Source organism: Pectinophora gossypiella, chromosome 6 (genome assembly GCF_024362695.1).
Source record: "Pectinophora gossypiella chromosome 6, ilPecGoss1.1, whole genome shotgun sequence".
In the NCBI taxonomy this organism is placed as follows: Eukaryota; Metazoa; Arthropoda; class Insecta; order Lepidoptera; family Gelechiidae; genus Pectinophora; species Pectinophora gossypiella.
In genome coordinates, this window is record NC_065409.1 from 24,875 (window position 1) to 96,563 (window position 71,689).

At 44.4% G+C, this 71,689-nt stretch overlaps 4 protein-coding genes and 1 long non-coding RNA gene across 8 annotated transcripts; 4 read left to right on the forward strand and 1 right to left on the reverse strand.

Moving 5' to 3' along the window:
* Positions 1-6,186: 6,186 nt before the first annotated feature.
* Positions 6,187-7,526, forward strand: LOC126367727 (uncharacterized). 4 transcript variants are annotated; one of them, XM_050011401.1, is made up of 5 exons: positions 6,187-6,251; positions 6,401-6,483; positions 6,806-6,963; positions 7,039-7,135; positions 7,206-7,526. In XM_050011401.1, the coding sequence occupies exons 1-5, from the start codon at positions 6,211-6,213 to the stop codon at positions 7,253-7,255; spliced, it is 429 nt and encodes a 142-aa protein (XP_049867358.1). In that variant the 5' UTR covers positions 6,187-6,210; the 3' UTR covers positions 7,256-7,526. The 4 variants fall into 4 exon arrangements, with proteins under 4 accessions (XP_049867358.1, XP_049867357.1, XP_049867356.1 ...); XM_050011399.1 differs by having other exon boundaries at positions 6,241-6,269; XM_050011402.1 differs by having other exon boundaries at positions 6,241-6,269; positions 6,851-6,963.
* Positions 7,527-14,333: 6,807 nt separating this feature from the next.
* Positions 14,334-36,623, reverse strand: LOC126367613 (helicase domino; the record flags this gene model as incomplete). The annotated part of the gene is made up of 18 exons (XM_050011227.1): positions 36,182-36,623; positions 33,912-34,056; positions 32,408-32,471; positions 31,458-31,655; positions 29,159-29,254; positions 25,054-25,244; positions 24,544-24,973; positions 24,068-24,208; positions 19,865-20,937; positions 19,607-19,787; positions 19,378-19,514; positions 18,623-19,294; positions 18,346-18,554; positions 17,392-17,873; positions 16,462-16,821; positions 15,988-16,197; positions 15,209-15,247; positions 14,334-15,140 (listed from the first exon to the last, which is right to left on the reverse strand). Coding segments are annotated over exons 1-18 (5,877 nt in total), but the record flags the coding sequence as incomplete, so codon positions are not given.
* Positions 31,020-31,744, forward strand: LOC126367640 (uncharacterized). Its single transcript, XR_007566504.1, has 2 exons — positions 31,020-31,192; positions 31,254-31,744. It is a non-coding gene; the product is annotated as an uncharacterized LOC126367640 (long non-coding RNA).
* Positions 36,624-41,165: 4,542 nt separating the features above from the next.
* Positions 41,166-45,859, forward strand: LOC126367614 (protein-tyrosine sulfotransferase). The gene is made up of 6 exons (XM_050011229.1): positions 41,166-41,471; positions 41,883-41,920; positions 42,847-43,401; positions 43,657-43,910; positions 45,442-45,657; positions 45,850-45,859. Exons 3-6 carry the CDS (start codon positions 42,889-42,891, stop codon positions 45,857-45,859), a joined length of 993 nt encoding a protein of 330 aa, XP_049867186.1. The 5' UTR covers positions 41,166-41,471; positions 41,883-41,920; positions 42,847-42,888.
* Positions 45,860-47,293: 1,434 nt separating this feature from the next.
* LOC126367615 (probable G-protein coupled receptor Mth-like 1) lies at positions 47,294-50,700 on the forward strand. The gene is made up of 4 exons (XM_050011230.1): positions 47,294-48,290; positions 48,388-48,466; positions 48,585-48,902; positions 50,074-50,700. The coding sequence occupies exons 1-4, from the start codon at positions 47,294-47,296 to the stop codon at positions 50,426-50,428; spliced, it is 1,749 nt and encodes a 582-aa protein (XP_049867187.1). The 3' UTR covers positions 50,429-50,700.
* Positions 50,701-71,689: the final 20,989 nt, after the last annotated feature.

Genomic DNA, 71,689 nt, shown 5'->3' on the forward strand with positions numbered 1-71,689 from the left:
TTTTTTTTTATCGAGTAGGGCACACCTCAATCTTCCTTACATTTCAGTCTGTCGTGCTCTTTACGGGACACCCTGTATATATTGACTTGCGACCGTCAGTATATTTATTTCTTTAAACAGCTCCCTCAAAGAGTCCCGACAACGCAGCTTATAAATAGAATAGAATAGAATAGAATAACTTTATTCCCAAAACAGTGCAGTACAATAGTAGAGAAGATAAAGATAAGTATACAAATCAAAAATACACTGCCAGGGAAAAGGGACTGACTCAGCATGTTGTTGCGAAGAATAGTAGAAATACCACTCTTAGCAACACTGATATTCTGCCAGTACCTAAGTTACGCTTATAAATACTTTGAACTATCGTGCTAACAAAAAGTGTCGGGATTTACTTACAATAAATAAGAAAATAAGCAAATATAATTATGAAGAAAATATATGAATTAAGGGATAACGAAAAATATGAAAGTATTAGTCAAGGGTAGATAGTATGCCAAGGGGTTAAAGTATACATAATAGATACGACAAATAAACAGATGTGTAAAATAAAAGCCACAGATAAACAGATAACGAGAGAGATTCATTAACCATATATGACAAGTAGATGTGTATAACATAATTATGAAATAAGTATAAAGTTCAGTTACCGACGTTTTTCTGAATATTAAGAAGATATTCCTTATATTTCACCTTAAAAGTAATTTTGGAAGTAAGCTTCCGAAGGGGCGGTGGAATATCGTTCCAACATTTATTAGATCGGTAACTGAAGCCTCCACGAAAAGCGGCAGTCCTATGTCGCGGCAGATGCATCACTATTGAGCAAGACCTCGCAGATTTGCGCCACAAGAGTTTTTTAAAGAGGTATTGAGGTTCTTGAAACTTAATGATATCGTGCAGTTGACAAGCAAAATATAAACTTAAACGATGATGCATATTTAGCAAATTAGATTGAGAAAAGGCGTTATATGAGTACGAGGAGGAATCGGAAAACAAAAACGTGCACAGGCATTCTGAACACGCTGAATGATTTTTTCAGATTTTCCATATAAACAAGGCCCGTATACAGTGAAACCGAAGTTCAACTTTGACAAAATCAGTGTTTCACAGAGCATAATTCTTATATCCGTGTTGACAAATGGTCTGATTTGGTACAAAACTTTTAGCCTATAAAAACAATTTCGTGCCACTTCGACCACATGACTATGAAATCTCAACTGTGAATCGAAATTTAAACCGAGATTGCGTGCCTCGGATACGTGATCAAGAGATGTACCCTTTATTGATACATTAGGCTTTGCAGCTTCTATAATACTAGTTTGTTGCTTTGTACCTATAATCATAAATTTGGACTTGGTGGCATTTAAAACCAGGCAGTTTTAATAGCGCGAACTGCTCTTTGTACCATAACCCCAAGTACTTGGTACCATACCCCAAGTACTTGGTACTAAACCCCAAGTACTTGGTACCATACCCCAAGTACTTGGTACCATACCCCAAGTACTTGGTACCATACCCCAAGTACTTGGTACCAAACCCCAAGTACTTGGTACCGTACCCCAAGTACTTGGTACCAAACCCCAAGTACTAGGTACCAAACCCCAAGTACTTGGTACCATACCCCAAGTACTTGGTAGCGTTGCTCGGGTTAATAATTACTTCGATGTAAAATTAGGGTAGTGACAGGCCATCCTGACGGTCACAAAAAATGTCGTGAATATTATATCAGAATTCGCCGTCACGCCGCTTAAAAGTTATTTAAGCATTGTTTGGTGGCAGTGCCAGGGTAAGCCTTTCCCCAGCATCACTTTTTTTTCTACAGCACTTGCAAAATCTGATTTCACACAAAAAATGTCTAGAATTTGTCGCCAAATATCAGATTATGACTTATGACGATTGTTGGGTATCGACGCCTTTTCATACTTATAAATCCCGACAGGATGAAGACGGGATTGCTATTTTTATTTAGTAGGCGCTAACTTGACATTGTCCCTCCCCCCGCAACCCCTTTCACTTGTACTATCACATCTCACTGAAATATACGTTGATTTTATACTCAGATTCTACATTTTATTTCTAATACTACCTGAAGTCGTAATTCCTCAAGAACAACGATCAATAAATAAAAAGATTCGAGTCGTGAGGTAGAATACCAACCTCATCAACCCTGGTGTCAGGGTTATAATTGAGCCGCCAAAGGCCCCTGAGATGGCTCATGTAACGATTACTCACTTACATCAGTAAATAGTAACCGGGACCAACGGCTTAACGTGCCTACCGAAGCACGGATCATCTTATTTTCGGACAATCAGGTGATCAGCCTGTAATGTCCTAACCAAACTAGGGATCACAAAGTGATTTTTGCTTGCTTGCTTGCTTGCTTGCTTGGGTTAGGTTTGAGTTTGGTTTGGGTTAGGTTTGGGTTAGGTTTTGGTTAGGTTTGGGTTAGGTTTGGGTTAGGTTTGGGTTAGGTTTGTGTTACGTTTGGGTTTGGTTTGGGTTTGGTTTGGGTTTGGTTTGGGTTAGGTTTGTGTTTGGTTTGGGTTAGGTTTGAGTTTGGTTTGGGTTAGGTTTGGGTTAGGTTTGGGTTAGGTTTGGGTTAGGTTTGGGTTAGGTTTGTGTTAGGTTTGGGTTAGGTTTGAGTTTGGTTTGAGTTTGGTTTGGGTTTGGTTTGAGTTAAGTTTGTGTTAGGTTTGGGTTTTATTTGGGTTAGTTTGGGGTAAGGTTGGGGTTAGGTTTGAGTAAGATTTGGTTTGGTTAGATTTGGGTTTGTGTTGGTTTGGGTTTTGTTAGGTTTGTGTAGTGTTAGGTTTGGGTAGTGTTAATTTTAGTTCGTGTTAGGTTTAGTTCGTGTTAGGTTTGGGTGGTGTTAGGTTTGGGTTGTGTTAGGTTTGGGTGGTGTTAGGTTTGGGTGGTGTTAGGTTTGGGTTGTGTTAGGTTTGGGTGGTGTTAGGTTTGGGTTGTTTTAGTTTTGGGTGTGTAAGGTTTGGGTAGTGTTAGGTTTGGGTAGTGTTAGGTTTAGTTCGTGTTAGGTTCGGGTGGTGTTAGGTTTGGGTTGTGTTAGGTTTGGGTGGTGTTATGTTTGGGTGGTGTTAGGTTTGGGTACTGTTTAGTTTGTATTCAGTTCGTTATTTCATATTGTTATTAATGAAAATTCGTTATATCACTCTACTGCATCAAAATATCATAGACGCCTTTCCTTTTTATTGCTTCATAGGGTAGTCCTGGTCTCCCCGAAAATTTTAAGACCACTCCCGCGTTTCTAGGACGCCGGGAACGCAAAAATTTCTTTATATACCTCCTTTTTATATTTTGTACTTATTTACGTTTTTAATTACTTATGCGGTTAATTTAGAGACACTGAAAATCTAACACCGGGTTTGGTATCCAGCTGGCTATCACAATGTCTTAAAATTTGACACACCGACTTTCTACGCAGTGACATTTGTCAAAAAAAAAGAGAGCTGTGATAGTTTTATCTTCATTCTAAAATATTATCTATCCATCAAAATAAAAATCATTGGTCCTTGGGCGAATCCCAGTGAATCATAGAGCCTGTTGTGTAACATATTTTACCTGCTCAAGAAGAGTACTAATTTTTGGTATGGTCTAATTATTTTTTCGTGCCCATTTTTTTTTGAGGCCGCTAGCTTGACGCACATGGCCTCTTTGCACTAAGCGGTAAGTTTGACGTTGCTATGACAATCGCAATGTAATGTTGTATTTTCTTTTTTACCAAACGTAGTGATTTATGAATAGAATCTATTTGCGTGATGCTGGTAGAATTGTGATGACACGAAAACCATTAATCAAGAATTGAATTGTTTTCTCGTTTATTCAATTTGCGTTAAAACAAGAATCTGTAAGTTAATCCTGTTGTAGCGGAGTTTGGTGAAGGAGTGTGCAGTGGACAGCGACGTGCCATGACCTTATCTCCCAAGAAGTATATATCTAACTACACTAGTTCCACCACCAACAGAGGAGTGGAAGCGAAAGAGATAGAACTTGTCAACACGCGTCTCGGTATAATAATCTTCGATATTAAGTACTTGTTGTAATCCAGTTGTCCCCCGCTGGTATGTAGGGCTCGAACTACAGATGTCCACTCCTCGCGATCTTTTACAGCCTCTGTAACTTGCTGCCATGACATGCCGAGCGATTTCAGGTTCTAGGATTATTATTTTTTTGGGGTACGTAGCTGTGTCTGTCCCTTATTACATTATAATATTAATATTATTATATTATTATTTTGTCTGTCTTGCAATATTTGAGGTCTAGTTACTTAGTTTTTTGCCCGTATTAAGGGTACTTTTTTTGGATGTGTCTAAAAGCCTATGAAATGGAGCAGTTTTTAGAAATATTTTCAGGGTCCATTACAATCTCATGTGTTTATTATTTTTTGGCGAAGTTTTAACAACTATAACAATTTTGGTCGAATTCTCACTTTGACTTCCGATAACTTATTTTTATTTGACTTTGATTTATCTTTGATTGAGCCGTACACAGCCTTAGGCATAGTTGTGAAGTAAAATAAAATAATTATTAAGAAAGGGATAGCGACAAAATGATTATTTCTGAAGTAAGGTAGAAAATCTAGAAAAAGGTACAAAATGGGTCATATCTCCTAAACCGTAAATAATTGCTGAACATACATGGGGATGTTTCTGGTAGCTAATGAGCCCCTCTATCTAATTTTTCAATTTGAATGTGAACTTCTGGGCCATCCTGTATATTATTTTATATTTTATTTCGGATATCTTGGACTCCGTAGTGTTAGTAACATTATTCTGATGATAATTAATGAATTAATATTTGTATACTTATAACGGGAAAATAAGATACGCCGAGCTTTATGTTTATGTTTTATTAAATAAAAAAGTTTCTAAAGTCAACGAAATTAAAGACCTTGGTGTTATACATGATAGCAAAATGTTATTTACTAACCACCTCGACTATGTCATTAACAAGTCCTCAAGAGCTTTGGGATTTGTTATGAGGACTTCCGCTACTTTCCGGACTCTTAAGTCAATAAAAATATTATACTGTGCCTTCGTACGTAGCCACTTAGAGTACGCCTCCCAGGTATGGAACCCTCAATATGCAACTCACATAGGCCGTATTGAAGGTGTTCAGAAACGATTTTTACGTTTTCTGGACTTTAAAGCTCATAAAAAGCTTCCCGACTATGAGTATCGCTGTAAACAATATATTTTTTTACCCCTAGCTGTACGACGGAACATCGCTGACATTTGTTATTTAATGAACGTCGCTAGAGGTAGGATTGACAGCCCTGAATTACTCAATAAGATTAGAATTCGCACTAACCAGCTACGAGTACGCTTTCGACAGAGACCACTCCTAACATTGCAGCCTGCAACTACAAACTACTGTAGTAACACTTTTATAATTAGAGCATGTAATAGTTTCAACAAGGCGTCTACTGATCTTGACATTGACCTTTTCTGCACTAGCATTGCATCCGTAAAGAGATTGTTAACCCAGAGCCATTTTAATAGGTTAGGCTTATAGTGTTCGATAGAATTAGTTGAACTGTTTCACTTCAGATGTTATTGTATCTTAAACTGTACAGTTTACACGTTTATTATTTGGTTTCTTCTATTTATTTATTAATGCTGCTGTTATCGGACTTGTCCCGTTAACAAACGGTTTACGTTTTTTAGTATGTAGTTAACTGTTTAGACTCATATATGTGGATTTTTTTTGTTGGCATGTAGCTTCTTAGAGTTGTGTATATTTTGTGTAATTTTGCTGTAAATTTGCCTAAAAATAAATAAATTTAATAAATAGCATTAGTATCACTATCACGTTATTTAATTCCACATATATTATGCAATATCACTTTTACAATGGTCACACAATACAAATAACGTCTCTGATGGTATGGAACGTAATCCGCCACCATCCATGGTATGGTAGACAATAAGGTCCGAATCATGAGAAATGGGAACTGTATTTGCTTAGCGCTCTTTCCTGGTTACATTTATTAAGTCCCTACAAGTTATAGGTGAGCGACATAGCACTCCGCAATCCGACTGCAGGATTCGTGCGTTCACTACGACGTTTGGCATGAGACTGCCGCGAGCCACGTGCGCTCGCTGCGTGTGTTCGCGTTAGACTGACTCGTTCGTACTGCAATGTGCAACCACTCAACGACTGCGCTCACGTCATGGCGCCACCTGCGCGCAACTTCACATGTGTCGTCGGTGGTTCCATTCCATTAGATTGTCCCCGACGTATGTATATATTTGTATGTAAGCATATACTATATATCGTAACTCTATATCCCCTATGTATACCCCCCAGTCTTGTCCCTATATGTATATCCTTGCGATATATAGTTGACTAGATGGCGTAGGAGACGGAGAACTTTGGTTGGTTACAGACGTGCGCGCCTCCAGCCGCAGCGCCGCGCCCGTGCCTCTCACCTCCGCACCCGCCCCCGACGACACTGCGTCTTATATTCAAGTAATTAATCCGCTTTTAGGTATTTAATTTATGGTTTATTTTTAGGAAATTTAAAAACTCAGACGTAGGCGGGACTGCAATCTAATTACTTCTGTACCGACCCTAATAGTCATTTACAGGTATGAGTTGTATCATTCCATTCCAATGTGTGGAAGAAAGGCGGTTATGTCTGTTATAAGTGACTAACATTGTTTTTATTATTACTTATATTACTTGCTCTATTCAACTGCTAAGTATATAGAATATCGGTGTTGTACCGGGAGATGATCGTCGTGGTCCAGCTGGCGTGACAAACCCGACACTGTACATGCCTATTTAATAGCTTTCGACGGAGCAGACCACAAGTGCAGGAAGGGACCGTGTGCAGGTGGAGGTGCGGCGGGCGCGGCGCGCGCGGCTGCCGGCCGCGTCCAGCCCCGCGCCGGCCGCCGGCGCCGGCGACCACGCCGAGCGCTGCGCTGCGCCTGTTGTCGACGACAGGTAACAATTTAGTGTCCAGCAAAGTTTTCGCTTGAACGCGATGACAACATTAAGAGGTGCCATAATTATAAACAGATGGCGCTGCGAGGACGAGGTCGACGGGGCGGTGGGCGCGGTGACGGATGCGGCGGCCGGCGGCCACTCACCACCCGACGCCGAAGACGACATCGAGGTGCCTATTTGTGGTTATCAGACCTATTAAACGATACTTACCTAGGTACCTAATCCTTTTTTACTTTTAGAAAAAACACGGACTGTCCGTCTGGAAAAATATCGACGGCTATTCCGATGAGATCGACGACGAAGGTGAGATTTCATTGCGATAAATCTGTTTCGATCAACGTTCGGAATCGCACCGTTCCCTTCACTAATAGAGAAAAAAATCAAGAGCGTAATGCCCGATACCGTCACTACAACACATCAGAATAAGCAAGGAGGTACAGGTGTAACAATGTGTGTGGGTGTGGGCGCCAGCACCGGAGCGCGTGGAGGTGTACTACTTCGAGCGCGGCGCCGGCGCGTACCTGGCCACGGCTGGGCGCGGGCGGCCGGCGCGGCTGGAGGCGTGGGCGCGGCGCGGCGCCGGGCGCGGGCGCGCGCTGCTGCGCGAGCTGTGCGCCGCGCCGCGGCTGGCCGCGCTGGCGCCGCTGGCCGTGCTGCTGGCGGCCGAGCGCGCCGCGCTGCGCCTGGCGCGCGCCGCGCTCGTGGGCGTGGTGCAGACGGCGGCCGACTTGGCGCTCAAGCCGGCGCTGGCGCTCGCCTTCAACGCGGCGCTGCACCCGCCGCTGGTGTTCGCGGGCAACGTGGCGCGCGCGCTGCGGCAGGCGCTGCGGCCGCTGTGGGCGGCGCTGGGCGACGCGCTGGAGCCGGCCGCGCGCCTGCTGGCCGCCGTGCGCCTCGTGCACGTGCACGTCGACCGCCGCTGTGCCTGCGCTCATCACGTTTGACGCTCGATATACACCTACCCACCTTAATACAATTATAACTCCTTATATTAGCCAATAAAGTATCTATTTTAAATGACGTAAGTCATAATTGTTTTCACACCCTTATTATTAATGATTGAATTACTGCAGTAGGTATTTATTTATTTAATACTAGCTTTTGCCCGCGACTCCGTCCGCGTGGCGTGTTATAAAAGAAAAATCTTTGAATGTGTGGGAGAAAGGTTAAAAAATGCTTAATTTTATTATTTTTGCCCACCCCATTATTTTTCTTGTGGCTCTGCCCACCCCATTAGGGATTACGGGCGTGAGTTTATGTATGTATGTGTATGTTTATTATTTTTAAATGAGGTTACAGTATAAGTAGCTCAGTTAAATAATGAATTGTTATTAATTTCTAGATTATTAGTTTATGATTTGGTTTGATATTTTAGGAAAATACGATCAGTTTCGAAAATTTAAACTAAATTTAAAAATTACAACAGAAATACGCCGTGAAACGTCCGCCTGGAAAATTCAACAGAAAACTACCTACGAAAGATTTGAACCATCCAAGAATAGTGAAAAGTTCGCCCGCAAAATTCAATATTTGACACGCTGTGGATGTCACGCTTCGGGGCAGTGCCCCCTTGGTGTTGGCGCTTTCGCCGCCCGCGAATACGGGCGGGGCACGGGGTTGGGCTACGGCGGGCGAAATTCGCCCCTCCGTAAGCCCTGTGTCAAATCCGGTGTTGCCGCCGGCGAGGTCGAAGCCGTCGATAGTGACGGCTGCCCTCAAGCCGGCGGACTGGGTCAGTCCAGTGCTGGGACCGCATCCTCGTCGAGCTCCTCCACCTCTACTAGCTCGCGAGGATACGGTTTCCAGTCGGGTGGGCGCGCGTGGTATGGAGCCAGATTCCGTAGGTGCACGAAATCTGACTCGTCCGCGCGCGCGAACATCCTGGTCGAGAGCTTGGAGAAGTAGTCATCCAAGGTCTCGACTTTAAGGTCCCTCCGAATAACCTCGTTGCGGACAAATCTCGGCGCGTCCGCGATGATACGCAACGCCTTGGACTGCTGGGCCCGCAGTTTTTGGCGATTGGTCTCTGAGACCAATGCGTACCACGCGGGGGCGGCATAGGTAAGCCGTGACCTGATGTACGCCTTATACACGCCGAGCTTCATGCGCAGCGGGAGACTCGAGCGGAGAATGGGCCAGAGCAAAGCAGTGGCAGCCCCTGCCTGTCCGACCACATTCTTCGCGTGCTGGGCCATGGTGAGGTGACGGTCTATGGTCACGCCCACGTCCGCCTGGAAAATTCAACAGAAAACTACCTACGAAAGATTTGAACCATCCAAGAATAGTGAAAAGTTCGCCCGCAAAATTCAATATTTGACACGACCATCAACGACGTCTGCCCTCACGCGTCTGCCGCGTTCCGGTTGCTCACTCGGGTATCTGCCCCCCCTCCGCGCCTCGCCACCGCTGTCGCCGCCCCACAAACGCCGCCGCGGCCGCGACGTTTCTTGGTTGCCACTACCGCGAGCTATAAATTTCAAGCCTCTAACTCGCTTCCCGTTCCCAAGGAAATTTTTAAATTTGCATTCACTAAGGTATATAATATATGCATGTCAAATTTCAAGCATCTAACTTATGCAGTTTAGATTTTTTCATACAATTTTTTTACCCGCCAATTCCCATTTTTCAAAATACAGCCATAACTAAAATTTATATTTACTAAGGTATGCATGCATGCTTTTATTCGTAGCATGCATGCTAGATTGAAAACATCTATCTTACGCGGTTTAGATTTTATCATACAAATGTTTTTTTCCGCTAACTCCCGTTCCCGTGGGAATTTTGCAATACCCAGTTGCAACTAAGCTTTAAGTTAACTATGGTACCTGCATGCCAAATTTCAAGCTTCTAACTTAAGCGGTTTAGAATTTTTATACAAAAGGGTTTTCCCGCTAATTCCTGTTCCCGTGGGAATTTCGAGAATTCCTTTCTTAGTGCACCTCTACGGTACCTAAGCTACATCCCTTCCTAATTTCAAGTGCCTACGTTTAGCCGTTTAGGCTGTGCGTTGATATGTCAGTCATTCAGTCAGTCAGTTTCTCCTTTTATATATTTAGAAGATATTTCCATCATACATGATTTCTATGTAACTTACTTTAGTGAAGCTTACTTTATGTAAAAAAGCTTATTATAAGATTAGTGACTACCTAAATGATAAAAATGTCTGGTATTGAATGTGTTCCTCTAGTTATTAAATAACTTGTAATGTATATCCTCATTGGTTTTTAAAAGATGTGTTGCTGTTGCAGTTTCTTGTCATTTCTTCTCCTCAGCCATAACACCTTGCGAAATGACGTAAATTCAAAAATGTTACATTGACCTTCAACAAGTTTATCCATGATAATTACGTTGAATAAATTATTCTGATTTCTGATTTAACCATTAAGGCTGCTCACGCGACGGAAGCTTAAAAAATGGAGTAACTTCCCAAAATTTCCCTTCACTACTCTGCTCCTATTGATTGTAGCGTGATGAAAAGTATACTATAACCTGCCCAGGAGTATGAAGAATAATTGTACCAAGTTTCATTAAAATCCGTCCAGTAGTTTTTGTTTCTATAAGGAACATACAGACAGACAGACAAAAATTTTACTGATTGCATTTTTGGCATCAGTATCGATCACTAATCACCCCCTGATAGTTATTTTGAAAATATATTTAATGTACAGAATTGACCTCTCTACAGATTTATTATAAGTATAGATTTAGGAGACACAGCTTTTCCAAACTGTAGCAGTTCTTAAAAAGTCGGGCCCAGTGCGGATTGGTGGTTATTAACGACTGCTAATGCAACCGGGACCAACGGTTTAACGTGCCTTCCGAAGCACGGAGGAGTTCGAGATGAAAACTTTTTTTGTGGTCACCCATCCTATGACCGGCCTTTGCGAAAGTTGCTTAACTTCAACAATCGCAGACCGAGCGCGTTAACCGCTGCGCCGCGTTAAGTTTTTACTGCGCCGCGTAAATCGAACAACGTGAAACAGTTGCTAGACCTACCTACCTACGCGCGGCGACGTTACACGTGCGTGACACGATGTTGATACCTAGATGGGTATTTTTTTTTCTTGCTCTGCCTACCCTGTAATGAATGTATTCGTGATAAACTGTAACTAATAACTTAAAATGCTTGTGTGTTAAATGCTAATTGTAAAATTTAAAAAACTTTTCTGCCCACCCTGATGGAGAGCATGGGCGTGAATAATTTGATGGCTTTGTAACACCATTATTTTTAAATAAACACAAGTGTCAGAGGGTAGCCTGTCTATACAGCTCGCAGGCACCCGAGACGCGGGCGCGGGTGGTAGTATGTGGTAATTCTATAAAAACGGCATGTATTTAAATCGATATCTGTATATTCCCTTTTTTCGATCAAATTAAGAAAGAAAACAAAGAAAGTTTTATTAATTGTTGTGTGTTTGTACTGTTGATGTGCCTAATAAATAAATAATAATAATAGATTATTTGAACGTTCCACCAAAAATACTGACTTGCACACTAAATAATGCGAATTGCATAATATACTATTTAAAGTTATTTGCAAAACTGTTTTACTGAACGGATCACCGGGTTAGATTCCCGATGGGGACATTGTCGAAATACACTTTGTGAGACTGTCCTTTGTTTGGTAAGGACTTTTCAGGCTTGAATCAGCTGATTGTCCGAAAAAGTAAGATGATTCCGTGCTTCGGAGGGCACGTTAAGCCGTTGGTCCCGGCTATTAGCCGTAAAAACACCTCCACCAACCCGCATTGGAGCAGCGTGGTGGAGTATGCTCCATACCCCCTCCCGATGATTGAGGGGCGGCCTGTGCTCAGCAGTGGGACGTATATAGGCAGTTTATGAACGGATCACAATTATTTCAATGATTATCTAATAATTCCTGAGTTCAACAAACACAGTACAACTTTGTAAAGGAAAACCATCATCTAATTTACTTTTAGGGACATCGTTTATTATAAATAAAACCCAATTTAATCTGTCATGTTCATATATACGTAATTAGGTACACATAAAAATCATCAAGTGCTAACTTAACATGGACTAAACGTTGCACGATAAGTCAATTTGTAGACTATTTTTGATAAAGGAAATTGATTTTATCGTGGTAAGTACACTTTTTTGATATCGGTTTTAGAAATTATGTTGTAGTGTGCAAGTTAGTATTTTTGATAAGCAATCCGAATTTTTGTTTCACAAATAATATATCCGATGTACGAACGATATTTTTGGTGTGAATCCGCTTAAAAAGGTCATCTCGTTTTGTATGATGTTTAAGTTTTTTTTTGTGTGACATGTTCAGTTAATCAAATGTTTTTTTTGCACAGCATTCAGTTTTCTGGTATGCATTCAGTTCAATAGTGGAGTTACCCAGTGTGCTGAAAAATGATACAGATGTGCATTTAATAATATCCCTATATAAAAACTAGTTCGGTCACGTGGGCCACCAGTCCATCAGCTGATCTCGCGCCATACTCACGCTGCTCTTTGCCATTATCATCTTATCCTTAGTTGTTCTTTAGTTGACCGATAAGTAGGACTAACTAGTCTTAATACTTTGTTTCGGTATACTTCAATATCTTTTTCCTATATTTACTTGATTTGGAAATTATGAGGAATAAGATAGAATTTTATTCTGTGCGAAAGAACAAACTGTAATGAAAATATTACAAATTCTTCGAGAAAAAAATGATTTCAACGGAGGGAAAGAATCGTTGAGGTGACTTTATACCTACCTAACGGAGGAATCTTTAAATAGCTACTTGTCGTCTTCTTCATCTGATGAATACAGTTTTTGGAATCATATTTTCTAGTTCTAATTGGGAAATTTGTTTTCTGTATATCAACAACATTCTAATACCTAAATTAGCATAATATAAAGTGATATTTAGGTAGATAAATATATTGTTTTTCATATATGCCTACCTACACTAGATAGATTTTGCCCGCAGCTTCGCTAGCGACATCTATCGATTCAAGCAACTGTTGGAATCTAGAGGTTTTTCAGAAATCCCGCAATAATTTTTCCGGGATAAAAAATAGCGTATGTTCTATTCCATCTATCTCCATACGAAATTTCAAGTCCATCCGTTGCTTAGTTTTGACGTGATGAGTGGATAAACAGACAAACTCACATTCAGGCGTTAGCGTTCACAAGACGACCGGGCGGACAATACTGGACACGACAGGACATTAAATAGAACGTAGCACAAAACCGTAGTATAAGAAGTACTTTATAAATAATGGGTATATTGTCCGGCAATAGGTAAAAAATAAAAAGTATCAAGACGTTTTTATCCAATTACCCGAGTGTTGCTTACTATAGAAATTTTATTTCCCCATTTGCCATCAGATTCTGGTACACCTATACTAATTTACAAATATTTGCGCCACTCAAGATGTTTCTGATTTTAAATGATATAAAAAAAACAACACCTTCAAAAGACAATACTCGCTTGTTGACTTGCAGCTTCTGTGCACTCAAAAACTCAACGAGAGAGATAGTGGTATGGTGGGGACGCAATGTAATGTGGGCTACAAACCGGCGCATAACGAATCTGATCTTCGTAATGTGCGTCAAAAGAAATAAAAAACGCGAATCTGTGAGAATTAGTTTATTGTATGTTTAGATCAGTAACTATTACGGTCGATCGTCGGCGTGATGCGCGTCCCGCGGCGGCGCCGGCGCGGCGGGCGGCGCGGAGGGCGCGGGCGGCGCGGGCGCCAGGTGCGCCACCACCACGTGCGAGTGCGGCAGCGGCGCGCGCGCGGCGGGCGCGGCCGGCGCGGCGGGCGCGGCGCGGCGCAGCGCCAGCTGCTGCAGCTGCAGCGTGCGCAGCGCCGCGCCCGCGCCCGCCTCGCCCGCTCCGGGGAGCGCGCCGCTCTGTACATAAAGCGTTACATCACATGGCGTACATTAACAGCGAAGCGATTGGCTAGTTTCCTAGGTCAAAGATAAATTATGAAATTCTGGTTATTCAATAAAGACAGGTCTAAATCAGGAAGTATTTGACAGCCAGTAGATATTTCTATTTGTAAGGTGGTAAAAATATAATCAAAACGATTGTCAACTCAAATAGGATGGGCAACTGTGAAAATTTAAGTCCACTCAACAGTACCGACACCTGATGGGAGAAGTCGTACATTTTATTGGATATCTCTACTGTTAATGATATTTAATTATCGACGTCGCCGTGTTACGCACGGCATGAATCTGAACCGAAGCTAACCTGAGTGTGCGGCGCGTGGTGCAGAATCTTGAGATGATGCCGCGTGGCGAGCGCCTGCTGGCGGTAGAGCGCGGCGCCGGGCCGGCGGGCGGCGTCGGGCGGCGCGGCGGGCGCGGCGGCGGCGGGCGGCGCGGGCGCGTGCGCCGCCACCACGATGCGCTGCGGCGGCGCGGCGGGCGGCGCGCTGGGCGGCGCCGGCCCGGGAGCCGCGCTCGGCGCCGCGCCCGCCTTCAGCTTCTCTTTGGCTATGCGTTCGGCGCGGCGCGTCGCTACCTCCATCGGAGTCGGCGGAGTTTCGTAATCTACTCCGTGATCGGCGAGTAGAGCCGCGTGCTTAGGATTATGATGAGCGGTGTCGTCGAGTCGGCGCTTCGGCTGCGCCCGCCGGCGCTCGGCGGCCTCGCGCATCGCGTCGAGTCGCGCGAGCGGCGGCCGGGGCGCGTCGTCGTCGGGCCGGCGGCGGGCGCTCGCCGGCTTCTTGTGTTTACGCCGCGCGCGCTCCGGATCGGCGAGAGCGTCGTGGCGGTCTCGCGCCTGACGAGCCGAGCGATAGGCGCGGGCGGTCTCGTTGACGAGTTCGGCGACCCACTCCCAATTGGGCGTGACGGCAGCGGGCGGGTCGGGCGGTAGCCGCTGCAAGCGCAGCGCGCGTCGTAGCGCTGCGTCCTCCGGCGCCGCCCAGTCGAGCGCGGCGGGTGCGTCGCGCTGCGCCGGCGGCGGCGGGCGTGGGCGCGGGCGCGGGCGGGGCCCGGCTCGCTCGAACATGGAGGGGGGCGCGGCAGCGGCGCGGGCGCCCAGGCGCCGGCGCGGCTCGCGGACGCGCGCCTCGCGCCGGTGCACGGGCGGCAGGGCGGCGTCGGGCGCGGCGCCGGCGCGGTACAGCACGCGGGCCCACGACTCGCAGTACACGTCCGTGTCGGCGGCAGGCGGCGTGGGCGGGCACCACACCTGCGGAACAGACACGGTCAGCGGGGGCGCGAGCGCGGCGGCGGGGCGGGGGGACGTCGTGTACTCACCGGCATGCGCTCGCCTGCGGGGCCGCCGCTCACCCATACCTGTGAACAGACCGTGTGTGAGCCTTGGGGAACTACAAGATGCAACTCGTAAGCATTATTAACAGTACTCACCGCAACGCGTCGACATTCCCCACTCGACCATTAACGGTATAATAACCGTTTTTTTTTTATTTATTATCCGTTTTTCATATGGTATTAATTTTGTAGTTATTACAATTTACTCTAAAATCGGAAAGGTCGACGTAATCATTAAATGGGAAAGATTGGTGTGGGGGGTCCTAGTGTCGCGCGGGCCGGTGGCGAGCACTGCCCCGGGCGGCGCCGAGCCGAGCTCGCCGCTCGCCCGTAAATGCTTGCCGTCTTACATCCCTGACGTTCGGGGCGCCCTCGCCGTTTTGGTGGCATTTCGCGGAAACAGGCGCGGAATCGGGAAAGACTTCAAGCATTTACGGACAAACGGCGAGCGGCACCAAAACGTTGAACGTCAGGAATGTAAAACTCAGAGTCGCATCGAATCATTTATTATTATCGTCTCGATGGCGCGGCGCGCGCGCCAGCCACGCGTCCAGAGTGCCGTTGCGGAGGGCGCGCCGCCGCCCGCCCTCCTCGTCCAGAGTCCACAGGTTGATGTGCACCGTGCCGCGCGAGCGCGTGCGCGGCGCGGGCTCGGCGGCGCGCGGCGGCGGCGGCACCGGCGGCGTCGGCGGCGAGGGCGGCGCCGGCGGCGAGGGCGGCGGGGAGGGCGGCGCGGGCGGCGCGCGGCGTCGTCGGGCACGCACCTTGGCGCGCGCGTCGTCGCGGCTGTACGTGAGGTCGGGCGAGGCGCGGGCGGCCGGCGCGGGCGCGGGTGACGGCGAGCGCAGGCGGCGCCGCTTGTCCTCCCAGTCGCGCAGCTGCCGCCGCATGTCGGCCAGCGCCGAGCGCTCCGCCTCTGACGCGGTATCGCTGCTCTCCACCAACCGCATCGCATACTTCTCGATCGGTGTCAACTGTCGACGAGTCGATCAAATCAAGTAATACACTTAGCTATTTACACACATCGTATACGCGGGAGGGTGTTCCATTCCGGTTCGGAATCTACGCTTATTTAAAATAATATAGACCGTCTGGGATCTAAACGACCCACTACTGGACACAGGCCTCCCCGCATTCAATCGAAGGAGGTAGCATAATCCACCACGCTGCTGCTGCTGCATGTATTCAGTTTTATTTTTATTGAACTTGTCATTAAATGAACAATGAAGGGAACCCACCTGTTTCATAAGCGCGGCCAACTCGCCGGCGTCGGGGTCGGCGTCGGCGGCGCGCGAGGGCGAGCGCGCGGGCGTGGAGGGCGCCGTGTGCTTGGCGGCGGGCGCGGCGGCGGCGGCGGGGGCGGGGGCGGCGGGCGCCGCGTCCTCGTCCAGCGGCAGCGTCTCGTCGAACTCGGCGAGATCGCGGCGCTGCTCGGCACGCGCGGCGCGGGCCGCGGCCGCGTCGGCCTCGTCCTCGCAGGCGGCCAGCGCCGTCTCCAGCTCGCCGCCGACCGCGCCGCCGCCGCCGCTCTCCTCGCTCTCCACCTCGACCGCCACCTCCGCACCGTTTTCGCCGGTGAAAAGCTCCTTGATGTTTGCCTGCGAACGCGTAAAGCCCTAACTTAAGATATTTATAGGCGATTTTAATATTTTACACAACATTCGTTCCTTCACTCAAATTCAAAAATATCTTTGAATTTGGTAACATATTTACACTTTGAATCGTATTTTTTTATATAACGAACGTCTTATAGCCGTACATCTTTGTATAGCCAGAGAAGCTGCAAGAAAAACCTCGGCACAGGGCCCTAGACGTTATATAATTATAATTTAGTTATACAATTTAGTAATTTGGCTACCAATCAGTTCCCAGACAGTTAATGCCATCATGCATTCATATCTAGATAAATAATCACTAATAAGTTTCTGTATAATTACTGTCTTAAAACTGTTCAAAGGTAAATTCTGAATGTCAATGGGAATCTTTGTAAAAACGTATACATTGCATATGGATTTAAACATGTAAGGCAAGTTTATGCTTATTGCAGGTATTAACAATGTGCCAATCACTATATATAAGTTTTATAGTTGTAATACTAATTTCTTTAAATTAATTTCTAATGTCGTGACGAGACGACTGATTGCATCAAACGTATCGGCCCCATTCACCTGACGGAGGTACGACGTGGTGAAGTGTCCGTCCTCGATGGCGAGGTGCCCGAGTGCGCGCTTCTGCTCGGCCTTCCGCAGAATGTTCTCCTCGACGGTGCAGGCGGTCACGAGCCGGAACACGTGCACGTCGCGCGTCTGGCCGATGCGGTGCGCCCGGTCCTGTGCCTGCGCATCCATTGTCGGGTTCCAATCAGAGTCGTAAAATATGACGCAGTCGGCGCCGGTGAGGTTGAGGCCGACGCCGCCGGAGCGCGTGGACAGGATCATGGCGAAGACGCGCGCGTCCGAGTTGAAGCGCTCCACGAGCGGCTGGCGAGCCTCGACCCGCGTCGCGCCGTCCAGGCGCAGGTACGTGAGGCCGTGCATCGAGAGGAAAGCCTCGAGCACGTCGAGGACGCGCGTCATTTGCGTGAATATCAGCACGCGGTGCCCGCCCGCCTTCAGCCGCCGCAGCAGCGCCGCCAGCGTCTGCAGCTTGCCTGCACACATAACGTTTCGTCACAATAACATAAACACAATCAAACTGTGACAGCAGTTCACGCTCTGGCACAACCACAAAAGGCACATGCTGGAATCCGGCCGACTGCGTGTGCGAGCCAGCAGCGACGGTTCCAGAGTCATCCACCGGCCCCCAGACGCCGCGCGCGCCTTGCCACCGACCGGGGCTTCAAAGCTCTGCGTCGAATAACCGGCGCGATTATCTTCCCGCCGTACGCGTACTTCAGTCTCGTTAAATGTATCCCGTTCGTCCTCTCTCACCTCGCGAATTTAGCTTAAATTCATACAGTTTGTAAACTTATAATAAATCCCGTCATTCCAATTCTTGTTTCATTCTCAGTTCTCATAGGTCAGGAGGACCCCACGAGAGCGGCCCCACCCAAGAGCCTAAAAAGTCCACGAGGACAACTCATCAAACGACGAAATGTATATAAGAGCGTAAAGTATAGTCACCGCAGTCGTACTGCAGCAGCCTGGGGTGCGGGAAGGCCACGGCGTGCCTCGCGGCGGGCGCGTGCAGCAGCGCCCGCGCCGCCGCCACCGGCGCCCGCGCCGCCAGCTCGGCGCGCGCCGCCCGCAGCCGCCACGCGCGTGCGCCGCGCCCCGCGCCCGCCACCAGCGTCGGCGCCGCCGCGCGCGCGCCCGCGCAGCACAGCGAGAACCTGCGCCAGCACACGGTCACACACGGCCTCCACAACCGGCTGTCGGCCTGAAGCCCGTCGATACCGACCTGTCGATGATGTCGCTCATGTCGTCGAGCACGTCCCGGATGTCTCGCGGTGGCACCGGCGGGCCACCCGCGGCCACGGCCGCTCGGAGATCGGCGCCGTAGAGCGGGAGGCGCCAGCAGCGGCGCTCGTTGGCGGCGGCCAACCGCCGCAGGCAGGCGCGGCGGCGCGCCTCGAGCCGTTCGGCCGCCGCCGAGGGCGCGGGCGGCGCCGGGCGCGGCGGCGCCGCGGGGCGCGGGGCGCGCGGCGGGCGGGCGGCGAGGGCGGGCGGCGGCGCGGCGCCGGGCGGCGGCGCGGGCGCGGCGCGCGGCACCAGCCGCAGGTGCAGGCGCAGGCGAGCGGGCGGCGGCCGCGGCGGCGAGCGCGGCGCCGCCAGCTCCTCCACGAGACGGCGCGGCGGCGCCAGGTGGCGCGCGCGGTGCGCCGCGAAGGCGCCGGCGCCGGCCAGCTCGAACGACGCGAGGTCCCCGGCGAGGCGCGCCGCGAGCAGCACGCGCTCGGCGGGCTCGGGGCACAGCACGAGGGCCGGCACGATCAGGCGCAGCGCCGACAGCTGCAGCGGCGACACGACCGGCCGCGGCTCGAACAGGTCGGGATGGTTGCACACCTTGCGCAGCTGCATCAACACGTTGATGACGCTCAGCAGGTTGCCGGACGCGAGGCTCTCCTTGGTCCTGTGAAGAGGGAGCGGGTGAGAGCGCGCCGGCGATCGGGTGGGGGAAAGAAAGGGAGAGACGGAGACCCGGTCTACACTTACTTAGCGCGAGCCATAAAGTCGTCGTAGAGAAACCGTTGGCGTTTCGAAAGGCGGCAGAGCAGCACGTGTTCGTATTTGCGCGGCATCTGACGTTCCACGTCGGCTTTCAGACGCCGCAACAGAAAAGGCCGCAGGACCTATGACATTGTAATAAAAATTGTGTTACGACAACGGAATACGTATTATACGTAATGTGACACAGCATTAACTAGTGTAGAGGGTAGGTGACCTCGTGTAGGCGGCGCACGAGCGCGTCGTTCCGCGCGGCGCCCTCGGCGGCGGCGGCCACGTCCGCGAACCACTCGCGGAAGTGCGAGTGGCTGGCGAACACGGCCGGCATCAGGAAGTGCATCAGCGACCACAGCTCCAGCAGGCTGTTCTGCAGCGGCGTGCCCGTCAGCAGCAGCCGCCTGCAACCAACCACCACTCTCACTGTCTGTACGCCTCCACAAGTACACACCCCTCCCCTCACGTACCCCACACTTACCTCTCAGTTTGAAAATTTAGCAACATCTGCCATCTTTGAGACTTAAAATTTTTGATATTCTGCGCTTCATCGAGAATGAGATATTTCCATCGTTTCCGTCGAAAGCTTTGGTGATCTTGCACCACGAGTTTGTACGAGGTTATACAGACATGAAACGAATTGGCCTTCGTCCATCCGACCCGTTTGAGCTTCCGCTCCTTGATGGTGCCGTAGTAAGTGAGAATCTTGAACGCCGGACACCACTTCTTGAACTCCATCTCCCAATTGAGCACCACGGAAGTGGGCGCGACGACGAGGTGGGGCCCCCAGTCCCCGGACTCGAGCGCGAGGTGCGCCAGCAAGGCGATCGTCTGAATGGTCTTGCCGAGCCCCATCTCGTCGGCGAGGATGCCGTTGAGCTGGCGCGCGTGCATGGTGGCGAGCCAGTGCAGGCCCACGTGCTGGTACTCGCGCAGCGGGTGCTTCAGCAGGCGCGGCACGGGCGTGGCCACGGCCGTGTCGGCCAGCGTGGTGCCGGTGGGCTGCAGCGCGGCCGCCAGCGACGCGCACGCCTCCACGCGCCGCTCGCCCGCGTCCTCCGCGCCCGCCTCCTCCGGCGCGCCCACCAGCGCCTCGAGCGGCCGAGGCTCGCTCTCGTCGGTGTCCTCCGAGTCGGAGGCGGAGGCGGGCTCGTCGTCCGAGTCGCCGCTGTCGGTATCCGTGTCGGTGTCGGTGGCGCCAGCCGCTTCGCCGGCGTCTGTGGGCGGGTGCTCGGCGTAGCGGCGCACGAGCTCGTCGAGCCCGAGCTCGGCCTCCTGGCGCAGCGCGTCCAACTCGGCGGCGGTGTCCTCGGGGCGCTCGCGGCGCTCCTGCTCGGCGATGGTGCCCTCGTCGTCGGCCGAGTCGTCGGCGTCGGGCCCGTAGTCGGAGAGCGGCGGCGAGTGGTCGGGCGGCGGCGGCGCGGCGCGGCGACGCAGGTTGGCGGCCAGCTGGCGCGAGTACCGCTCGGTGCGGTCCACGATGTAGCTCAGCTGCTCGTCCAGGGCCTCCTTACGCGCGCGCTCCACGCGCCGCTCGCGCTTCCACTCCACCAGCTGCCTCGGACAAGCGCAATGTTTGTATTATTACATCGGAAACATTTTGAATAACAACAAATAATAAGCAGCCATGTGTTGACAAGTCCGGCTACGCATAGCCGGACATAAGTGTGCTGGGCCAATCGAAAAAATAGCCGCTTTGTAACAATTTTTGACTTTCAATTGCACAAATGAGAAGTGACTGTTTATACAGTTTATTATTTATACGACTCGTGAGTGTCTTATTATGTCTTGGTAATATGGAATCTTCCGAAGGCACGAATTTCTCAAGATTTCCTAATCCTTAGATCCTATACATGGGGGAGTTGCTTCTGAAATGCCTCCTATATGCTGATGCTCAAGATCTTGTAGCATTATCTGCGCAGGATCTTCAGTACATGGTAATTCTAATGACAGGGGCATTATAAAATAATGGTACGAGAGTGAATTCAAACGAAAGTTCTGGTGATGGAAAGAGAAAAGAATGTGTCAGTGAGAACACATACAGACATTGAAGATGATAATGCTCCCGTTAGTACAGATAAAAAATAATAAGCAGCAATTTTAATTGGTAGAAACATTAATGTACAATAATCAATATGAATATGAGTTTTCCAGTAGATATAGTAATTTTAGTTCTTCCAATAGAAATGACGTTCAAATCACCTTTGGAAGTTTATTCATGTGAATAAATGAAAACAAAATGAAAGTCCATCATTCGGTATAATTTATGTTTCCGGTTTTACGACTTAATATTGGATAAATTCTCTTGAATATGGAAACATTAAATATCATGACATAAAGAGTTTCACTCGCTACGATCCTGGCACATTCCTTAAGTTGCTGTGCCCTACCAGGGTGTCACAATGTACCTACTATACCTTATACCTACCACCAATGTAAAACTGTGACCTGCAATAAATTATGATTATGATTATGTTACCCTCAAGTGATGTGAACGCCATCTCTGTATCATGATGGAACTAAGGCCCGTATTAATAGATCGATCTCAAACGTCATCTTAAGTGCGCCTCAGCTGAGATTGACTTGAGACGTGATCAACGTCTTAAGTCTGTCACTAATTAATAAACATGACTTAAGCTCAACTCAGCTGAGATTGATCTCAAGCCATATTATAGAAAATAAGCCGACGGACGGGGCCACACGTCGCATAACAAAATGAGTCGTGGAACTCAGTAACCCGGGAATTCAATGCGAGCCCGCTTACTACGCAAAACGTAAGTTCCCAATTTATTTTGGTCATGAACACAGCTATATATAATCTAGTAAATGATTGCAATCGAAAGCTTTATCAATTTTAAATATACAAGGAATTTTCAACATGTATATTAATTTATTATTATGTTGGCAATTTCAAAAAAGGAACGTCACGTCACTTTTTAAGAGAAAAACGTTTTGGCGGGTGTTCCGTCTGCTACGAGGAAAGAAATACAAGTGAAGACGATGATTGTCGAGAGAAACGAAAACTGAAAGATTATTTGTTGTATTCTTTTGTATTAATATTTCTTATTTTAACTTGTAGTAATAATATTTGGTTTCCGTAATAAGAGTGATATTTGAGCTACTTAACATTTACTGATTAAAACTGGGTATGTTACTAATATTTACGTTTTATTGTAGAGTTTGCTAACAATTAATACTTTTAGGTTAAGCATCAGCACCTCCGTAAGCTGTGGCAAAACCTCAAACAGCGTCAAAGGGATGCCTTGACCAAAGAAAGGTATAATAATAAATAAACTTGTCCCTTTTTGCAATATTTCTATTATATACTGTAATTTTGATTCCATTCTTTTGAAAAAGTCGTGATATAATTAATATTTAAATAAATATAAACTTTATTATTTACAGAGTATACAACACCGCTTGATTCTACGGATTCCGACCCAGACCCAGACAACTATAATCCGACCACCGATCCAGCCTTGATTTAAAAAAAATGTGTTGCTGTTGCAGTTTCTTGTCATTTCTTCTCCTCAACCGTAACACCTTGCGAAATGACGTAGATTTAAAAAAATCGTAGTTGTAAATAAGAATTAAAGTATACATTTCTCAATAACTATCTTTTATTTATAAGTCTACCATTATAATATTTACTAATAGTGGACACTGTCTTTATATGGGTGCCATCGAGAGCGCCATCTATTCCTGGTAGACCAGGCCAGCGCCCATGTCTCCTCATTTCTTGGTAGTTCTCTGTTTGCCATAGCTTCAGCTCCTTGCGGAAACTTGACATATTGCCCGATGAGTTTGGCCAGGAGTTCAAATACAATAATTACAATAAAGAACGATTCTTGTTGAAACCTGTATTTTTTATTAAAATCACGGTCTTCGTATGGATTACTAGCATCTCTGATATACCGCTTAGGCAAACGATTCCGCGTAGGCCTAAATATATCGTCATAATATTGGATATCAACAATAACTTCGTATATCGACATGCTTAACTTTCGCTCGACGCACTGTTTGTTGCGTTGAAACTGCTACTCAAGTCGTGCTCGAGCCGCACTTGACTTTGACAGCTCAAAATACGTACTTGAGCTTCGTCTTGAGTGCCAAGTTTGGTTTATTAATATGAACGTTTTTGACAACTCTCTGCTGAGAGCGAGTGTGACATTAGTGAGTCAAGTCCAATTTAAATAAGAACAGATACTTGAGATCAATCTTGAGTTGACACTCGGAACTTGAGATTGGTTTATTAATACGGGCCTAACTGGATAACTGCTCATTGGCAAAAGCAGTGATATGTTTCTATAGTAACACTAGATTCGCAGTGTACGGCAAAGTGACCCCACTAGTTAGAAGCCGGGTGGCTTCTAATTCTGAATTTGCCAATTTGATAAAATTGATGCAAATGGCAAAATGGGGAGCTATTAAAAAGTACGTGAAAGTACTCATCACGATCGTACACGGATCACAGATCAAATGGTGTCACAGTCTGTTCAGGTTATCCAGTAGTGCGCCGAAAAACGTTGATGAAGAAAAGTGTTAAAAACATTGAAAACACCTGCCCTAGTCTATTAAAACAGTGCGTTTTATCCATAAAACGAGTTCCGCGCTGTTTTACTCTGGAAAAAGCACGCTTTTCGAGCTGGAGAGGGGAAAATATATTGTCATGTTTTAATCATACCTTTTCGACATTCGTCCAAAACAACCTTATTTCTTTTGCAGCAAAAGCAGCAATTTTTTTCAGTTGCAATTCCTGAGCTTTTTCTGCCTTTTGAGCTGCTGCAGCTTTATCTTGAAAATATTTCTGAACCGCACGAGCACACTGTAAACCAAATTTATAGAATTTTTGTATTTAAATGCCAAAATTTAAATATTATAGTTATTAAATTGCAACTGTTCATGGGGTAAGCCAACTGAAGCAAAAACAAAAAAAAAATACAAATTTATGCATCTTCTTGTAATGCATTGGAGAACTAAATGGTTATACGGTTATTAATATAACATAACATAAACTGCCTATATACGTCCCACTGCTGGGCACAGGCCTCCCCTCAATCAACCAGAGGGGGTATGGAGCATACTCCACCACCTTGCTCCAATGCGGGTTGGTGGAGGTGTATTAATATATAAATATGTAAACAAGTAATTTATTTAAACCTTTTTAGCGGCTTGCTTTTTCCACTTGCGCTCGTGGGCAAAGTCTTGTGCTAACCACGCCATCTCCTCGAGCAGATAGTCCCAGTGGCTCTTGGCCCGCGGCGGCTCGAGCACGCGCGGCAGGCGGCGCTCGGTCCACAGGCCGGCGCGCGCCAGCTCGGCCACGCGGCGCGCCACGTACGCCTCCTGCTTGGCCTTCTCCACCACCTCGTCGGGCGCGGGAGCGGCGGCGGCGGGGGCGGCGGCGGCGGCGGGGGCGGGCGCGGCTGCGGGCGGCGGGTCGGGCGGCGGCGGCGCCAGCGGCGGCGGCCGCCGCGCCTCTAGGAACGCCAGCAGCTGCGGCGCGGCCGGCCGCTTGTGCCACGCGGTGTAGTCCATCATGTTGCCGCCCGCCTGCAGGAAGTATAGTTCGCTCAGCTGCTCCGTGAACCTGAAACGGAATTGAGCGTGAACGGGATGGCCGGCAGACCGACGGCGACGACGTGCCGACGAACAAGGTCACACGCTCACCTGTCGCGCAAGGACTTGAGCCGCAGCAGCTTGTACTCGAGGATACGTTTCCGCAGCGCGGCCGAGTCGTCGGAGGCCAGCTTGGGGCGCTTGCGCGGCGGCTCGGCGCCCAGCGGCGCGGCGGCTCCGTTGATCGCAACCGCCGCGCCGGCTGCGCCCGCCGCCACTGCCACGTTACCGCGTTCCACTCCCTGTAATCATTCACTGTGTTGATAACAAGCAATGGCTTGCCTCTAAAACAGGCATACCATGGATACCTAAAAATTCAATGATAAAATATTAACTTTATAATTATGATTTTCATTATGTGTTACATAATTTAGTGTTAATTTTAAGAAGTTTACTCTTTGATATACAGAAATGTACAGTCGCCACCGTGTGGCCGCCATAGTCGGCATTCGATACGCTATGGCGGCGCTTTATAGCTTACGCTATCGCGGAAGCTCTTGCTTTTGTGGCACGCACACAATGACGAACTCGACTTGGTCCGAACCCACGCACAAATAGCTTTTCAGTAGCTGTGTGAATTAAAGCCTTATTAATGTAACGCAAGACAAGCAAAGGACGAGGTGCCAATCTCATTTGTCGGCCGACTCTCTAATCAAGCCCAGTCTCCTGTCAAATGTCATGAAAATCTATGATCCCCTAGGATTGATCTGGGGCCGCATTCAGATACAGGAGTTATCGGTAGTAAGGCATGCGTCTCATCTTTAAATAGAACCTCTAGAACTGGAACACCCAAATAGAAGCTTGCGCTAACCACTAACTTAAGCTAAAATACAAATCCTCAGTTAAAATCTGTTGTGTCACTATTAATCACTATAGGCCTTACAGGGCCTTACAGACAGTCCACTTTGGAGCTGCCTGGAGGCAGAAGAAACTGCCTTTCACATCATCCTGGAACTCATAACAGGCACAAATCCTCAAGCAAGCAAGGTCCTTCCACAAAGACTGCAAATATCCCAGGAGGCTTCAGAGCTTGAGTTTTCTGGTGGGAGCTAGGTTGGCTAGCCAACCTAGTTTATTACATGCATAATGGGCCATCTATATAATGGAAAATAGAGCCCACTACCATCACACCATACCAATGGTCCATATGGTAGATCTTTACACTAGCCGGGCACACTGCGCCCACGGGTCCCAAGCTTATATATCCTAAACGAAGCTACACCTCAGTCAGTTGCTACCAGTAGTTAATGTTACAATGGGTCTAGTTAATTAGCAACTGTGAAAGTTTTATTCTTGTGTGACTGGTACTGGTAGCATTGCTGGCAGATGTTACATCCCTGTCTTTTCTCATTGTTTGTGATTGTTTGCTGATAATTAATATAAATCTTATGATAACTCGTGTTTCCATCATATAAATGTGGCTTATGCTATTACTTAAGATTTGCCTATGAAATGGTCAATTTAATCCAGTTTTCTTGCAGATGGATTGTTGTGGAAAAAATTAACAAAGAAGGTTCACAATATAAGTAAATAGGCTTTACACTTAACTTAAAAGTCACTGAACTAATTAATTGCATTTACATTATTTTTACATTAAGCACTAGGTTCAATTTTATTACATATTATTAGCATGTTTTGAAGAACAATCACCATGAAAAATTTATAGACGCCGCGCAGGCGTACCCAGCGCCGGCAATTACTATAACACCAAATATTTGAATCAGACGAAAGTACATCGGCATCCAATTTCAAAATTCCAACATGGAAACTAAACTGATCAAAAATAAAAGTAATGGTCTGCGCTCTGCCTTCACAATTCAAGTTTAAACTATGTTCAGGGGGGTCAAGGTAAACCTAGCTCAAATACAGATGAGGGGCGGAGAGTTGCCATTCTATACATAGTATTATTCCTTATTTTATGCCACTAAGTAAAAATCAGTAATAATAATATCCTTACGTATTAGGCCTTTGTCGAGTGTGGTAGTCCTTGCCATTCCCACACAGCATCAAGTGTGTATCCCTAAAGGGGATAAGCAGGGGTGTATATATACTTATACACCCACTCCTAGCCAGCTAAGTTTATCTCTCCTGTGGGTAATAGGGGCTTGCCACTCCCATATCAATAAGTGAATGTTTGTCTGAAATATGTACCTAACCTATAATGTATGTTGTGGGGCCCAATTATAGGCAACTTACTGGTGATCAAATACAACAGAAAATGTTAAGAGTACTTATAAATAAGTGTACCTTTAGATCTGCTACCATAGGTGCAGTGACAAGGAACAAAATGCCTAACAAAATTACTAGATGCATTCAATAATTAGTAGGAAATAAAAAAATATAATATAACCACTTGACAGTCCAGGCGCACTAGCAAATCTAGCCTCAACAGTCCAGGCATTTCGAACTTGCGCGGCGTTCGATGGGCGATATCGTGGCGTGTTATAAATAGGCTTGTAACTCAAAAACTACTGTGGCTATAATAAAGAAAATTCAGAAACAGCAAGCCAGATGTGCAATGATTCTAATTAGATAAAAATAAAAAAGATCACATTATAAAATCTATCTCAAATCCAATTAGAATTGACAGAATCCGCTCATTTTTTCAGTTATCCCAGCCATGCCTGTTAATAGCATGTAAAGTATCATGTTCTAGGGACTGTAATAATTTTTATTTGAAAGCGCATTTCTTACACTTTTTACTAGTATTCAAATTATATTTTAATGTTACTTAGTTTAAACACAAGAAATATAAATATAACACCTGGTGACGACTTATTTGTAACACCGTATTCTTACCAAGATGGCCGCCCTCGCTAAGTTTCTGTTCGCACTGAGCGTTTCTGCCTTTTTAAGTCGATGGTAACTATGGTTACCAATAACGGGTAAGATTAACATAGACATTTTGTGTGTGTGATTTCAGGAATTAAAGAAAACCAGTAGAAAAATTAAGGTTTATTAATATGAACTAAAACCAATTTATAATTGAATGCTTGTTTTATTTACATTTTTTACCAAGCACTTAACATTCGGACCTTAAAAATATATATTTTTTATTAGAATTTAAAATTACAGTCTTGCAATACAATATACTTGATTGCACAAAATGACGTACCAAACAAATAAATCGAGACACTAGAGACAAAAGGCGGCCTTATTGCTAAATCTAATTGCGCCTGCCGCTTTCTGTCCGTAAGCTCCTGTCGGACATCTACTGGCAGTTTAGTAATTCGTTTTTTTTGTAATTACTCTCTGTGTCCTCTCTATAGCTGAACTATAGCATCTCTGAAAAAAAAGTCATTGTTTAGAACTGAAGTTAAAATAACGCTAGCGCTCCGTTTGTACGAACCCTTAAACCCAGATAAGTCGATGGTAGGTTTAGTTACCATGATGAAAGTTGACCAAATTTGGTGTACCCTGTAATCAATATCCTGGGCATCTGCTGAAATAATTGTTTATTTCGGTAAATAATGTGTTTCCACGAGTAACTAATAAGTAACGTGGTATATTTAAAACATAAAATATAATGCGTCGTGTAATATTCCGTAATTTGCCTCCATTTTAGTGTCAAGAGACGTTTTTTTTGATACGATATTTTTCTCTTAATGTTTTTGGAACAAAATCATGGCTTAAATGTTCAGGTTTTTGTAGAAAACGGTAGAGGATATATTCAAGATGTATGCTAATCAATAAAAATAATATATTTTATATACTTACGGCATATTTCTTGTCTAAAACACTTAATCGCAAACACAGTAGTTGACAGTAGACTCGACCAACACTCGTCTGACTTCGACAGTTGTTTTTTTAATGTTACCAACTCATAGGGAAGAGATGCAAATACCACCTAGTAAGGATTTTTATAGTACACAATACTAGTATAATTTTATAATCTATACTAGCTTGTAAAACTAGTTAATCCATAAAATTGGTCACCCTAACGGAACCCCGACTATTGGTAAGTATAGCTACCATCGACTCCTGAGGTGAATTTGGAATCGGTAGCTATAATTACCAACGACTGTAGAGTGGCTAAGGAGTTTTCTAAGATAAAGTAAGATAAATTAACAGACTAGTATGTGATTCCTGTATGTTAGTGATATATTATGAACAAGACGCAAACCATAATATATTAGATATTACGATTGAGTCTCACCATGAGTGCCAGCGTCGAGGTAGGTAGCGCAGGTGCCGGCTGCAAGCGGAGCGGCGGGCTCATCGCGGCCGCCCATGCTGCTGCATCGCCGCTTTGCTACTCCAAATTAACTGGCTTATATCCATATGAGAATCTATACTGATTGAATCACTGCACTACACTGAGACGCCACGCTAAATACAAAATTATTAGATGCCAGTAGTCGTTCGAGCACCAAATTGAATAATGTCGCTTTACTAATTTCATATAATATTATGAAATGAGGGTTAAGGAACTAGTATCCGCAAAGATTTCTTTAAAACCGTAGACCATTTAACTTCGCGATAAACATAACCTGAACCATAGTAAACAAATAGGGTATTCAGACTGTCAGCCATATTGAAATCATCAAAATCGCCTATGAATGGCGCGCCAACATAATCTATAACTTTTGAAGAATTGACAAATCATCGCACTGTAACATTTACAAATATAATTCACTATGCTCAGCAGCACTTCATAACAGCAATATTTATAAAATTTAATTTAATAATGCGAAACTACAAAATCAGAACCGCTTAGCTATACTTCTGTGTTGTTCACTTATACACAATTAGCAGTGTTGCCAACTTTATTTTCACCAGCCCACCAAATGCGGCCGTGCAAACCACCAGAAACCACTAAAACTGAGCGGTCTCTCGAACCACCAGAATTTCACTAGATAAAATACATACATACATACATAAACTCACGCCTACTTCCCACCGGGGTAAGCAGAGACTATAGAATCACTAGACAACCCAAAGCCGAATCAGTGCAATCAGATCGTGGGATGTTTTTCCCCCTCTTTAGCGCCGCGTCGTAGGTAAAGACGTGCTAGAGACAGGGTAAATTATTCAATTATTATTAATAATGATTCCTTAATAATATACCATATAATTTGCACTTAGCAACTGGATCACCAGTGCTTTCGACTATTTGCAACCAATCCCTTAAAACTGGGTCACGTAACCAACAATCACGAAACTTTTGGGTGTACTGTGGCTTAGGCATCTTGATCTTACTCAATCTGAAACTTATTGTATGTATTATGTACTAATAAATAAACTATATTGGTTCTTTCGCTCAAGTAACTCATAAACCATATTCGGTTGTGTTAGTGGTTAAATTCGTCACTTACCGCTAACTGGAAGGACTCTAATCCACTAAAAAATCCACTAGCCACTAAAACTAATATTTTTTCGCCGAACCACATGTCTAAACCACGACCAGATCTAGTGGAAAATCCACTAAGTTGGCAACACTGACAATTAGTGTTGTCATTAAAAGATCTGAAGAAATAGGTAAATAATATGGATAATAATTGGATATATTTGGTTTTATAAAATAAATTTAATATAAGGAGCGGGAAAATGAAACGGCGTCGTTCTTGTTACTGTTTTTCTTTATATTGTTTTTCTTTTGTTTTTCTTTTGTTTTATGACAAAAAAGGTTACATCCCGTTTTCGCTAGATGGCGCTTGTCTCTGACATGCTGCCACCACCTAGGTGTCCTACAGCAATTCTTTGGTAAATAGGTAAGTAAATCAATACTAATTTAAAGTATTTATACAGAAATTAATTTAAAATTGATTTAGGCAAGCAAGTACTTATGTAGAACTCAACTTGGTTACATTATAAACATTTCTTACTAAATTATATCAATAGAAGGTAAGTACTTACTTAGAAATAATTAAAAATAGCTTAAGGTAAATATTAAGAAGATATTCTTGGTTACAAACAAACATTTGTTAAACTATAATACTAGTAGAAGTATTCATAGGTAAGTAAGTTATGCAGAAATAATAAATGAAGTATTTTTTTTTAATTATATAAATTTAGTTAGCCTTAAGTAGTTAGGATTAGGTAGATTATATAAATTTAGTTTTAGGTATGTAAATTATATGAATTTAGTTTGCTTTAAGTAGTTAGTAATTAACTTAATTAGGTATGTACAAACTAATCTTAGTTGACAAGTAGGAAATAGCTTTAGGTAGTAAGTGATTAATTTAAGTAGGTATGTACAAACTAATCTTAGTTGATAAGTAGAAAATAGTGCAAGTATGTAATCTTAGTAGGTATATAACTTATTTTAAAGGTAGCATTTGATGATCCTCCTTGAGGTGTGGATTGGGACAACCCTCGTGACCTCGTCCTTCTCTCAGCAGCAAGTGGTGACTCATCCAAGCTTATTCTATTCCGTTTATAGGTAGCGGGCAAATATTGTTAAATGCGCGTTTGATGATCCCTCTCGCGGTGCGGATTTCTGCGACTCTCGTGACCTCGTCCTTCCCCCGGCAGCAGTTGGTGATGCGTCCAAGCCTCCAGTGGCTCGGGGGCAGCCCGTCTTCCTTCACGAGGACTACGTCGCCTTCGCGGAGACCATGGCCCTTGGAACTTCTCCACTTGGAACGTGTCTGCAGCAGTCCGATATAATCTCTAGACCACCTTCGCCAGAAATCTTGTTGTACTTGCTGTAACTGCTGGTAGTGAGTTAATCTGTTCATAGGTACATCAGTGTAGTCGTAGTCGGGTATTGAACCAGGTGTCCTACCTAATAGGAAGTGGGCTGGCGTCAAGCAAAAAACTTCATCATTATTTGAGTTAGGTATTGGGCATAGAGGGCGTGAATTTAGAATAGATTCTATTTGAGTTAGAATAGTCGAGAACTCTTCGTAGGTTAATAAGGAATTACCTAAGACCCTTTTAAGATGGTATTTACAAGACTTAACCGCAGCTTCATGCAACCCACCCATGTGTGGGGTATAAGCAGGTAAGAACTTCCAGATAATGTTTTCATTAGCACATGAGGTCATAAGATTACCAGAGTTATCTTTTAGAAAGTTATATAATTTAATAAGTTCGTTATTAGCGCCTATAAATGTAGTGCCATTATCACTCAACATTTCCTTTGGTTTTCCCCTTCGGGATATAAATCGCCTTAAGGCTGAAAGAAAGCTAACAGTTTCCAAACTGGAGACTAGTTCAATGTGAACCGCCTTGGTTGTTGCACACACAAATATAGCAATATAGCATTTACTTGCCTTGAAACCTCGTCCTCTCCTGTCCCTAACATTAAAAGGACCTGCATAATCAATGCTCGTATAAAGAAAGGGAGGTGTTGGATTTACTCTAGAAGGTGGTAAGTTGCCCATTATAGGTACACTTACTTTAGGTTTAGCTCTAAAACAAGTCACACATTTGTGTACAATTTTGTTAACTAATTGTTTACCGTGTATAGGCCAGTACTGTTCACGCAGTGATGACAATAACAGTTGCGGTCCTGCGTGCAGTAACTGTTGGTGAAAATCAACGACTATCAACTCTGTAAGTGGGTGATGGCGTGACAGAATGATAGGGTGTTTTTTGTCGTAAGTATAGTTAGATTGATCTAAGCGACCCCCCACTCGTATGAGTCCGTTATCCATTATGGGATGTAGGCATAATAAATTTGATGATTTTGGTAATTGTTTGTTATTTGAAAGTAAATTATATTCGGTTGTAAACGACTGCATCTGTGCGTTTTTAATTAATTTGTTTAGGGAATCATTTAACTCTTGAACCGATAATGAATTCACTAATTTATTATTAGGGTTTCTACAATTGTAAATAAATCGCAGTACAAGTGCAAAACAACGGTTTAGTTTTTTAAGACTTGACCATCGTTGGAACAAGGTTGTCATAAATTCGTCAGTAGGTATAGGTAACGTAGTTGAAACATTACAGTGAGTTTCAGTTAAAGTTTCGTTAGAAATTAGATTTTGGTTTTGTAACATATCGTTTTGATGTATAGGCCACTCCACACCAGCTTTAGACAACCATGCAGGGCCTTGCCACCAGAGGGCGCAATCGGACAATTTATCTGCTTGCAGTCCCCTTGATAGCAAATCCGCAGGGTTATCTTTAGAAGAGACCCAGTACCAATTTTTAGGTTCCGTATATTTTTTTATTTCGTTTACTCGGTTTTTTATAAAGGTAGATAGTTTAGTCGACTGTGAATTTATCCAAGCCAATGCTACATTTGAATCTGACCAAAAATATTTAGTAGGTATTTCCATCTTAAGGGCATTATGCACCTTATTGTATAGGGTTGCTAATAATGTACATGCACGCAATTCTAACTTTGGTATTGTTTCGTTTCGTGCAACCCTAGACTTCGCACATAGTAAACAAACAAGTATGTTGCCATAATTATCTATAGAGCGCATATAGATTGCGGCTCCGTAGGCTATTAGTGAACTATCACAAAAACCGTGCAGCTCGATAATGACATAATCTTTGATAAAAACATGACGTGGAATTACTAATGAATTTAGTGCATGTAGTCTATTATAGAATGAAGACCATTCGTAACATAAATCGCTGGGAAGTGCCTCGTCCCAACCGATTTTTAACTTCCATAATCGTTGTACAAAACACTTAGCAACAACAATAATGGGTCCTAGTAAACCCAGTGGGTCAAAGATAGCAGAGGCTGTGGACAATATTTTTCTTTTAGTTAGATTAACTGGTACTGATGTTTCTTGCAAGGCGTACTGTATAGTGTCTTCGTTATTAGACCAGGCAAGCCCTAACACCTTGTGTGTCTGTGAACCTAGTGTAGTTAACGTGTCATTGGTAGGTGTGAGTGTCGAATTATCAATGTTTTCTAATATAGTTTGGGAATTTGATTTCCATTTTCGTAGGTTAAATTTTGCTTTTCGTAAAATGTTATCGACTTCTACAGCTGTTTTCGCTACTTGAAGCTCGTTATCGCCCCCGTATAATAAGTCATCCATATAGAAATCAGAAGTGATGACTGTGGCCGCGGTCGGGTACAAGTGTTTGTTCTCTTCCGCCAGCTGCTGTAAGCATCGAGTTGCAAGGTAAGGAGCACACTTCAATCCGAAACTGAGCGTAGTTAACTTGTAGGTAATCAGCGGGTCCGTCGGGTTTTCCCGCCACAGTATGCACTGTAAATTTTGTTGTGCTGGGTTAATATATATATTCCTATACATTTTTTCTATATCGGCACTAACAATGAATTTATGTTTTCTAAATCGAAGTAAGATACAGTCCAAATTGTCTTGGTTTACTGTACCTTTATATTGTAAGTCATTTAATGACTTACCAGTATTGGTTTTAAAAGATGCGTCTATGACTACTCGTAGGGGTGTAGTCGTTTTTTGGGGGTTCAGAACTGCGTGGTGTGGTAAGTAATTGCAGGGCTCAGAAGTGGGTTTCTCCATCATATGCCCTGACGACTCAAATTCTTTCATGAATTCAACATACTTTTGTTTAAACATTGGTTCCTTTTCAAATTTAGATTCAAGTGTTTTAAATCTTTTATATACGATTGGTCTAGATAAACCAAGAGATGTGACTGGTTCCTGCAATGGTAGTGAAACGACGAATTTACCATCAGACGTTCTTGTGTGTGTAGCAAAACTTTTCTCACACTGGGTCATATCATCATGTGGTAATTTCTTTCCATGAAAACAGTCACTTTCGTTCAGAATATTGTTTGAATTCATAACAAAATTACACCTCACTTGAGATGGTTGTTTCAATACAGAAAGGCACCCTGAAACCACCCATCCTAATCGGGTTCTTTGCAGTATCGGTAACCCCTCGCCCAGACGGTGTTGCCCGATACATAGAAGTTTGTAAAATAATTCGCATCCAATTATAATATCAATTTCACCTCCGTCATAAAATGAAACGTCGGCTAGGTTGAAACGTTTTGGTATATTTAGGTGCTGAGCACTTGGTAAGTATGAAGGTAAGCTACAAATGTTAGGGACAATAAAGCAAGACAAATCGGTTGTATAGGTATTGTCCATCGATTGTAGTGTTAAGTTACACAATTGATTAATTTTGGTTACATTTTCGTTGAAGCCAATAACCTCCATATTTACTTGTTGAGTAGGTAAGTTCAATTTGGTATAGGCGTTTTCGGTTATATAATTCGACTGTGAGCCTGAGTCTAACAAAGCTCGCATCGTATGCAATTGGTTATTGTTATCCACTACATTGATCTGTGCGGTCGACAGAACAACATTTTTATGTGACGTTAGTTTCGCGTCATTAGGATTCAACATAGTATTTGTTACTTGTTGATTGGTAAATAAATTAACAGACTGGCTTGAATTGCCTTCGATATGAGCTTTTATAGGCTCTGGGTTTAAAGTTGATAACTGTGGAGTGTTGTTTGTTTGAGTTATGTGTAGTAAAGTATGATGTTTTCCTTTACAGGTTCGACAGTGTGTGGCTTTGCAGTTTGGCAGTATGTGGTTAGAACCTAAGCAGTTTGCGCAGAGGCCTAACTGTTTTACTACACGAATGCGTGACTGTGGGTTTAGGGCTAAGAATTTAGAGCACTGGTTTAAGTAATGACTTTCTTTACAGTGAGGGCATTGATTACGGTAGGTATTATGAAATGGTACCTTCGAACTGGGACCTGGGGAGGACGTGGTCACCAAAGCCTTCCGCGACCAAGTAGGCAGCGGCGCACATGAACCGGCCCCGGCTCGGCCTAACGCCTCATGCAGGTCAGCTTGAGCACGTAGAAATGACTGGAAGTCCTGTAAAGTTGGAAGTTCACGAGTGTTAATCCTTTCCTCCCACTTTCGCTGCATGTTAGTATCAAGCTTTTGCGACAGAAAAAATATCACTAATATATCCCAGCTTTCAATGGAAACCTCGAGTGACTTTAGCGTTCTTAAATGTTTTGTTATGTTATCGGCTAAGCTTCTTAAAGCTGTAGCATTAGTTGCAACTGTATCATTCTTGAAAAGAGCTCTTAAATGGTTATAGACAAGCACTTTGGGATTATTAAATCGTTCACACAATAGTTGCCATGCTATAGTATAGTTACTCTCAGAATACTCCAGTGAGCCTATGACCTCTAAGGCACTATCCTTCAGGCAGCTTCGTAGGTATTTAAATTTTTGAATAACCCTTAAATTGGATTTATTAATTAGAGAATCGAAAGTGTCCCTGAATTCAATCCACTCAGTTACATTACCGGTGAATGTTGGTAAAGAAATTTCAGGGAACTTGATATCAACAAGTTCGGATGTGAGCATTGCCTGTGAGGTGTCACCTTGTGCGGTGTTGGATGAAGCCTGGGTATGCCCTCGTAAATACCCCTTTGCCTTGGCCATGGACTCGTAGAAGCCATTCTCGAATGATTCCCGTTCTACGAGTTCCTGCTCAATGTTTGTAGTCAGAGTTTCAATTTTATCCTGTAAACTTTCAAATTTTGTGATTAATAAAGACAGTTTCTCTACTCGTAATTCGAGATCTAGGTAATTTTCTGCTGATAAAGACTTGGGGTCCAATTTTGCTAGAAATTTTTTGAAAAGTGTTAATTTACATTTTTCTATGCCCCTCTTTTTTATTAAATCCTTAAGGACCTTCTCCTCTGCGACGGGATTAGAATCCTCATAGTCGTCGTCAGAAGCCATATTAAATTGATAAACAATAATATGAGTTTATAGGTAAGAAAGTAAACAAATTAAATAGGTAGTAAGAGAGGTTATAGAAAATATCAAACTCGCTATGCCCAATACATAAATATGAACACACAAATAGGTATTAATGCGTTAAATTAACCTTTCAGCCAGCCACTTACCTAAATAGGCGTTGGTTTCATTCGATACTTTGGTTCGGTAGAACATTCCAGAACGTCAAGTTGTTCCTCAAGTTCCTCGTTGTTCGTTGTGGTACGAAGCACGGTGGGTATCTTCTATCGAGAATCTTCGATGTAGGTATTAGATTTGCCACTCACTCCGTCCAATTTGGTAATTAGTTTGGTAAAAATCTTGAAATTTGTTGAACACAGCACGACGCGCGACGATTGGTATTTTGTCGAGAATCTTCGACGTAATTGAATTTCCACTCACTCCGCTGACTCCAGTAGGTCACCATGAAGAAATAGGTAAATAATATGGATAATAATTGGATATATTTGGTTTTATAAAATAAATTTAATATAAGGAGCGGGAAAATGAAACGGCGTCGTTCTTGTTACTGTTTTTCTTTATATTGTTTTTCTTTTGTTTTTCTTTTGTTTTATGACAAAAAAGGTTACATCCCGTTTTCGCTAGATGGCGCTTGTCTCTGACAAGATCTGAGTGAATGAATCCTACAAATCAATGACATGACTCATTAGAACGATTTTAGTTACAGGCATTTTTTGGTTTAATAACCCTTCCTAACTGTTCTTTCACCTCGATTTCGAATCGAACATCAATAAGCTGATTGATGTTGCTGAGCTGATGTGGTCCGAGGTCGGCACCTCGGACCGCTAAAACCTATATTCTTTCTATAAGGCCAAAATGCTTGTGACGTTGTAACGCTTAAGCTTTGGGTCGTTGTACTAGGCGGCCTTAATAAATACTTACTCAGATTCTGGAGCCTCCTATGCTTTATTAATGGCTTAATATGTTTGTTTGAAGCGAAAATAATATAAGATAAGATATTTAGGCAAATTTGTATAGTGTATACACCTACTCTTTGCCAGCTATGTTTAAGTCCCACATAATAGGGAAAATAATATAAGTTATTTTTATTTTATAGTACAGTAACAGCCTCCGTGGTCTAGTGGTTAAAGCGTTAGGCTCACGATCTGGAGGTCCGGGTTCGATTGCCGATGGGGACATTGTCGAAATCAGTTTGTGAGACTGTCCTTTGTTTGGTAAGGACTTTTCAGGCTTGAATCACCTGATTGTCCGAAAAAGTAAGATGATTCCGTGCTTCGGAGGGCACGTTAAGCCGTTGGTCTCGGCTATTAGCCGTAAAAACACCTCCACCAACCCGCAGTGGAGCAGCGTGGTGGAGTATGCTCCATACCACCTCCGGTTGATTGAGGGGAGGCCTGTGCCCAGCAGTGGGACGAATATAGGCAGTTTATGTAGTACAGTAATCGATTTCCATAATATTATGATGCTCAGTTGCGTGATTTTATAACAGAGTTCCTTCGACCACCTTACGGCTCCAACTTCATACCCTGGATATTATGTAGACTATATTATAGCATTAGAGTGCTTGCTGAGACAAATTAAACGAGCCCAAAATCGATGAGACTGGATGGTTTTATAATGATGTAACCACTTCTCGGCTTCAACACGTAACCCTGTCGTGAACCATACATAATCATGTAAGGTCACGAATTATTTGAATTCTGAATCACATTGGCTCAGTTTTAAAACTTTTAGGGATAACAGCCGACTCATAATAATTATGTCACAGACTGTAACTACATACTTGTAAATGTAAACAAATATTGTCATATATTTAAGGCTTTAATGGTACAAATAAAGATATTAATATTATTATCTATATTGGAAGAATAGAAATGAAATTATTTTATTTTACCTATTCCGTGAACTAACCCAAATTAAAAACAATTAATTTCAATCGAAGCATGACATTAATATAAGATAAATGAACAGAGTAAGAATAAATAGATTAAGTGGCGTCCGCCTTCCATAACCCAAACCTAACCAATCATCACCAGCCCATTAACATCCCCACTGCTGGGGCACGGGTCTTCCCACGGATGGATAGGGAGATCGGGCCTTAAATCACCACGCGGGCCCAGTGCGGATTGGTGGTTATTAACGACTGCTAATGTAGCCGGGACCAACGGCTTAACGTGCCTTCCGAAGCACGGAGGAGCTCGAGATGAAAACTTTTTTTTTTGGTCACCCATCCTATGACCGGCCTTTGCGAAAGTTGCTTAACTTCAACAATCGCAGACCGAGCGCGTTTACCGCTGCGCCACCGAGCTCCTCATTTATATTTATTTATTTATTAGTCAATAAGGGATGTTAACGTAATATTAATGTTGCATTCAATCTACATCATTCACTCAGCTAAAATAGTGGAGCTCTTCACTATTAAATTATACAGCAGTGTTGCCATAATTTTTAGACACAATTGCAAAAAAGCGTTTCAGCCTGGTTTTCAGCCCTCGGCGCGGCGCGTTTTGTTGTTTTAAAAAATATAAAAATGACAAAAGTACAGTATGTATAATTTCAGCCCCGGTCAGCATCTCTAACATAGCCATTGGTGTTTAGCGGTTATTCCATTTACCTTTACCTTTTTACATTTACATTTACCTTTTTTTGCGCAGGACCGATCGTCGTGGAGATCCTTGGGGGAGGCCTATGCCCAACAGTGGGCGTCGTACGGCTGATGATGATGATGATGATGACATTTACCTTTACATCGGGCTCAAAGACCAAGATCGGGCTAGATGCGTCAAGGTCACGGGTGGTTTCCATGGTTACTCCCAACCAAGTCGCTCGAGATCGCGGTTACCTTGGTTACGCCCCGCCGATTTGCTATTAGACTACCTGAACGGACCTTGACGCATCTAGCCCGATGGACAGGTAGGTGTAATAATCGCTTATAGCTGTGGTGTGTGGCCTGAGAATAATAACTAAAGTGTGTGGCCTAGCCGACAGCCATAAAACAAGAAAAAAATATTTTGTAGCCAACATGAACACAACAACATGACGATGATTGAATGAACACAACATGATTTATTATCATTGTCAACATTGTCAGTCAACCCAACTTGTCAAGTTGTCAAATCAAGTCAACCAAACCGACTTGCATGCAGTGTTGCCAACTTTATTTTCACCAGCCCACCAAATGCGGCCGTGCAAACCACCAGAAACCACTAAAACTGAGCGGTCTCTCGAACCACCAGAATTTCACTAGATAAAATACATACATACATACATAAACTCACGCCTACTTCCCACCGGGGTAAGCAGAGACTATAGAATCACTAGGGGTACGTATCATAATATATAATTTCAAAATACATATGGTTGGAATATATAAAGTTAAAATACCGAAAATCAAAATATATAATGCATCAAAATGTATAAAGTAATTTTGCATAAGTTCTAAATTTCTAAGTTTGAATGCCATAATGGTCGAAACATATAACAAACACAATGCATAATAATGGTTCCTAAGGCTACGTTTTATAACATTACTTAGCATAATGTTTGTTAAGCCTAAAGATATTTACCCTGTTCTTGTGTAGCATAGTGGTTTTTGGCATATTGGCTTTACCTTTTTTTTATTATAAATAATTTTAATTTTTTTTTTTTTTCTATGGAGCTCCGCGTTACGGGCACCCCGACACTGTAGATATAGGTTACGAAGGCTGTATGGCAGGGGGCGAGCAAAGCGAGCCCCCTGCCATATAGCCGAGTGGGTTAGGTTACTTGTGACCATCGAGGCCCGAAGGGCCGAGAGGCGGCGGTGAAGATTTTAGTTTAAGTATTTTATATACTTTGAACTTATACATTGTAAACTTATGCATTATGATATTTATATATAACGTAAGTTATGCATATTGATGATTATTTCTTCTGACTATTATACTTTTTGATTTTATATATTTTGAACTTATACATTGTAAACTTATAGATTTTAAATTTATGCATTATGATACGTACCCAATCACTAGACAACCCAAAGCCGAATCAGTGCAATCAGATCGTGGGATGTTTTTCCCCCTCTTTAGCGCCGCGTCGTAGGTAAAGACGTGCTAGAGACAGGGTAAATTATTCAATTATTATTAATAATGATTCCTTAATAATATACCATATAATTTGCACTTAGCAACTGGATCACCAGTGCTTTCGACTATTTGCAACCAATCCCTTAAAACTGGGTCACGTAACCAACAATCACGAAACTTTTGGGTGTACTGTGGCTTAGGCATCTTGATCTTACTCAATCTGAAACTTATTGTATGTATTATGTACTAATAAATAAACTATATTGGTTCTTTCGCTCAAGTAACTCATAAACCATATTCGGTTGTGTTAGTGGTTAAATTCGTCACTTACCGCTAACTGGAAGGACTCTAATCCACTAAAAAATCCACTAGCCACTAAAACTAATATTTTTTCGCCGAACCACATGTCTAAACCACCAGATCTAGTGGAAAATCCACTAAGTTGGCAACACTGCTTGCATGCAACCAACCGCCAACCAAAAGTTGACAGTTTGCGCCCGTTGCGGATTTCGATATAATAATTTGTTTATTTATCAATTCATTTTCCGAAAGGCCATTATTTTTCCTGTAAGAAACTATTCGTGTACAAGTACGAGCAATCGCTGCCATTATTTTAACTGCCTACAATTGGAATAGTAGCGGTTTCAAATGACTTATACATATTGCGGTTATCAAAACGAGAACTTATAATTTTTGTACAAACAGATGTGTTGGCAAGCAGCGAAAAATTGAATTATAGTAAACCCATGTTAAGATTTTCATGTAGGTGAGTAAAGCGTGTTACTATTATTAAGTGTTAACGGTGAGAATAAGTGGTGTGTGTCGGAATTATCAAGCATCCTCTTGCAGGTTATTTTACTTTTGCTATGGAAGCAACAGTTAGCTGCGACGACGGCTCTTGCAATCGTTATCGCCTATTTTATCTGCAGCTTCGACAGAGCCGTTAAACACCCTTTATTCGCGTTAAATGGATTAATTTATTTTTAATTTGCTAATGCTTTCTTACACATTTCAGTCATTAATTCATAATTGAAACAAGGACCTTTCAGTTACATTGCAATCCTTTAGTTGGAAATAATTGAATTGAGTTCTTTTTGTAATATACATAAAGTGTTGAGTACAATAATTATTGCCTGAATACATTGGTTTACCCGATATTGCTTGTAAATTGTTGCAGGATCTGTTTTAATCATTACATCAACTGCTAACCCTATCGTAAGTTGACATTGTAGTTTTGTGAATTAATTGTAATACATTGCCATATAAATGGCTGTTTACCAGTACTTACCTATAATATTTGTCTGTGTTTCCAACTTCTTGTTTACTTTCTGAAATATTTTCAATTGTTTTATACTTTATATTGGTGAGATAGCCTAATGGCACATCAAATGACCACATGATATGTGATCATTTTATAGAACCTGTGTCTAGTTGTCACTTAAATTGTACAGAATAGAGTTATGCAACACACAGTACACGTGCAACAGGGTGCTAGGGTGCCATTATTGTAGTAGATATATTTCTATGATAGTCAAAGTTACATATTTTATTAACTGCACCAAATGCTATGTGTAATACACAAATATAATAATTCGTGCCGCGCGCCGCCGGTTGCTGTGCCGCAAGGGCAGTAAGGCAATAGAACATGTTGAGTTGTTCAAAATTTGAGCTCAAAATGATGGTGCATAGTATTAATAACTGGTCTAGAATTTGCAATTCATATAGAAAAAAAAATGTAGATAGTTTCAGCAGCAGCATTAATGTGCAGAGTAAATGTTTTTTATTCTGAAAGCTGTTTATGTCAAACAAACAGTATACACATGAAATGTATGTAGCGATGTTAGATAGATAAAAATATTGTCGGATTAATTTGTTATTTTTTCTTGTAGTTATATCTACCTGGTACTCGTGTATACCTGAGAGTAAGCATAATATATTAATCCTTTACAATTTTCTGACATACTAGTTTGCTCACCTGCTATCGTGTTTATTAAAACATTAAATTAAATAATTTAAATTATAGGTGTTCCTACTGTCCGACTGCCTCTTCCCCTTCCCGTAACAAGTGTAACATTCCGGGAGTGTGTCGTTGGAGGGCGCGGGTACACAGTCGGCGAGAACTGAGCCGTGTGTATGTGCAGCGCGCGGGCGCGGGCGGCGAGCGCGGCGTGAGCGGCGGCGGCATGTGGCGCGGCGCGCGCTGGCGGCAGGCGGCGGCGCTGGCGGCGGCCGCGCTGCTGCTGTGGGGCTGGAGCCGCGCCGGCGCCGGGCGCGACGCGGGCGCGCGCGGCGCCGTGCCGGGCCGCGACCTGCCGCTCATCTTCATCGGCGGCGTGCCGCGCTCCGGCACCACGCTCATGCGCGCCATGCTGGACGCGCACCCCGACGTGCGCTGCGGCCAGGAGACCCGCGTCGTGCCGCGCATTCTGCAGATGCGCCAGCATTGGACTCGTTCCCAGAAGGAGAGCGTGCGCCTCGAGCAAGCGGGCGTATCTAAAACCGTTTTGGACAATGCGATCGCCGCCTTCTGTTTGGAGGTTATAGTGAGACACGGCGAGCCAGCGAATCGTCTCTGCAATAAAGACCCCCTGGTACTCAAGATGGGCACCTATGTGCTCGAATTGTTCCCTAATGCCAAATTTCTATTTATGGTGCGCGACGGTCGCGCTACCGTCCACTCCATCATTACACGAAAGGTGAGTTTTTTCTCACGTATAGGATCATGCCTGTGGACGATAATAAAAGCATTCTTCCCTTTCTTTACCATCACGCAAATAAATAATCGATAGGATGGATACCTTCAGCGTTTTAACTAATTTACCTAATGCCTATTCTACTTTTTAGGAGCTCATTGACATCATTCATTATCCTTTTCATTTACAGTGTTTTGTTTTATCTGCTTAACATTAAGGTGATTGTAGGAAGGTGATGGTGTCGGTCGGTGTGTGCAGGTGACGATCACGGGGTTCGACCTGACGAGCTACCGGCAATGCCTGGGCAAATGGAACCACGCGGCGGAGCTGATGTACCAGCAGTGCAAGGCGCTGGGCCCGGAGCGCTGCCTGCTGGTGCGCTACGAGGCGCTGGTGCTGGCGCCGGCCGCCACCATGCGCCGCGTGCTCGCCTTCCTCGACGTGCCGTGGAACGACGCCGTGCTACACCACGAGCGCTACATCAACCAGCCCAACGGCGTGGCGCTCTCCAAGTCAGCTATCCCATTCATAATATTTACTTAGAGTAGATTAGAGCGCCTGCAATTAGCAACGCCAACCATCATTTATACAGTTATATAGGTACGGCGGATATCTTACGTGTATTGTGTATTGAGAATTTATGTGTATTGTGCAACTGCACTGAGACGTGGAGCCTATTTTTTTGTATTTTAACTGACTTGAAAAAGAGGGAGGTTATGAATTTCATCCGTATGTATGTAATATTGTTGAAATTGCACAATATTCGTGTTAGGTGGGTTTCTTAATACATGTGGCGAACACAGATTGGGACGCTTTTTGACTGGACTTTCTCTTACTCTAACCATCCTTCGAGTGTAAGCGAGTCGCGGGTAAACCATTTTGGTTCGGAATCCTAAAAATAAAGACATAATGCTGATATTTAGGAATTTTGCCTTTCTACTATACTAATAGTGGCATATAAACATATCTAAACAATCAGCGATTGTTTTGCCATCTAAATATAGTTTTTTCATCCTCGTAATAAGAACGTATTTCTTCAGCAGGTAAATATGCAAATGCAAATAAACTTCATTTCCAAAATAATAATTTAATTTCTTTGATTCACATAAATTCTGATAGTGTGTTTATGAAAACTAACATTCGTTTTATTAAAATATGCTTTAAAGTTATGTATACAGCCCATAATTTTGAGTTGATAAGATGTAAAATTTCCTGTTAGTGATTTTTTAATGGTTTTCTGTTCCATATTTTTGCGACATAAAATTCCACTTTATATCAACTCAGAATCATGGGCTGAATCATTCCCCTTATTATTCGTTACGATGTCACTAACACCCTGTATTATACGAATTCATTTTTATAGACATTAAAATAATGGGGATAGTAGATAAGATAGGTAGATAAAAACATTTTTTGGTCTACAGACACACATTCATACAAATACGTAGAAGGTTAGATGTAGATATTGGTGTTCGAATCCCGGTTCGGGCTGTAAGCCACTGAATTCGACTTTATTTGAATTCATGTTTAGATCATGGATAATTGATATCATTTGGATTCCAGGATTTGTGCCCGGTGGCAACAGGATCGCTCCCATTACATGGGACTTGACATGGAAGATCGAGCAGTGGGCGTATTTGCTATGCACCTCTGCCTACCTATGATCTTGTATTATAATTGTTATGCTAAATCAAAATAGTTTTAAGTACAGTGAGTGGAGCACGCCCTCATATTTTAATTGCTTTATACATCAGCATTTGGTCATCCATTATTGTAATTTAACAAACAATGTTTCGATAAAGGCAATTCGCTGGATTACCGCGTCATGTATTTTGCTCGACGTTCATGTGAGCACTCCATTGTTCACATTTAATGTTGACAAAAACAGACACCTAAGAAAGCTTCAAGCGATATTTAACAAAGTACCAAGGTAAATGTTAAAATCAGGGAATGTCTCTGAAATGACGTGAAGCGTGTACCGTTCGACCCTTTTAACTTATGTGAGTTTAAAGTAAATAATAAGATATGTGTGTGTGTCCGCAGCGTGGAGCGCTCCTCGGACCAGGTGGTGCGGCCGGTGAACCTGGACGCGCTGGACAAGTGGGTGGGGCAGCTGCCCAGCGATGTCCGGGCCGACATGGCGGAGCTGGCGCCCATGCTGTCGGTGCTGGGCTACGACCCGTGGGCCAACCCGCCCGACTACCGCACGCTGCTGGAGCCGCCGGCGCGCGCCGCGCCGCCCGCCGCCCCCGCCGCGCCCGCCGCCGCCGCCGCCGCCGCCTCCAGGCACTCGCCATAACCTCATAATATACGTTTCGTTTCAACATTTAACTATGTCGCCGTTTTTGTTTTATTTCCTTCTACATCGACTATTATCTCTCCTGAACTCTGAAGTGCAATCAGCAACTCAATCGACTTTAACGCCTCTATATGACTACGCTACTAAACTAGGCCGATGTAGCGACCACCTGAATAAGTATTCCTAATTTGACAAGATTATATTTATGGAAATAGGTAACAAATGTTATTGCTGATGAGCAATAATAATAATAGGGTCCACTTACGTACTCCATCTTGTGTTTTTGCTGTACACGATCTGGTCCAAGAAGCGCGAGTACCCTCTCTCAAAGCAGACGCTGCAGGCGTCCCCTGTCGGCCGGCGCCGCCGCGGCCGCGGGCCCCCGGGCCACGCTCCGGCCGCGGCCGCGCGAGCTCACACAGCTGCGCGCTAGGTGGCGCTCACTGCATACCTGACCAATAATAATATTTATAGCTAACGTCACAATTAAGTTCTTGACGTGACTCGGTTGTGTCACTGAATTTGGTGTGCGCGATGTCTGACTGCTGAGGTCTTGTTGAGGAGATTGTTGCGAGAATGAATTTTCTCTACATACCTTTTCTCTTTCTCCAAGTTTCGTAGGACAACGAATTTTGACTTTGAATAATGCCGATTCTAGCGGACAAAACATTTTTTTAAGCACTTACCTACTACACTACCCTGTTCATCGGGCCCGATGCCTCAACGTATCGGGATTCGTTGCTGGGCTGGCCTGCTGTCCTTGACTCATCAGACCCAGTCTATTCCTTTCTCTAAGGGCCCAGTGATGTGCCGTTCCCGGGAATGTTTCCAATGTGGGAATGTTCCCTTTGTGCAAACTCTTTAATATTTAGGACACTGGCTGCTTTTTCATATTGTTCTTTTTTGTATTCGGTCTTATCAAGGTTCGGCAATAAAGCTTTTTTTTACATTGTTTTGCGCCTTTTTACTGCCGGGAACATTCCTAAAGTGGAAATAGTCCCGGGAACGGCACATCACTGATCGGGCCCGCCCGATGGATTGGGTAGTGTAAAGCCATTAAATATATCGAGGTGACAGGACATTCACTTCATCATCACAGATTCTGGTGTGGTTTGCGCCCCACGTCACGGGTGCAGCGCGTTAAGTGTCAGGCAGGCCAGTGGTGTAAACACAATGCAAGCGAGCCTGCAGCGGCAGCTGCACGTCGTACCCGAGGCCATCGTGCCGTCTCCCTCGCGCCCGTTATTGTTCTAGTGCGAGTGGTGAGAGAGCGGTGCGCATCCACCGAGTACTACAACGGTACGCGGAGCCCCGCGGAGGCCGACCCGACAGCGAGCGCTTTCTGCCGCTGTCTGTGTGCGTGTAGTATGCCACCGGTAGTCGTGAGGAGAGGTCGCGTCGGTCGCTAATCGGATACTTTCGCACGTGTTACTCGACTTGCGTATCAACTCTCGAAAGATGTCGATGGCCCGCGGCGGAGTCGTCGCTTCGCTAAACGCCGGACTCGGATCGAGTTCGCTCGTTAATTAACAAAAGTGGAGTGCAGTGCGGTGACGATGAAGTCGCAGACTCAGTGCGCTGGATGAGCGTGGCGTCATGTTGAGCACGACGATCGCGGTGTGGTGCCTGTGGTGGGCGGGCGCGGGCGGCGTGCGGCCGGCGCCGCTGGGCGTGCCGCGCTGCTGCGGCGCGGGGCAGGCGCTGGAGCCGGGCGCGCTGCGCGGCGTGCTGGCGCGCGGCGCCGCGGCGGCCGCGTGCCGCGCGCAGGCCGCGCCGCGCGCCTGGGCGCCGCGCGTGTACGCGCCCGCGCGCGGCGCCTACCTGGAGCGCGGCCGCCTGCCCGCGCACTGGCGGCTGCTGGACGGCGCCCTGCCGGCCTGCGACGAGCTGCGCGTCCTGCCCGAGCACTCGGCCCCGTACGCCTTGCTCGCCAACAACGGCACCCTGCTGCTGCCCGGGCCGACTCCGGCGGCTTTGCCCCCGGACCGTTACTGCGGCGACGCGGCGGCCGCGCTCGTGTGCGCCGAAGACGCGCGTTCCGCCGCCGTGTCGAAGTGTTGCGCCGAGGGACGTATATTTGACGGCGCCGGTTGCGTGGCGAACGAGGACGCCGCTCGCGCCGCTCTCGAGGAGCTGACCGCTCTCGCTAACGCGTCGGGTATCGGCGTGGGGCGCGGCTGGCCGGCGTGTGCCGCCGGGCCGCGCTGGGCCGAGGCGGGCGCGCTGGCGGGCGCGCGGCTGCGGGCCGACGGCACGCTGGAGCTGGCGGCGGGTGCGCTGGCGCCGGGCACGTGGTGCGCCGACGCGGCGCAGGGCGCGGCCGGCACCCGCGTGCTGGCTTGCGAGGCGGACGCGCGCGCCGCCCGGCCGCGGCGGCCGCTGCGGCACACGCTGTACGGCGCGGGGCTGGCGGTGGGCGCCGCGTTCCTGGCCGCCACGCTGGCCGCGGGCTTCGCGCTCCCGGCGGCGCACCACGCGCTGCACTGGCGCTGCCAGACGCACTACGTGGCGGCGCTGATGCTCGGCGACGCGCTGCTGGCCGCCACGCAGCTCGCCGGCGAGGCGGTCCCGCCGACTCTGTGCCGAGCGCTCGGTCAGTACCTATAACCTATAATTACGATCTGTTTCACTATTTTCGTGTGGTTCTCGACGAATTCACAACTGAACCCTTATTTCCATATGCGGCGCAGCGGTCTGCATGCATTTCCTCTTCCTGTCGGCGTTCTTCTGGCTAAATACGATGTGCTTCAACATCTGGTGGACTTTCCGGTGAGTAGATAGGCATAGGAGCGGGCTCGTGCGAAGTGCAGCGGGTCGGCGTCGATGGGGAAGGCGCCCCGCTGGCCGGGTGCGGTGGCAGTGGTAACTCGGTGCGTTGTGTGCGCAGGGACTTCCGGCCGACGAGCCTGGAGCGCGGGCAGGAGGCGTGGCGGCTGCGGGTGTACATGCTGTACGCGTGGGGCGGGCCGCTGCTGGTGGCGGGCGCGGGCGCGGTGCTGGACGCACTGCCGCCGCGGCCGGGGCTGCTGCGGCCGCGGTTCGCGGAGGAGCGCTGCTGGTTCGCCGGCGACGTGGAGATCCTCGTGTACTTCTTCGGGCCGGTGGGCGTGCTGCTGCTCGTCAACCTGGCGCTGTTCGTGTCCACCACGCGCCAACTGACCTGCGGCCTGTGGCGCCGCGACGAGGTCAAGTCCACTTCCGAGCGGTCAGTCAAGCTTGTTTTTTTTTTAATCAATAATGTACTACCATGTAGGATATAAATTAATAACTATAATAAAAACCTAACTACCTATTTATTAGGGCAATTACTCGGATTCATTGCTTGTTATTTAGGTGCCTACATGTATATGTTGTGCCTATTTAACCACCACTTTAAAATAGGTACCCTGTCCGTGTCCTCTCGCCCGGGTGTGTGTGAGTAGGTATGTATTGACCCACAGGCAGCTCTTGTACAAGGTCTGACAATATGCTGTGTGTTAGGTACTACGTCCTACCTACATAGTGTGGTGTGAATCTGTGGCCAACAACTGCGGCCTGTGCACCTTTCGGGGGCCTTAAAGGTCAAATAATTCCTAGGTAATTAACTTAGTAGATAGGACATTCTCCATTTTAAAGTAGTCCATGTTTCTGCTACAGTAGTTTTAAGCAGATGAGATGTTCGTTATGTAAAAATATGATTCAAAGTGTAATACCTACTGAATAAAGATAGGTAGACACCTATTTATTAATTTAAATTTCACAAATATTGCTGGACTCCCTCGCACACACCCCACAAATAAGCATACTACCTACCTATCTACTTAAAAATGTCTATTGAGATAAAAGTACATACGAGTCTGGTGCATTATGATAGGCAGGTAACTGCCTACCTAGCTAACTTAACCTACATAATATCTATCCGACATGCGTTGTCAAGAATTTAATTTTCAACAAAACATTTTGAAATGACCTATTTTGTAGGTACGTACATTAGTCGTAATTGCAGCGACAAATACGATAATAACGACGACAAGTGTATAAAACCGGTTCCCATTAGTTAGTGACCTTCATTAGAATATTGGGCTGACGATGCAGCGCGCGGCGGCGGCGTACCGGGCTCGACCAGCCGACACGACCAGCCGATTACTACGTTAGAAAGCTGGGTCTACATTTCTGGACGTCTGTAGGTACTCATCGTAGATATCCCCCGACGTCGGGGTACCTAGTTAGGTATACGAATAAGTCAAAAATCCATTTCATTCCTACCTACTAAGCGTATGCATTTTCTTCACTGAGGTATCACCTACCCGGAGAATTTAAAGACCACCATTTAGCTCCAATGAGATTACGAGAGATATGTCAAGGTTCGAAGAGTTGAAGGGCGTGTGTTGTTGCAGCGCGGCGCTGGGGCGAGTGTGCGCCAAGCTGGTGGTGGTGATGGGCGTGACGTGGGGCGCCGACGTGGTGTCGTGGGCGGCGGGCGGGCCGCACTACGTGTGGTACGCGACGGACCTGCTGAACGCGCTGCAGGGGCTGCTGATCTTCCTGGTGGTGGGCTGCCAGCCGCACGCGTGGGCGGCGCTGCGCGGCGCGGCGCGCGCCTGCTGCCGGCGCGCGCCGCCGCGGGCCGCGTCCTCCTCGCACCTGCCGTCCGTGGGCGAGTCGCTCACGCACACCACGCCCGCGCCGCCCGCGCCGCCCGCGCCGCCCGCCTCGCAAGCCGGCAAGATCCCCATGGAGACCGTGTGCTGAGAGCGCCGCCGGCCGCGGACTCCGACTTAGCTTTAAAACGTACGTCACTTTGTACTCGATATTTATTCGACAGTATTATTTTTGTATTGTTATCGACGATTACAGTATCGGTGTTGTGTCGTATGAGGCGGTCCCCGCCGCCGTAGACTGTAGCTCAGCGCTTTGTATATGTGTATGTAAGTTGTGTGTACGAGCGGAGCGGCGCCGCCGCCCGTGATGACGAGTCTTGCCCTGATCGATTGTTGACCACAAATAAACACTGATGAAATCTATTTATGTATTTTCATTGTCGAGTAGTGTCGAGTAGACGTGGGGCCTACATGCAAGATGATGCAAAGCCGAGCACTAGCTTGTGGACACACCAGTACCCACCCACTACAGGGCAGCCATGGTTGCTTTATAATTGTATGTGTGCTTGCGTTACGTACGCCGGTCTACTATTTGTGTCACACGGACCTACCTACCTATTTGTGTCGGAAATGTCGGATCTAAATATAATGTAGTATCTACAAATCATATAGGTATAAAAAAGCCACTATAGAAAAGCTTGTCTATTTGTATGTAACAAACGACGATAATATGACCGTAATCTAGTACAAGCGTGGTAAGTAACTGCCTAATGTTTATTATCCTTAGGAAAAAGACATACAATACTTACCTAGTTAGACTGCTACTGTACACAGGCGTTGCGCTATCGGCAGGGACGTAAACAAATTGTGCGGCTAGTGAACGGGCGACGACGTGCACAGTTTTACGACTTGGATACTATACTACGTCAGCCGTTGGAGTTAAAGATTAAAGCTTTCAGATGAAGCTTTTATCGTAAAACACATGTAAAGCCGCCCGATCGGCGGCTGGCCGTGAGTGACGTCACCCGCGCGTGCGCCGCAGCGCCGCCGTTCGCCTCCTGCTGGATGCCGCCGATTGCCGCCTCTCTGTATTTGTATTTATAAGTATAATTTTCTTCGATAAAATATTCTACTCTATTCCGGCTAGTGCAACTTTGAGTGCTAGACGAATCATTTGGCACTTACGCACCTATTCAGCTTAGGTAATAGGCAGGGGTGTACTAGCGAGTTAGAGCGAAGGGGAGCAGCTGCTCCCTCAGAAGGGGTTAAGGGTTTGTTGGTCAGCTCACGAATCGGAGAGTAAATAATTAAAAAATAAACAATGTAGCATCTGAAAATAGGTAATATATCACACGTATGAGGCAGCCAAACGCAGTGTTGTCATGTCGTCCTCTGTTTTGATTGACGCTAAACATTTCAAGAAAATAAGATAGGATAGGTACTTATTAGGTATTAAAAAGAAGCCGGCCAAGTACCGGGTTCCGCACAAATTGCCATCTGGTCATTATCAACCACCAGCAACCACCTAGGACCAGAGTGCTCATCAAGATAAATCAAAAAAGTCCAAATTCGGGGGTCGTGTGTCATTTTAATGTCGAATTCCCATTCTATAACCATCTGGTCATCATTAGACCCTGGAACCTTTAGTCATATCTAAGAACCTTTTCGTAAATAACGTCCTCGTGCTAACTTATCAATCGAAAAAACTATATAGGACCATCCGTTCTGGAGCTACGATACAAAGAGATGGTACTTATAACACTCCTCTCTGCGTTGCGGCGCAGGCGCCGCAATCAAACAAGTATTTGACTTTGCCGTTGAAAAAATAGCACAACAATCAAAGAACACAATATACTTATATGGCAATACAACAAAAGCAACACACGCACGCACGTAACATAGCTCGCAAGGAGTGGATGTATAACACTATACACCTCTGCCTACCCCTTTGGGGATACAGACGTGATGCTATGTTATGTTGACAAATTTTGTTAACTACTTTTTTTTCCGTTGGAAAGCTCCAACGGAAAAAAGCTTTCCTTAGTCTCCATACATCGACTAAGTCGCGAGTAGGTAGTTTACCAACTGCAAATAAGTTTGTAAATACAAAAACAGGCTTGAATTAAAAGCTTGATTTTGACACAGCTTCGAAAAACCGCAAACATAAGTATTACATGTTAATTTCCACGGGTTTCCGAGAAAAAGGTTTTAACAGACAGACGCTAGACGGACAACAACGTGATCCTATAACGGTTCCCGTTTTTCCTTTTAAGGTTCGGAACCGTAAAAAAAGAAGTTAAAAAGAAAAAACTTAAAGGCAAGTGTTGAAATGGTTTTGTGAAGAACCTATCCTAATAAACAAATAAACATTATTTTCTATTCTTGTTCTTTTTATCGAGGGCGTTTGACTACGTAAATATTAAGAGGATGGCACTGCTTGTGCAGCACGGCGAGTCTGGCATACTTGGACCCAATTTTACATTATTATAGGATCTACTTTTATATTTATTAGCCCTGTTGATGAATTATGATTAAAATTAATTACAATCAAAGTTTAAAAAAACTAGATCGTGGTTCAAGCCGCCCCAACACACGGAACAGTTGACCGTAACCTCTTTGTTAATCGCTCACACTCTTGTTGAAGCCGTCACCCGCCCGCGGCACACTGGTTGCTTCCAGAGCCCTGTAGTTAGTCCGTGCTCCACGTTCTTTGCAGGTGGATTTGTAAACTGCACAACTCGTAGGCATTTTTTAAAATTCGCTATAGGTAGCTATTATTATCTATATCTATAACTACATATATAACTGCTAACTGCATCGCCTGCCTTTAATCCCAATGTCTTCAAGATTTTTTAAATTAAACTAATAATGTAGGTATTTATCTCTATTAGAATATACATAGGTACATACCTACTCCGGACTGCCCCTGCCTCTATAAGGTACTTACTCTGAGTTTCCTCAGCTTGCCCCCTTCTTAACAGAATCCTGGCTACGCCCTTGATAATAAGTACCCGCCGTTATTGAATACTTACATGATTTAAACAACTACAAAATCAGCCAACAGGTACCGGATCTGTGGGTACGATTGCGACAACCGCTAATGTGAGAATGTTGGTATCGAAGTTACCTACCTACATGAAATTTAGTTTGCTGTAGTACCCGCCTACTAGGTGTAAGTCTGTCTGAAACTTGAATCAACAAGAACCTTTTATTCTTGCCGATAGATTTTAAGAAATTATAAAAATTGCTGATGCAAATAAGGTAGGTACCTACTTACCTATAAGTAATAAAAGTGTAAATTGAGACGCGGCGTTCATGTTGCAGTTTCCAAGAACGTGGTGCGCGGGCGCAATGACGTCACCAAGCGCACTGTTTGTGCTAACATCCTCTCACTACAGAATAACTGTGTGAAAGTTTCTACTCTGTTGTACCTAATACCGTACTGCGATGAACGCGCGTGGCCGCCACCGTGTCCGTCTCCACTTACTAATCTCGACAACCACAGTAGGTACTGTAGCGAAGCGTAACACTTGCTGACCAAAATAAAAATAGAACTGCTTTGTAGACGTTTAAACGAACAACAAGTTAACAAGAAATACGAAAACAATAAAGAAATAAGAGAAGAATTGAAGGTTAGTTAAATCAATAACGTGTATGGTCAATACGTATCGGGTAGTAACGTCGAGTTGACATCAGCCGCCGACATACCTATCACCGGAATACCGAGAGTGTTATACCAAGGTGTAGCCATACACATGGAATGCCGCGCGGGGCTTTAGAATTAGAACACGCGCCGGAACACAAAATAACATTTAAAAAAGTACCCATCACTGAAGTTCATAAACGTAGCACTTAGCTTACTGACTGACTCGCTGGCAGAGTGACGGGTCATAAAAAAATTTAGGCCACCATACGTATAGTGTCTCATATGACATAAAATTAAAATCAGTGACTCGATTCTGTAAGTTCCCCAATTCACGGTTTCAATTCAAGGTTTCTTCCTAGCGTTATTGAGTGCCTGCCACCAACCCAGCAGCGGCGCGGGCGCCTGACACTGCCCCACACAGAAACTTAACGTCAACTTCATGTGGTCTTGGTAACGATTTGATATAAAAACTGTTTACTGTGTGCGCTGTGCGTGTCTCGTGGCGAGTCGTGACACAAGGACGAGCGAGACAAAACATTGGTTCGTGATTCGTAATGGTGGTGGCTGGGTTGTTTTTTTGGACGAGTTGGTGGCCCCGAGATTGATCTCCGATTTGAGCCTTCAGGCATCATTATACATGCGCGCGACCTGCAAATGAAATAAAGCATGTTGGTAAAACCACTAGCTTGCCATTTTAAAATGCGATACCTACAAGATTTGAAGACAAAGTACTGTGCAGTTGTCATCTGTTTTATTAGTCATTATCATTAAAGTGTCGTGGGTGAAACGGTTCGCGAGGAGGACGTTTGCCGATGCGGGAGCGCGGGGGAGGAGCGCCGCGCCGCAGGTCGAGAAGGCGCGGGGCGAGGGCGGCTGTAAATCACGAGATAAGACGCTGCAGATTGCAGACGTTGTCGCAGGTCACGTCCGGCAGCGGCACCGACACCCGCCGCCCGGCGCGGGGCGCGGGGGGCGAGCATGGCCAGCGAATCATTGTTGATATGATAATACGTAAGTATATAAGTTCGAGTTATTCCCTCGTAATAAGTATAAATACTTGAGCCATTTATCTTCTCGGACAGCTATTTCCTGAATCGCATTCCTATGCGATGCAATAAGTGATGGTCACGCGCTAGAATCGTTTCAGATTAGGTACGTCCCTATATCTAATCAGCAGTGTCCGATTGTAACACGCTATAAGAAGAATGTCGGGGCATGCAACAATGTTTGAAGTCGCGGGTTCCGAGTATCACTGTCTAACTCACTTAGCCGTTATTTCGACCCGTCCATACCGAATTTGGTATCACATTGTTAGTCTTTCCGCTCCGCGCTCAAAATTCGATTTGAAGCGTCGTCGTGGCTGTTTTGTAGATCGCTCGTTTATTTCTGAACGGCAACATCAAAGGAAAATAAATTCAATTTAAGATTTACCCTTGAACCGGGGTCGCGCAGCACGTGACCCGCGACCAGCCCGTACACGACATCCGCCGCCGTGCAGCGCCTCCTCCGCGGTACATCACATTATTCGGTTCTAGGCTTTCTTTAAGTTTATTCAAAATATGAATCCCCATCGGCATTCAGCATGCGACATGGCACCACATACCAACTCCACGCTCCCCACCATCAACCCGCACCACCCCACTGCTGGGTGTACGCCGCCTCCATCAAATTCATCGTCGACAACAACTTCCCCGCCGTTGCAACGATGCCACCCGACCACCGGGCTGCTGCTCTTCCCACTGACCTTTTCCTTTCCCATGGCCATCATTCTGTGAGGGTGTTTGTTGACCGACCTTTCTCACGTCTAGCCAATTGTCCGGTACATTTGGCCTTCCCACGTCATAGAATGTTGTTTTTTGACGAACATGAACATTGGTGGTACGCGACGCACGAGAGAGATGTCATCCATGATCCATGTCTCTTGCTACAACTTTAATTTTGTGCCTCATTTGAGAGTGTTGACACTAATTTATTTATGTACTTACTTAATATGATGGTCTCTTATTGAATGCTGCAACTTCTCCATTGTACCTACTCATATTTTTCATCAAATATGTACTTACTACTAACGAGCTGTACTACAATCACACTTTAGGTAGGTGCCTAGTAGGCTACTAGTTTTTGCCCGAAGTTAAAACTTGTTACGTGTACCTTCATGGGGGGAATGTAGTGTGGGGTGGCGGCGGGTCACACGGGCCGGCGCCGCCGCCGCCGCCACCGGTACTGCCGTACAAAAGACATCAACGCGCGTGTAGCTTGCGGGCACTCGTCAAAACCCAAAGCCATCCATAGGGCTTTACGGTACGGTCGTTATAACCTCGTCAGTTACGTTAAAAAAACGTTACATTTTATTTACCTAATGACTAATGGTCAGTAGGTATAAGGGTCGTTCTTCTTTTTTATCGACAATGATCTGTCCTTCGTTCTGCTTCTGATAAGTTATGTTTTAGAATTTTATTTCATGTTTTGATTGTCCAAAAATATAGTTATCTTATTATACTCAAAATACAAGCAAAATACTAATCGGTTCCTCAATTAGTTATTAACGTAGCTTGATCGTTTTTCACAAAATTCCGTGACAGAGTGGTAAATTGAAATGCTGTCTCCGATGAAAAGGGCCACTCTGTCACAATATTTTTTGGAATGCGCCTGCAAAGAAAAATATGTTACCAAGATAAAGAGAACCACTAAATAGTCTTCTACAGACACATCTTTATATGATGTTTTAAAATATTTATTGCCGTTATAATTTTAAAGATGTTAAATCCGATAAATCGAGAAAATGTCTTTTTATTGTCGATAAAAAAGAAGAACGACCCATAAATACGTGGCTTAATAAAGTAAAATAAAATTGGTTAATTGTATTCATTCTTATGATCATTCATTCAAGAAACTATCACGATATAAGATATTGACTTATCTGACTTATCAGATATAAGGAAATATATGTACTGCACTACGCGTTATGCAAGTACCTACATAACTACTTTTCTGGTTTAGTGCCGCTCCACACTGGTCCGCGCACCATGTTCCATGTTAAAGCAGCATGTTCGTCAGTGGTAGCAAAGAATAAGGAGTAAGTGGTAGGTAGGTGCCTACTTCGAACTTAAACTACCTCGTAACCACTTTAATAAAGATGAATAACGACCTCCGTGATCCAGTGGTGGAGCGTCCGGCTCACGATCCAGAGGTCTCAGGTTCGAGTCCCCATGGGGACATATCACAAAAAATACTTTGTGATTCCTAGTTTGGTTAAGGACATTACAGGCTAATTGTCCGAAAGTAAGATGATCCGTGCTTCGGAAGGCACGTTAAGCCTTCGTTCTGGGTTACTACTTACTGATGTAAGTAGTTACATGAGCAATGTCAGAGACCTTTGGCGGCTCAATAATAACCCTGACACCAGGGTTAATGGGGTTGTTAATCCACCTCACAACACACACGATAGAAGAAGAATAAAGGTATCGTGTCGGTCGTACATTTTAGTATGAAAATAAGAATTAATGTCAGTAATTGTTGCGGGAGAGTAGTACGCGAACGACCTTGCAGGAACATAATTGTGTTTATTAAGAAAATTTGCCGCCGAGGTACGTGTGTAGCGCCGACCCGACTTCAGCCAGCTGACTCCACGATGCACCAATGTTGTTCCCAAACTGACGAAAGCTCACTGAAAGAGACGAAATACTTTTTTGGCTAGCTATGTGTTGTCGCTTGTTTTTTTTTATTGTTGGTGTGCGTCCACCGGCGCCGCCACGCTGGGGGCTCGATGGCTGGACGCATTCCGCTCTTATTTGTCAGAATGTCAGTCAAAGTAGGTATACTCACAGTTTAAAATATTACATAAAACACAACAGTGCATGACGTCATTTGATTTCCTCTAATATCTCTTTTCAACCTGACATGACAAATAGTCAAGTAGGTACGCGAGCTAATCAATGTGGTAGGTGTAATTTTAGACAACAGTGATTTACGTGGTGAGCCATAATATCTCTGGAAAGGTTGGACGTATTTCTGCCGCGGGCGGGCGGCGGGCGGCGGGCGGCGGGCGGCGGGCGGCGGTATCCGAGTGAGTGACTTAATGGGGGATAATTTGGAGTGATGAAGGTTGCGAGGCGCGTGACCGGCGCGCGGCCGAAGGGAGACGGGCTTCTACTTCAGATCACAACAACAAAGATAAATCTGATTAATATTTAATAACTGAAAGTGAAAGTGCTGGGATTATATTAATCCATCTACTGTGGAGGGGGTTTACAATCAAAGTTCTGATTGCATTGGTTAATTAGTTAAGTAACGTTTTCAATTATTGTGACAATTCTATAGGTAAGTGGATATCGGGCTCATTAAGTTCCTGACTGTATATCTAGGTACCTAGGTATTGGTCTAGCCTTCATTAACAAGACCGGGGAAGAGTTTCATTCCACTAAATTTGCGAACTGATGAATAGTAGATAGCTACTTTACGTAGTATGTAGGTACTATATTATTAGACCTTATATGATTCTCAATATTCTTTATGATGCGTGGTAATTACTCATTATCTAGTTATTAATTAGAAATGTTTGCGAACCTTTGATGCATCTAGGTATAACAGGTACCATACCAACCTAGGTAGGTTGGTACCACGATAACATAAATATCAAAGTTGTTTTTTTTAATGTTCAATAAAACCAACGGGTCTCGGTAAAGTCGATATTTTATTACAATAATTTTAATTTTTGACGTGACCGTACGTTTTTGTCCTGACCACGATCTGTGGACAGCACTTACTAAATAGTTGGTCTAAGGCTCCATAGGTACAAATGTTGCGTGGTCCACAATGTAATACCTTACCTGGCCAGGTACCTATTTAAGGTCAGAAGATCGTTCAGTTGTCATATTTAATTATTGTGCAATAAACTCTCACAACGTTAGTAAGTTGTTTCAATAATATTTGTGTTTGAAATCATAAAACATTTATATTTTACGTGCTAATTCGCTTTTGGTGGAACACTTTATAATACCTAATTTGTTGTTGGTATTACAACATGCGCGCACTCAAATTACGCTGCCTCTGACCAGCTTTTAGTGTGTCGAAGCTTTTAGACAGCATCGTCACTATGGTACCCCTCGTTAACCGGAAAGGGCACGCTTACTAAATGCTATAACTTTTCGGAATGGTTTTCTGGTCCATTAATTGGGCGGCTTACTTTACCACTAGTTGCTAATGTACTGACGTCAATCACGGTGCTTCACAGATCATCTCGACGATCTGCCATGGCCACTATTTGGCATTGTCGCTGTTAAATTCATAATTGTTCTGTATAGGCATGGTTCGCCAAGTTTTGCCCCTTTATTTATTTATTTATTTATGAAGTAAAATCACATCACATACATTAAAACATTTTTACATTTATAAGGTTACGGCGACAATTACGGCGTACATATCTTATACTATTAAGGGTACTTAAGTATTTAAAAATAGAGTAAAATAAAAATTACACAACAAACTTAAAAAAATAGAAATTAGTAAAATATACGTATAAATAATAATTTGTCAAGTTTTTATTTAAAAAGTTTATGCCGTTTGCAGCTGTTCTTGACTATGAAGATTTGTGCGCTAAGTTCCATCTTTTACCACTGCGTCTCCGCAGGACGATCGCTGATGTGTGTCTTCTGACCAGGATAGCGCAAGCAAAAATGGATTGTCCGGACCTCCTCTGCAGTATTAAGTTACAAGTGCCTAACCGGCAATTGCGTCACAGTCGTCTGCTTCATGTTCCTCGATGCCGCACCAACTACCGACGTAACAGCTTTTTGCCTCGTGCGCTCAAACTATTCAACATTTTAAATAGTTCTGAATGCGATTTGTTTTTCAGCAGCGCTGGTTCTCTTAGGACCTCGCTTATAAATAACTATATTAAATAATAGCAATATTATTATTGGTTGTAGTAGTAGTATTTTGTTTTGTTTAATGTTTGTACTTTTATGGCTTTGCGCATGTCTTAAAATTGTATTTTCTTTTAATTGCTTTCATTTTATTCTTTCTCATATAGTTTAAATTTAATTTCAATCATTTGTGGTAGCTTGTAATTGGCCAATAGTTATTATTAAGTCGCTTATATTGTAAATAATGCTGTAAGCTTCCCTAAGACAATAAAATAAAATAAAATAAATACATATAAATACCTAAATAATTAACATCTGTTGAGCTTTAAGTAATCCTTTAGGTAGAGCATTACTTGACAGCACAACAGTATGCGTAAAGTGAAATAATTAACGTGTCGTGTGGGTATGTTCATCAAATGCGAGCGTGTGCGCACTTTTCTGGAGCCGCGCCCGCGTCGCCGCTGCTCTAATTTAGCGCGCTCAATAATAACCGCGCTCACATTCGCGCTGCGCCCGCGCTGCGGCTCGCTTGAACTTGACCCGCTGCCGCCGCCGCCGCTGCGACATCGCTACACTCATCTCATCACTGGGCCCTTGTGTAACAACTGTGTACCTGCGATACAGTCGATTCATTGCCGAAACCGCTAATTTAGTGCATATCAATCTGAGTTAGATTATTAGCAGCATTTAGTTGGTCACCACAAATGGAAATAGTTTTCAGTGTTGTGGTTTAACGATTCGTTAAATAGGTAGCAGAACTTTACTTTATTCTTCTTCTTCTTATCGTGTCGATGGCAAACTAAACTAAGGAAGTATGTGTGATCATGATCAGATTATTATTTGTAACTATATAATTTTCCGACAAGAAAATCCACTTCTACTCAGAATCATGGTCTGAATGATCCCCCTCAGTATATGTTACGATGTCACTAACACCCTATCGACCAGTATGGCTTGTAAGTATGTACTTGTACAGGGTGTAAGTAACATAGTTAAAGTGTAAAATTTAAAATACTTAATAATTAAAAAAATGTAAGTAATTATAACGCAACGTACATCGGGCTCGAGAAATCATGTAGAGCCGTTACTTAGTTGAAATTGTTGTCAACAGTATCGTAAATATGAATGAAGTGTGATGCGCCGGCTGCCACCTGTTGCGGCGCGGCGCGGCGCGGGGCGCGGCTGGCTCCCTGACACTAGGAGGTACACCCGGGGCATAGAGTAAGGAAAAATACTGTTACGGAAGTGGGTTTCTGGAATGGAAGGAAACTCACTGATTCCAAGAAGAAACTAATTTATTCACTATACACACGGTGCAGCTTTCGCACAGGGCTTCGCGGTGGGTCCATATTGGCTCGCATAAAATTGTTCTTCCTATATTTTTTCTTTATAGCATTTTTTCTTCATAATCATCACTATTTATAAAAAAGTTCATATATTTTTCATAAAATTTTTGTTCCTAATTTTGTTATTCCTATCCTACATTGTTTATAAAATTACTCGTCATAAAGTTTTTACTCAGAATACTCTTAATACATATTTTTATTTTTAACATATTTTAGTTCCGAAATATTATTTTGGAAGAGCTCGATGGCACAGTAATTTATTTGTCTTTAACCTGATAAGTTTTTAATGTATACTATAATTTCTATCAGCAATTTAATTCTAGAAATTAGTTTCTGGCGCTTCGCCGGCCGCTGCCGCGACGGTGGCTCGCGCGTTGTGTGGTCACAGTTCTAACCTAACCTAACCTACACTTATCTCTGTCTGGTAACATCTCATTTCTAGTTGCAATTTAATAGTCAGTGAAGTCACATTTTTATTCTAAAATAGTTGAAAGCATTTTAATTTAAGAATTAGTTGTACCGGATATTACTTCCTACTTACAAAGAAACTTACATACAAATGTTGTTTTTTTATTTTTATAAGTACTAAATATTGTATATATGAATAATAAATTTATGAAGAGCACAATGTATGAGATAGAAATATATGAAGTAAAATTTTATGAAGCAGAAATTTATGAGGTACTTAATTGTTTATGAATAAAGAGTATTAGTAGTAACGACGTTAGAAAGAGTGAGTTTTTATGAATAGTGAGTCTTATGAAGAAAAATTTTATGAGAAACATTTTATGAACTTTAATGTTTTTAAACTTTTTGATTTTTTGTAAATTTTATGTGAACAAAGGGGCTCCCCTTCGCGGTACCTACAACTCCGTCACCACCACTTCACTTTATTTCGCGACACTCGAACGCAGCACGAAACACTATGACACTCGCACTTAACACAGCACTAGACACTACACTTGACACTGCTTCGCTTCCACTTTTTCTTTACTTCCACTTTTCCACTTCTTCCTCTTCCTCCGACCACTTTTAAAAAACTGAACTTGGACTCCTTGCTCTTCCCGCACCTTATATGGTCCTATGGTCTCGTACTAGGATTGTGGACTCTTTACTCGAATAATCTCGGGTGGAACCATAGAACAACCCGGACCTCGGCGGACCGTGGAACCTTCCAGTAAAGAAAAACAAAGACGCGTCAGAAAATGTTGCCGCTAAAGGGAAGAATTTACGGTGACATTCCAGAAATCTCTGGTTGCTGAGCTTGTTTATGTGATGTTGATGCGATGTGACATTGTCAATCTGTCAAAATACCAAAAATAATAATAAGGTATCAAGGTAAAAAAATATATAAGTAGATCGGTAAAATAGTTACTTTAGTCTTCAATCGTCAGGGCTGCGCGCGGACTGTTGTTTTTAATTTTATCAGTATATTTTACATGTTGCTATTTTGAAATTGGAGGCCGGCGTTCGTTTGTCTGATTCGAATATGTACTTACTTATTTACCTTTTATTCTATAAAAGATCCTTGCGTAAGTAGTACCTATCTAAGTAAGTCATGCCGGTTAAATTAGGTATTGTATGGCAGCCCTCAAACGTCACACAAAGTTGCGCGTGTACGATAACGTCAATATGTAGAGGCTTCATGAACGAAATGTCCGGGGTTTGCCTGGGGTACTTGGAATAATGATGATAAGGGCGTATAATTCAGAAGAATGCGGCGGGGGGCACCCGGCGGCTCGCGTGCCCTCACGTGCGCGCCGGGCGCGGGCCCTCTGCGTGGTCTACTGTGTAGATGCCGTACAATCTACAGATTACGTATAACCTATGACGTCACACGTTTTGTAATTATGGTTGTCGTCTTCCATCTGATTTCTAATTCAGTGGATAAGACGCGCGGCGCGACGGCGTCGCAGTACTAGCTGTTTCACGAGGACCGAACGAATATTGAAAGTGTGTTGAACATTATAACATTACATACAGTGGGTACTTACATATCTAAATACCTGCATAGTTTAGATATGGTTTACTATAGATATAGGTAAGCACCTACAAATATAAACTTAGCAGACAAAACTTCACCTTATTAGGAAGTTTAAAAAATACTTCCTGAAAATCAAATAGTGTTGAGATTACAGGTATATAATAATTGCATGTTGACCATGCTAAAATTAGGTCATAGATACGTATACCTACGTCACGTGGTGGGTGCCGTCGCTCGCTGAGTCTTGAATTTGTAAACAATAACTCGTACACAACTCCCCACATGCTTGCATGATGGATGCGCGCGGTCGCGACGTCACCATGTCGACAGCCACTGCGACAGCTGACGGTCTACTCACGCTACCGGAGCGTACACGGTGTACTATAGTGGTATGACATAACCATCAATAAATACCGGAGAAAAGTGCAGCGGTGTACTTTTCAAAGGGCTATTATAACACGCCACGGTCACGCCGTCAACTTAAAATCATTAAGATGTTTGGCAAGCCGATCCCTTGGGAGGAGCAAGTCAAATATCTCGGCGTAGTCTTAGATAGACGTCTTACTTTCAAGGCCCATATCAAACGTGTGCGCGATCGCGCCGCGTTTGTAATGGGCCGTCTTCATTGTCTCCTTAACAAGCGAAGTAAATTGTCCCTTAGGAATAAGGTCAAAATCTACACGACTTGCATCCGTCCGATCATGACCTATGCAGGGGTAGTTTTCGCTCATGCGAGTCCCTCTCAAATCCACCGTCTACAGGTAATACAAAATCGTTTCATGCGGAAAGCCACGGGAGCTCCGTGGTTCCTTCGCAATGAAAATCTGCACATTGACCTAGGTCTGCCAACCATTGCCCAATGGCTCAAATTAGCTTCCAAACGTTTTTTCGATTCTGCTCCGCACCACCCAAATCCCCTGGTAGTTGCGGCTTCCGATTACATCCCGCTTAGGGACGGTACTGAAAAGTATCGGCGTCCGAAGGACGTAATATACGATCCCGACGACCCGATTACTCTAGCCATAGAGGCAGCCAATCAGCTCGCGACACCAAACACTTCAGGACCCCGATACCGACCCCGCCGGCGTGGTCGACGATTTCCCTCATTCAGCGCTTATCGCTATCGACCCACTAGGGTCGATTAATTCTTTCAAATATTTTTCCTCTCAGACGACGCCCTGAGCCGAGGTTCGCGCCCAACTGGGCACCCTCAGGCCTGTTGTCTTAAACGTTGTACCGGGTGAGAGCCTTCAGCGCTCCCCATTTGTCCGGCCAAGTAGTTAATGCCATCTGCGGCAAATCTACAATAAGTCACGTCAAAAAAAAAAAAAAAAAAAAAAAAAAAATATCAATAAATACAAATTAAACGTTGTAATTGTTCGACTAACCGTGTGCTGTATGGCTTAACTAAAAAAAAGACATCAACGCGAGCATCCGGTCTTCTGAGTTAAAGCAGAATGGATTTGTGTATAAGTACAGGAAGCTCGGTGAGGTGTAGGCGGTGTGGGTACACAGAATGTACCTCTGTCTATTATGTATATATGTCTTTATATATATAAAGTAGAGTTGGTTGTTTGTTGCTGTTATGGTATTATTTTTGTAGCGTCCTCTACATCTATAGTACATACTCAAAACTCCATTATTTTGTTTATATTTATTTATTTACATTGTTCACTAAGGGAAGAAAGTGATCGGTTATCAACCCAAGTGTTGTTTGAGGGCCTTAGTACTGACTGTCACATAAGTACATAATGAGTTACACCTACGAGGAAATTTTTATATATTGAAAATTTATATTCTACAATAAGTAAAATATTTATTTCCTCTACAAATAACATTGTTATTTTACTAATTTACAATAATTTTATAACATGAACATTAAATTTGTGCGCTACACTGCAGCTGTACAAATGTACCTTATCCTTTGCCGAAGGTTCTCTGGAAGAGATCGCTCTTAGCGATAAGGCCGCCTTTGCCCACCTTAGAATAAATTTATCCTGTAAATGTTTTTAATATTTACAGGATAATTATTATTAATATTTGTAGAGACTGGAGCCTAAACTAGGATACCCTGTGTTATAGGTCTCCAGGCCTCCACCGCCAGGAATACGGTCATTAATAATCGTATCAGTAGAGCAATACAAAGAAAGTAAAAAAAAGGAGAGACGTGCGCGATTCTCATTATTATCTATTTTCTATTAAATGTTTGTTTTTTTTAAACCACGCCACGAACCTGTTTGTGTTTTGACATATTATCACAAAATTAACATTTAGAAAGCGAGCGGTAATACGTTTTTATTCTGTGGTCATGGTCGTCGAAGCTAATTTGACATTAAGTTACAGTAGGTAGGTGGATGATGTCAAAAATCTTCACTTCGGCTGCTTCCGTGATTCCACCAGAATGGAACGTGCGGACGGACCTCGCGGCCGCGGGCGCCGTGGGCGGCTGCCGGAGGATTAACATCAAGGGCATATAGCTTCAATGATCCCTGGATTACCTACGAACATTTTTAATTAGAGAAACGACTCTCTGTTATCATAATTTCCCACCGTATAGTAGCTATATTCTCCCCACTAGAGTAAGGACGTATAATTATGATTGACAAAGATTAGTAGGTATACCCATCTACAATTAATATTTAATAAACAAATCTAAAACCTGTATTAAAGCAAAAACCTTTTTACTCTTATAAGCTTCGCCGTAATGCGAATACCATATTTCCATATGCGGCCTGAGGGTATACTTAGTAGAGATTAATTAAAATAATGGATAGACAAAGGAATAATAAATAAACCTCGGTATTGGTTTTTGTATAAAAGGTATTGAATATTCAGAACTGGCTACAGACGAGTAAGTATTAATAGCGAGCGAGTCCGCCGTCGGGCGACGACCGCAACGCGGAAGGTGCATGTTGATCAGGTGGGACCGGCGCGGGCGCTGCTATTATCTCCATATAGGTGAGGGCACTCCACGCGGGGCGGTAATGGCGGACCGTTACCGGCACCGTACTCCGTGCAACAGCGTTCTGGTCTCACACGCTGAGCTTATATCGCGTCGCGCGCGGCATCACCGCCGGTGCGGGAAGGAACAGTCTCTGTACATTAACAATGTGCACTGTTCACGACCGCCGCCGCCGCCGCCGCCGTGCTGCGCGCGTGGTCGTCCGCTGCCCGCCCCGCACCGGGACACGCGCTGCCTGCCATGCGGACATATCTACTGTTACGTACATACTATGTTCCACATAAATATCAGAGTGCATCTAACCCTAGCGAGGATAATGTGTTGCTGTTAAACTTACCGTAATTTCTTTCCATCATAACTGTACCCACTTGACATAACCTCTATTATGTATAAAGGTAAGTTTATACTTGTTTTTTTTCGTAAGTAGTTTATGTTCCCTTTTCATGATCACGGGAGCGAAGAGGCTTCGATCAAACGCTGTACTGTTTTCTGTTTTTATTCCCTTGGTGGCTCAGTAATGATTCTAACTCCAGGGTTATTGAAAGGTCAGCCCACACGTGAGACGAAGCTAGATCACGGTAAAGTGTGATGTTATTAGAAGCTTATTTAGACATTGTGTAACGCATACGTGTAGGTTGTATTACAAAAGCAGAATATAGGATTTTCAATGCGAAACAAATCGTGTGTGTTGGGGCGGCGGCGGCGGCGGCGGCGGGCTGCTCTCGTACATATTTTATCACATGACCCGAAATAAAAGTTCGCCTTTGCCTTATTTGCTCAGCCTTCATAAAGCTAACGCGTTATTAATGTTAGAAAAGTCTTCGAGACTCAATAGAAAATATGGAATGTTCTCGTTAATGAAGAAATATGTTTAATATAAAGCCGTTCTTTTCTAGCTACCTATTGTAGTGCGGATTAAGAAGATTACGCCCTGTTGATGAAGCTTAGGCTCATCTGTCACCAAGTCATGACGACGCCGCGGCGCCGGCGACGACGCCACACTCGGCCGGCGGCGCCGCGCCACCGCCGCGTCACTGCGCCCGCGCCGCCGCCTGCACTCACTTGCAATCAAATGGCTCGCATGAGTTAATAATGCACATGCATAATCAATAGCTGGCAAGTGGGTATTAAACATCAACGAGGCGAAGTACATTCATTTCGTATCGCACGCAGACTGCAGCGTTAATGTCGTATACCTCTACGTATACCTACGTAATAGTTAGATAGATACGTACCTAACATCAAGTCTGTTGCGAGACTGTGCATAGGTGTACTTGCAAGGGAAGCATATTGTTGAATCTGTTGGTTGATGTGATGAAAATATTCGGGCTGTTATTGCACCGTTTTTACGCACAAAGTACCTAGCTGTAATGACAACATACCCGCACTAGTGCTTTTTATTACACTTTCTTTTAAACCATGGAGTTTCTACATGCAGAAATAAAGCAATAAAAGTAATCAATATTTCTGTGAATATATAAACTGCCCATATACCTACCCAACTAATTAAAAAATGATAAATAAACATTTAATTTCATTTCTTGAAATTACTTTTTGTTACGAACTACTTATAATAATAATAATAGATAAAAGGTACGTACATGTATTGAGTTACATATTATTATTATATTTTTATTAAAGGTCGCTCGTTGGTAGTAGGGACCTACCTATATGCACGGCGCGGCGCATGGTGACAGTGCCTCTATTTCTATCAGCTCGCGCACCGCAAATTCAATCTGACGAAATGTCAAATACTTATTTTGTATTTATTACCTATTTGGAAATTGTATTGAGTTTTTCCGTAATTTTAAACGTAAAATTATTCTGAACTTAAAAAGAGAGCGCGAGTTCAAATATTCGTATAGGTAGGTACCTACAAACGTGGTGTACAGAGTCAATGAATATAGAGGAGGAACCCATTCGTCGTCGAACTGGTCGATTACTACAGGAGAGGTCCGGAGAGTGCGCGGGCGCAGGCGGTCGGCGACCCGCGCGGAACCTGTCCGCCGCCGGCCGGGGGCGGAGTGACGCGGCGCGGGAGGGGCGGAGGCCGCATTCCGGCCTGCACACCCTGCACCGGACCGGACACTTTCGCAACCTCCAGTAATTTGCAAACATAACGGCCGCCATTACCATAGAGCCACGTATACAATAATGTAGAGCATAATATAAATAAAGTAGCTATGTACGTACTTAAGTATACAACTTGTTTCTTTGCAAATATCTGCCGTATGTGTGCTCACACACAGTATCGTAAACAAACAGGGCTCGGTGAGGTTGTGACAACAAACGCTCTCCTTACCTGTGCCGGTCGCAATTGGCCTTTAACAGCCTGCACAGGGCGCGGTGCCGCCGCGCCGTCATCACCGTCGCCGCCTAGCTCTAGCTAGACTATGACGCTGATTTTTAGCTGCAGCCCGTTGGGGCATCAAAAGACATTGAAACAAAAACTGGGCTCTAGTGCTCTAAGCACGATATTAAATGTTATGTACCTAAACCTAATGTATTCAACTAAATTTAAAGAAAATATCATAAGAAAAATAAATAAAATTACAGAATACTTACTTGTTAAAGAGACTAAACCTGACTATTCACTAAATACATAAATAAATAGCTACTAGACATACATGTACCTATCTACCTACCTAGCTGGAAATAATCATGTTCGAAATGGAAGGTTTAAATAAAGGGGTTAACGAAATAATTAAAAAGGACTTTGATCATATTACGACGATTTCTGTCCTTACATTACGTCCGGGGTCTACGTCGCAGCGAGTGTTGCAAGACAAAGGCAATTCTAGTTTCGAGTTTTTGCGATCATTAATATCGTGACTAATTAGTAGTCATCGTCACACATCAGTGCCTGTGCATGCGTGTGGGACTCCCACACACCGCACCACATTACACACGTTGCATACGTTGCTCCTGCAGCTCAGGAGCGCATGTTACACTTGCTCAGGCATCGATTAGTATAACAAGCGCTTATGTTTACTTGATAATGTGGGAATTAAACGTAAGTACCAACAGACCCACCACCATCACTAATCACGACCGTGCATGCACTATCAATCGTTGAGTAGATATAAGCTTGCACCGACAACGCCGTGCCCGCTCCGTGGTTCAATGGGCTTTACGAAAACGATTTTTAAACGCAAAGTAAACAATAAATATTAGGGTAGCGTCAACGTAACGTTAACGCTACGGAAACGTAACAGATACCATTTGTAGTAGGTATGTTTTATAACGGGGAATTCAATACATTTTCGTCGTACAAGCAGTTCAAAGCGGAAATATCCAGTTACCATTTCTTAACAATAGATAGGTTCCGTGAATTTGTTGGTGTACGGTCGCCGTATGATGTGTGGCGTCGCAGGAGCTGTGTGCTGTGGTGGAGTATGCGCCACGTCGCAGCACTCATCAAACTGACAAAACTATGATGAGAGAATAATGTTATAAGTAAAAATATAATTCTAGGTAATTATATGTATAATGCTTATCGGAAGGATTGGCCGGAGATCGCGCAAAGTCGAGAGGAGTGGAAAAATCAAGGGGAGGCCTTTGCCCAGCAGTGGGATCGTATAGGCTAAATAAGATAAGATTATATAAGTCATAAACTGCCTATATACGTCCCACTGCTGGGCACAGGCCTCCCCTCAATCAACCGGAGGGGGTATGGAGCATACTCCACCACGCTGCTCCACTGCGGGTTGGTGGAGGTGTTTTTACGGCTAATAGCCGGGACCAACGGCTTAACGTGCCTTCCGAAGCACGGAATCATCTTACTTTTTCGGACAATCAGGTGATTCAAGCCTGAAAAGTCCTTACCAAACAAAGGACAGTCTCACAAAGTGATTTCGACAATGTCCCCATCGGGAATCGGACCCGGACCTCCAGATCGTGAGCCTAACGCTCTAACCACTAGACCACGAATTCTAGGTAATTATATTAAGTAAAGTAAGTAAAATCTTTATTTCCTCTACAAAAAATACATGGTAATATTTGTAGAGGCTGGAGCCTAAACTAGGATATCCTGTGTTTTAGGACTCCAGGCATCTCATCAACATCTGTGAGCATATTTTTTAATTTTGCAGGAAATACCAAAATAAATAATCCAAACCAGAGATATGAGGGTTCAAAAAATTTACGAAATATTTCGAGAAAAGGTTTGCTCGTGCTGGCGGGATCAAATTCACCGTCTACAGGTGTTTGAGCCACTTGTTCTGTCTTTTTTATTTCTGTTAATACGCCTAGCTACCCAAGGGAAACACCAAAAAGACTTTATAAATTAAAAACAAATAATTAAAAACTTGTTGCTTGAGTGTGTGAACCCCGACGGTTTAGTGACGTTTTGTTCTTCTTCTTTGTTTTCTGCCTGCTTATATATATTACGTTTTTATTCTTGCAAACATAATTGTGAATAATAATAAATAGACTGCTGTGATTGCGTGTGCTGTCAACAAAAACCAGGCCTGGTTAAAAGAGTGAAGAAGCTGATCACGTAAGTGTTTCCCTTATTCTTTGAGCTGGGCTATTTTCAGGGTATGGAGGCAGCGCAAGTGGTTAGGATTCTTCCTTTCCACCTTTTTTCTTTTTTTGCATGAATGTGTATCAAACAACAGGTAATACAAAATCGTTTCATGCGGAAAGCCACGGGAGCTCCGTGGTTCCTTCGCAATGAAAATCTGCACATTGACCTAGGTCTGCCAACCATTGCCCAATGGCTCAAATTAGCTTCCAAACGTTTTTTCGATTCTGCTCCGCACCACCCAAATCCCCTGGTAGTTGCGGCTTCCGAGTACATTCCGTTTAGGGACGGTACTGAAAAGTATCGGCGTCCGAAGGACGTAATATACGATCCCGACGACCCGATTACTCTAGCCATAGAGGCAGCCAATCAGCTCGCGACACCAAACACTTCAGGACCCCGATACCGACCCCGCCGGCGTGGTCGACGATTTTTCTCATTCAGTGCTTATCGCTATCGACCCACTAGGGTCGATTAATTCTTTCAAATATTTTTCCTCTCAGACGACGCCCTGAGCCGAGGTTCGCGCCCAACTGGGCACCCTCAGGCCTGTTGTCTTAAACGTTGTACCGGGTAAGAGCCTTCAGCGCTCCCCATTTGTCCGGCCAAGAGTTAATGCCATCTGCGGCAAATCTACAATAAGTCACGTCAAAAAAAAAAACGTGCTGGCGGGGGCACGGGAGTACCTCGGTACCTCCAGATCAAAGACGTGTAGCCTTGGCTGGTGTCATACGATATTAAGGTCGGACGACAGAGTTGTACAAATGGTTGGAGTACCTGGACCACAGTGGTTCTAAACCTTTTTTTGACAAGGGCCGCTTTCATTTCATGTTTATCAGCACGCACCACAAGGTTCATAAATATAAACTGAATGAAACCAAACAATGAAGAATGTACCAACTATATTCTGATTCTGCCCTCACTGAATAGTTTAATTAATCCAGACAACATGTCTTAATTCGATTACTAGCTTAGCCCAAAGAGTTTACGATTCATTTCACACACACACACACACACACACACACACACACACACACACACACACACGTACACACACACACACACACACACACACACACACACAC

Coding starts and splice junctions, on each gene's coding strand:
- LOC126367614 (XM_050011229.1), top strand. CDS start 42,889: ATGTGGCGCGGCGCGCGCTGGCGGCAGGCGGCGGCGCTGGCGGCGGCC. Junction 43,402..43,656: donor ACTCCATCATTACACGAAAG/GTGAGTTTTTTC, acceptor CGGTGTGTGCAG/GTGACGATCACGGGGTTCGA. Junction 43,911..45,441: donor AACGGCGTGGCGCTCTCCAA/GTCAGCTATCCC, acceptor GTGTGTCCGCAG/CGTGGAGCGCTCCTCGGACC.
- LOC126367727 (XM_050011399.1), top strand. Junction 6,964..7,038: donor GCGCCTGTTGTCGACGACAG/GTAACAATTTAG, acceptor AATTATAAACAG/ATGGCGCTGCGAGGACGAGG. Junction 7,136..7,205: donor ACGCCGAAGACGACATCGAG/GTGCCTATTTGT, acceptor TTTTACTTTTAG/AAAAAACACGGACTGTCCGT.
- LOC126367615 (XM_050011230.1), top strand. CDS start 47,294: ATGTTGAGCACGACGATCGCGGTGTGGTGCCTGTGGTGGGCGGGCGCG. Junction 48,291..48,387: donor GACTCTGTGCCGAGCGCTCG/GTCAGTACCTAT, acceptor TATGCGGCGCAG/CGGTCTGCATGCATTTCCTC. Junction 48,903..50,073: donor GTCAAGTCCACTTCCGAGCG/GTCAGTCAAGCT, acceptor GTGTTGTTGCAG/CGCGGCGCTGGGGCGAGTGT.